Source organism: Lepidochelys kempii, chromosome 4 (assembly GCF_965140265.1).
Source record: "Lepidochelys kempii isolate rLepKem1 chromosome 4, rLepKem1.hap2, whole genome shotgun sequence".
NCBI lineage: Eukaryota > Metazoa > Chordata > Testudines > Cheloniidae > Lepidochelys > Lepidochelys kempii.
In genome coordinates this window covers 139,915,185-139,986,786 of record NC_133259.1, presented here as the reverse complement: position 1 = coordinate 139,986,786, position 71,602 = coordinate 139,915,185, and the positions used below count along the sequence as shown (strand labels likewise).

The 71,602-nt window shown below is 48.8% G+C and overlaps 1 protein-coding gene and 1 long non-coding RNA gene across 2 annotated transcripts; both read left to right on the top strand.

Moving 5' to 3' along the window:
• The first annotated feature begins 17,430 nt into the window (after nt 1-17,430).
• LOC140910055 (uncharacterized) lies at nt 17,431-53,689 on the top strand. The gene is made up of 3 exons (XR_012158409.1): nt 17,431-17,500; nt 47,662-47,818; nt 53,623-53,689. It is a non-coding gene; the product is annotated as an uncharacterized lncRNA (long non-coding RNA).
• A 2,347-nt stretch (nt 53,690-56,036) lies between these two features.
• On the top strand, nt 56,037-63,705 carry LOC140910054 (C-type lectin domain family 4 member F-like). The gene is made up of 4 exons (XM_073340164.1): nt 56,037-56,107; nt 58,189-58,340; nt 58,853-58,959; nt 62,890-63,705. Exons 1-4 carry the CDS (start codon nt 56,053-56,055, stop codon nt 63,041-63,043), a joined length of 468 nt encoding a protein of 155 aa, XP_073196265.1. The 5' UTR covers nt 56,037-56,052; the 3' UTR covers nt 63,044-63,705.
• The last annotated feature ends 7,897 nt before the right edge of the window (nt 63,706-71,602 follow it).

Sequence of the window (71,602 nt, the reverse complement as noted above, 5' to 3'; positions counted from 1 at the left end):
AGAATCACCTCTGTAAAATCAGGATGGTAAATACCTTACAGGGTAATCAGATTCAAAACAGAGAATCCCTCTAGGCAAAACCTTAAGTTACAAAAAGACACAAAAACAGGAATACACATTCCCTCCCGCACAGCTTATTTTACAAGCCATTAAACAAAAGAAAACCTAACGCATTTTCTAGCTGGATTTCTCACTAACTTTACAGGAGTTGTAAGGCTGCATTCCTGATCTGTTCCCGGCAAAGGCATCACACAGACAGACCAAACGCTTTGTTCCCCCTCACCCCTTCAGATTTGAAAGAATCTTGTCTCCTCATTGGCCATTTTGGGTCAGGTGCCAGTGGGGTTACCTTAGCTTCTTAACCCTTTACGGTGAAAGGATGTTGCCTTTGGCCAGGAGGGATTTTATAGCACTGTATACAGAAAGGTGGTTACCCTTCCCTTTAGATTTATGACACATCCAATGACACAAATGTCTGTGTCATACATGTGACGACATGACATCTTAGCCTCCCATTGCAGGGTGCCGGCCAGCCTCTCGGAGCTGAGCTGCCCTCCCTCAGACGTCCATAATGAAGTCCGAAGGTCAGTCACTCCTCCTCTCTTCTTCCTATGGTCTCTTGTGGCCCATTGCTGTCCTCCAGAGTGTGTGAGACCTCCTGATCACCGACAGCCATGCAGTGGGACATCTCCTCTGGGCAAAAGGCCTCTGAGCATCCCAGAATGTCCATGCAGGAGTGAGTCCATCCAGGTGGCTTTCCTGGGGTCTTTGAACACCAGGGCCCGAGGCTGAGTCAGATGGGCCTGGATTGGGTTGTAACAGCTCCACTTCTGCCACTGAGTATGACCATACTGAGCAAGAGCTTGGCCCAGGTGTCCCTGTGGGTATCAGGCTACATCTGGGCTACATGGCCATGGCTGGAAGGGATATACTCAAGATCCCATAAAACACTGCACTGAATATCAACGATACACCCTGCGTGTCACCTACATTTCTGTTCTTTAATCTCCCTTTTGCCACTTCTGCCTCTGAACATAGACCCTCAGACCTATTTATCACCACTTAACTACTTAGCACTAGCCAAATGCACCCCCCAATAGCTACAATTTATGAGCAGACTGTCTCGACTGAATGGCAGACAGTGTCATTCCCGACTTAGATCTGAATCAGGAATCGGCGCTATGTTAATGAGCATTAGGGAACAGTTAGTGCACACTAGCAGGATCTATGTGGGCCAGGCAGGGCACGACCCATTGGTGCGCTTTAGAAATCACACCCTGCTAGTGGGCATCACCGTGCTGTGTAGCCAAGCCCTGGACCTCTGTGAATAGTTGTTCTAATGACACATGGATTGTATGCTGCCCCCAGGTGGGTTTTGGATCTTGTTACCAGGCAATGCCTGCTTCCCTAAGCTGTGAACACAGGCCAGTGAAGTTGCTCCTGACAAAGCCCCGCTGGCCGGCTCTGTATCCCCATGGGCTGCGATTCATTATCAGCCGAGATTGAATTTCGTCTCCTGGCTCAGGCGCTACATTGGAAGCCAGATGATGTATTCACTGCAAACAGTCAATTCATTCCAAGGTGGTTCATGCAAACGAGTGCTCTCTGCATTGCATGAGGCTCCTCCAAAGGCAGGGCAGAGCAGGAGGCCGGGGATTGGCACGAGAGAGGAAATTAAAATCTGCTCTGGACGGGCCCCAGGGACCCGGCTGTCAGGGCGTCTCTCACTAGCAATATTGATGCAGCAATTCTGTTCAATTTGCACCGATCTCAGAGAGCTCAGCTGGCCCCGTTCCACGTTGCTGGGCCTGTCTAGGGGTGCTGTGTGTTTCACACCTCACCTGGGCCAGGGCTGGGGGAGCTGATCGGGGTGGATAACCTGTGGCACTGAGAGCTGGAGTGCAGCTCCCAGGGACTTCCCCTGAGCAGCACTGCAAATCCGTCCCCTTTTACTTGGGTTTAGGTGCTGAGCACTAGGGCCTTAACCCTTCCAGATCTCAGTTTCCCCAGGGGACGAGTTAGCTCGTTACAAAGCTGGGTAAGTATTTGAGGTCGGCAGGCATGGAGGGCTGTGCACTACTGCGGCCTGAATTCAGGCCTCAAGGTTTGAAAAGGTCACTGTATGTGACTTGCCAACGGTCACCCCGTGAGTCAGTGGCAGAGCTGGGAACCGACACCATCTGTCAAGTTAAGGTCCTTATCCATCAGCACAGGACCTGAACACCTCACCTTCCTCAGTATATTTCTCCTCACAATGCCCCTGTGCATCAGGGCAGAGCTATTAATACCATTGTACAGATGGGGAAACTGAGGCACGGAGAAATGGAGTGACTTGCCTGTGGTCACACAGAATGCTTACCGTTGAGCAGGAACTGAAGCTCCTTCCCCGCCAAGGACTTCTTTGTGGCGGGGACAGTTGGATGAATGCTCCCTGGAGTAACGAGAATATTACAAGCACTGGGAAAAGGAGCCAGCTGACTGGGTTGCCACTTCCCCTTCTGCCAGTCATTCCCAGCGCAGTCTGGCCCCCTTTCCCTGGGGCGGCCAGCTGACTGCAGCCCCACCCCCCAGGATCGAAGGACAGCCAGAGAAGACATCAAAGGAGATGCAATTAAAACTGCTAAAGCAGGCGGGGAATCAGATCAGAGAAGGTGGCGGCAGGAGCTGAACAGAGCCCGAACCCAGAACTCATAAAGGGACACAGTGAATTATGCAAAGAAATCTAAGGAAAGGAGAAGCCATTATATCTGCCCAGCTTGAGTCATTCAGACTAGACAAAGCGTGACTGTAGGGAACAGACCCACAAGGAACTGGAATAGACACAGCCTAAAGGCTCTTTTCATCTCGGACTGTGGGACGATAGAAGCAATATACTATCTCAATGCACATGACCGTGTCTCGATCTCCTCCGGTGGCGGGCTGCAGTGACCATAACAGCCTGCTACTTTACAACACCTACAGGCGTCTTCCCCCGCTTACGAGGGGCTGTGTGGCCCAGTGGTGAGCATGCTAAGCTAGGGCTCAGGAGAGCTGGGTCCTGGGCCCAGCACTGGCCCCACCCGGCTGGGTGACTGTGACAATACACCCCATATTCCTCATAGAGATTATTATAATAACAATCATAATATAGTGTATGCAGGAGAGATCCTATGAGATGTCACTGGAAAGGTTATGACTTACTGAATATGATTATCCTATTTGTATTCATGTATCATTTTTGTATCTGAAGTTAGGAATATTGACTATATCTGTATTATGAAAGTGTTTACACCTGGGGAAGGCCCACTAGGCAAAAGACTGTCAGTCTAGATGGCTAGCAGGGAAGGACCCATTCAGGTTAAAGGGCGATTTGGAGAAAACAATAGGCTTTAGAAGCAGCTAATCTACCACCAGGAAGCCTTCCCGAGGATGCTGTAAACAGCTTCTGACTCGTGGCTGCTATGACACTATCAGGTCACCTGGTGCTGGACTCCATCTTGGAATATCAGTGTTTTTCCACTGACGGGTCTGGGAACCAAGCTTTGAGACAAAGGATTCCCGCCATCCGCAAAAGCTATTTAAGGCACTGGAGTGACATCATCATGGTTCTTCACTGACTCCCCGCCCCAAAGAGACTCCTGGAAACACCTGAGGAACAAGGCCTGAACTGGAGGGAAGTGCTGGACCAGTCTAAAGGGATTTTTAGCCTATGAATCATAGAATCATAGAACTGGAAGGGACCTCGAGAGGTCATCTAGTCCAGTCGCCTGCAATCAAGGCAGGACTAAGTATTATCTAGACCGTCCCTGACAGGTGTTTGTCCAACCTGCTCTTAAAAATCCCCAATGGGGGAGATTCCACAACCTCCCTGGGCAATTTATTCCAGTGCTTCACCACCCTGACAGTTAGGAAGTTTTTCCTAACGTCCAACCTAAACCTCCCCTGCTGCAATTTAAGCCCATTGCTTCTTATCCTGTTCTCAGAGGTTAAGAAGAACAATTCTTCTCTCTCCTCCTTATAACTACCTTTTATGTACTTGAAAACTGTTCTCATGTCCCCTCTCAGTCTTCTCTTCTCCAGACTAAACAAACCCAATTTTTTCAATCTCCCCTCATAGGTCATGTTTTCTAGACCTTTAATCATTTTTGTTGCTCTTCTCTGAACTTTCTCCAGTTTCTCCACATCTTTCCTGAAATGTGGCAGCCAGAACTGGACACAATACTCCAGCTGAGGCTTAATCAGCGCAGAGTAGAGCAGAAGAATTACTTCTTGTTCTTGCTTACAACCCTCCTGCTAATACAGCCCAGAATGATGTTTGCTTTTTTTGGAACAGAGTTACCCTGTTGACTCATATTTAGCTTATGGTCCACTGTGACCCCCAGATCCTGTTCTGCAGTACCCCTTCCTAGCTCCACCTGGAGGTCAGTTGCAGTCCTGCAAGGTGCCAGGCTGCACTGCGGACCCTGGGGGGAGTCCAGTGCAGCCTATGCAGGGGTGGTGGTAGCCAAGGAGCAGAGGGCATGGCTAGGGTGATGCAGTGGGTGAGCATCACCCAGAGAAGCCTGAAAAAGGGAGCCCATTCCCCGAGGTAAAGGTGCTCAACCTGGGTGGATCCAGAAGTGGATGGGATCTTCTCCAGAGTCCAGGCGGGCTCAGGTCGAGCAGCCATCAGAGTAGCCAGAGTGCGGCGCTCCCTGCTCATGTTCCTTCTTTCCCAGACGTGCCTTTGACACCCCCATGCCATGGTCTAAAAGGGGCACAGGGTGGCACTATTCTGGCAGGTCCATGCTATCTGGGGACCCCTCTCCTACCTGTGCTATTCCTCAGGAGCCACCTCTACCCAGTCCATAGCCCATTCCTGGTGCCAGAGTGTCAGAAAGAGACCAAAGGGCGAGCCAAAATTAGGCTCTCTGTTAAGACAGGAAACAGCTGGGCCCAAGAAGCCCAGCTGTTGTCTGGCTGGTATTTGAGTGGCCAGCACATGCTTTGAAGTCAATGCAGAATATTGGTTAAGATCAATCCCAAGCCTCCACCTGTTCTCCTTTTGAGATCACCAGGGGAGGTGTTTGATTGGCCCAGCAGGGTGCGGGAGACAGAGCGGACTGCGAATATACTGAGAGCCCATTAGCAACTCTTAATGCATCCTGTACAGGAGCTGTTGAGAGAGGAAGGGAGGGGGAAGGCCCCATCTGCACTGGCAGGGCGAATACCGCATTCAGACTAAGGAACAGTTTGGCTCTGGCTGTGGCTAGACTGAGAGAGTCCTGGCCAGTTTGGACACCCATGATGACAGGTCTCAAAGTCTGGGGCAGGGAAGAGAACGCGGGGAAGAGAGGGAATGGAGCTGCTGTCTCCAAGGCAGACCCGAGCAGCCAAACAAATGCACCCATGTTTGCACTAGCATGTGCTTGGTGTTCATTTAACAATCCCAGCACAGGCCACTGTCAGGGAATGAACCTGGGATCTTCAAAGCACAGACTTCTACTGTGTAAAGCTAAAGGAGCAACTCCATTAGTGGATAGCACTAGTGGGATGTTATCCTGTATGCGGAACAGCCGCTAGAAGGAAACAAGACTCACACGTCACGCTCCCAGCCCTGTGCCTAGAAATGCGGCTGTTTAGATCTAGTTGAGAGAGATTCTGCACTGATATCAAAGCCACCAGATGACAGGACCCTGGACAAGTCTGAGACTCCTTGGGACTAAGGTAAAGGAAAGATTTTAAGCAAAAAAGGAGGCGTGGGAGTCTTTTCCCTCTCATACTTAACTGCACCTGGCCAGGAGCGAGCTCAGGTCTAGCCAAACAAAAAGGCACCAAGTTCACAAAGCCAGCAGACCTCAGTGCATAAAAGCAGCGCAAATGCTTCCCCCTCTCCTATCCATGCCCCAGACCAGGCTCCCAAGTCACCTCCTGCCACACAGGCATGGCCCTGCTCATTGCTCTGAAAGGATGGGATTTATGTGGCTCCAGAGATTATAAACTCGCAGGCTCCAGGGCTTGGGCCAACCTGTACCCACCAGAGGGTAGGAAGAAATGTTTCCTATGGATGGGTTATCCCATTGTTGCCCACCAGGGGATTTTTTGCACTTGCATCTGATGCTAGCCACTGCTGGAGTTGGGATACTGGGTTAGATGGACTTTGGGTCTGATCCATTCTGGCAATTCAGTTAGGACTTCTTGACAGTGAGGTCTGTAACATATGGATTGCCAGACTGGATCAGCCATGAGCCCATCTAGCTCAGTGGCCAGCACCAGATGTTGCAGAGAAAAGTGAAAGAACCCTGCAGTCGCAGATGTGAGGTAGTCCACCCCCATAAAAGTCTCTTCCCAATCTCTAATACTTAGAGATTGGCTTAAACCCTGAAGCAGGAGGTTTAATGTCCCTTCCAAACTTTCTGTTAGAGTTAACTGTGATCCAGAGTTAGCTATATAAATGTCAAACCCCTCTTTGAATCTCACTCCATTCTTGGCCTTACTGACATCAGGTGGCAGTGAGTCCCACAGATTAATAGTATATTGTTTGGGAAAAATAGTTCCCCACCTTTCAGTTTCATTGAACGTCCTCTTGTTCTTGTGTTATGAGCCAGGGAGGTTCAGACTGTAGAAGAGTCTCGCTGTTGAAGCAGCACAAGCCCCCTTCCTGGAGACATTTCACATGAGATTGGAGTAAAGCCCTAGGCACACCAGGAACCATACTGTGTTGTCCTGGAGGTATTGATGCTGTTGTCAGCCTTTCCTTCTCTGATTTCCAGGTTCCTTTGATAAAAGGTTAGAGCGCTCACAGGAGGAAGCAGGAGAAGAGCATGGAGCCATCACCATGGCATTGCTTGGCATCGTTTGACACTTGGCTGCGATGTCTGAATAAGCAGATGTCAAAACACACTAGCATGTATTCCCAGGTGTGATGTTGCTCTCTGTATGCTCTATAAAAATATGTTTATAAGTGTGAATATGATGTAACTGGAATATGCTTTATGCAAAAGGTCTCTTGTAGGGTACCATTACAAACCTTATGTTCTACTGAGTGTGTTCATACTATTTGTATGTATGGTTTCAGAGTAGCAACCGTGTTAGTCTGTATCCTCAAAAAGAACAGGAGGACTTGTAGCACCTTAGAGACTAACCAATTTATTTGAGCATGAGCTTTCGTGGGCTACGGCTCACTTCATCGGATGCATGTAGTGGAAAATACAGTAGGACAATTTTATATACACAGAGAACATGAAACAATGGGTGTTACCATGCACACTATAATGAGAGTGATCAGTTAAGGTGAGCTATTACCAGCAGGAGAGAAGAAAACAAAAAAAACCAAAAAACACCTTTTGTAGTCCATGGAAGTTTATGCTCAAATAAATTTGTTAGTCTCTAAGGTGCCACAAGTACTCCTGTTCTATTTGTATGTATGTATCATTCTTATATCTAAAGCTAGAAATATGAAGTATTACTCTGAACTCCTATTGTAATTATACAAAATGTGGGCCATTAATGTTGACTTGGAATCTTGATGGCTCCCATCAACTAGGACAATTGGTCGTGAATGGCTCTGTTTACTTGCAAAACGTCCGGGGTACATGCTGGCCAGTCTTGGAAGAATGGAGACTAGGGGTCTCACAGGACATTTGACCATGTCACATGATACTGGAATCCATCTTAAACCTGGTACTTTTCCATTTCGAAGGAGGTGTGGGAACCCAGAGAGAGACAAAAGATTCCCGTCTTGTGCCAAAGCTATAAAAGGGAATGGAACAGAACAAAGGGGGTCCCCAGTCATGAGAAAGGTCCTGCTTTTCACCTAAGATGCCTGCTGGAACTAACAAGGACTGTACCAGGGAAAAGGATTGGGCTCAGACTAGGAAGGAGTCCAGTCTGTGAACAAAGATTATTGGAACATCTCTGATGGTGAGATTTACTTGTACTCAGTTTCTTAGTGTATTAGGCTTAGACTTGCATGTTTTGTTTTATTTTGCTTGATAACCTACTTTGTTCTGTCTGTTATTACTTGAAACCTTCTTTTTATACTTAATAAAGTCACTTTTGTTTATTGATAAGCCCAGAGTAAGTGATTAATACCCGGGGGAGCAAACAGCTGTGCATATCGCTCTATCAATGTTATAGAGGGCGGACAATTTATGAGTTTACCCTGTATAAACTTTATACAGAGTAAAACAGATTTATTTGGGGTTTGGATCCCATTGCAAACTGGGTGTCTGGGCGCTGGAGATATGTGACCTGCTGAGCAGTTTATGGTTAAAGTCTGCAGCTTTGGGGGTGTGGACCAGAGCTGGGTCTGTGTTGTATCAGGCTAGCATGTCTGGATCAACAAAGCAGGGTTCTGGAGTCCCAAGCTGGCAGGGAAAATGGGCTCAGAGGCAAATTCAGCACATTAGGTGACAGTCCCAAGGGGGTCTCTGTGACCAAATCCATCACACCAGGAAACTGAGGGAATCAGTAAACTGGTGAAACATACCTTTTTGATGCAGCTTATTTGAAAGGGGAAAAAAAACGAGAGAGACACACAGAGAGAATTCACCCGTCATCTCCCCAGGAAACACACCTCAGAGTCAGAGAACATGGGAAGGTAGGACAGGAGCTGGCTGGAAAATGACAATTTGGTTTCATGAAAAACCTTGAGGTTTTGAAATTTTAGTTGCATTCTGATGTGGAACAAACTTTTGAAAATTGATAAGGGAAGCCAAGGAATACAAGGAGAAATCTACGGGCAGCAGAGTTCAGGAAGAGTTTAAAAGTATATTATGCATTACCATAAGAATGCAGAAAAGGCAGAAGCGTTCAATAAATATTTCTGTTCTGTATTTGGGGAAAAAGAGATGATGTCATCATATATATGACAACATTCTTTCCATCCCACTAGTATCTCAGGAGGACGTTAAACAGCAGCTACTAAAGTGAGACATTTCTTAAATCAGCAGCTCCAAATAACTTGCATTTGAAAGTTTTACCAGAGCTGTCTGAGGAGTTCACTGGACCATTAACATTGATTTTCAATGAGTCTTGGAACATTGTGGACATTTCAGGGGATTGAAAGAAAGCTAATGTCATGCCAATATTTTAAAAGGGTAAATGGGATGACCCAAGTAATTATAGGCCTGTCAGTCTGACATTTATCTTGTATAATGGAGAATCTGATAAGGACCTAAATTAATAAAGAATGAAAAGAGGGAAATATAAATTAAAGCCAATCAACATGGGTGTATGGAAAATAGATCCTGTCAAACTAACTTGATATCTTTTTGGATGCAATTATAAGTTTGGTTGATAAGGGTAATAGTGTCAATGTAATATATTTAGACTCTGTTAGGCATTTGACTTGTTACCACACAACATTTTGATTAAAAAACTAGAATGATATAAAATTAACATGGCCCACTTGAAATGCATTAAAGGTTAGCTAACTGACAGATCTCAAAATATAAATGGGGAATCATCCTTGGACTGGTGTGTGTGACACTTGGCACCCCATATTCATCATCGTGGTATGATGATGATACAAATGCACCAAGTAAGGGGTCAGTGATTTGCTGAATATGATTATCCTATTTGTATGCATGTATCATTTTTGTGTCTGGAGTTAAGAATATTGGCTGTGCGTCTGTATTTCAAATGTGATTGTCCTGGGTAACACCCACAACCAGCCTTTCAGGTACAACAATGAAGAAGCTAGACAGTGCTAATGGCCCATCAGTGAAAATAGGCCATGGAAAAGGCTTGTCCTCACCTGGGGACGCTTCAGTCAGCCTATGGATAATGGCTTCTCTGACTCATCGGGACATGCAAGGGCTTGTGACTAGACCACATGACGCTGAACTCCATTTTGGTACTTGTATTTTTCCACAAACTGGGCTGGGAAAAATTGGCTTGGTTGGAACAAGGGGGTTCCCGCCATATGGAAGAAACTATAAACGGGGGAAGTGACATCACCAAGGGATCCCCATAACTCAACATCTGGAAATACCTCTGGAACAACAAAGACTGAACGGGGGGAAGTGCTGGAAGAAGGAAGCCTGCCTGTGTATGGAAGCTTGGTGGATTGTTTATACTATTTAACAGAGTGAGACATTGATTCAAATCCTATCTTGTGTATTAGACTTAGATTACAATTTTGTTTATTTCTTAGGTAACCATAGCTGATCTGTTTGCTATCACTTATAATCACTTAAAATCTATCTTTCTGTAGGTAATAACTTTTTTTTTTTAACTTAAAACAGTGTGGTTTGAGTGAAGTGTTTGGGGAAACATCTCAGCTCAGTTAACAAAGGCTTTGCACATATTCCTCTCCACATCACGCAGGGGGTGGGGGATGGAGTGGGTAATTTTAATAAATTCATACTGGTCCGGTTTTGACCAGGGAAGGACTGTACAGCTCTGAGGGTCTAGGCTGGGGAGTTGGGAGTATTTTGGCTAGAGCCTCTGTATTGTTGGTTTATACAGGGGCTGGCAGAGCATTCATGAACACAGCTGGGTGTGGTCCCTGCCTGTGGATGTTTGTGTGAGGGCAAGCTTGGAGGCCTTCGCAGCTTGTCACAATGTCACAGTGTGAGAGGGAACCCAGATTAGTAAAACAGAAGGCTCAACTGTACCCCAGTTCCAGGTTTAACCCTGGGGAGACCTGTCACAGTGCATTTCTGGTTGGGTCCTGCAGGGATTAGTTCTTGGCCCTATGCTATTTAACATTTTTATCAATGACCTGGAGGAAAATCTAAAATCATCACAGATACAGTTTGCAGATGACCCAAAAATTGTGAGAGTGGTTAATAATGAAGAGGACAGGTCACTGACACAGAGTGATCTGGATCGCTTGGTAAACTGAGAGCAAGCAAACAATAGGAGTTTGAATACGGCTAAACGCAAATGAATCCACCTAGGAAGAAAGAATGCAGGCTATAATTACAGGGTGGGGGAATTCTACCCTGGGAAGCAGGGACCCTGAAAAGGATTTGGAGGTCATGGTGGATAATCAACGGAACGTAAGTTCAAAGTGTGATGCTGTGGCCAATAGAGCTAATGGGATCCTGGGCTGTATAAACTGGGGAACCTCAGGTACGAGTGCGACAGATTGACAATACCCTGTAATATCCCCAACACACCTATGGAAATAAGTTAAACTTTACCGAACAAGCTAGACCTTATTGAATGAGGGTTAATGCCTTTGGGGGACATTGCACTAAAAATGCAGTTGTGTCTGGGTTGTTACAGCATTGTATGCACCGTCTCCTGGCAGGGAGTGGAGATGCTAATGAATTTCCTGTTACCTTTGAAGTCGCCTTTCTGGGACATACCCGTATACTAGTTCAGACTGGATTCTCCAGGGATCAACAGACAAAGAAAAGACTTTTGGGTAACAAAAGGGTGAGTTTAAGCTGGCTGAATGCCTTCTTCCTGGTCCAGCAAACTGCCCTATATTATCCCTTGCTGCTTTTCCCCAGAGCCTCCCCTACCTTTCTCGCTCCTCACCAAGCTCTGGGTTTGCCAGCCCAAACTCCCTCCTCCAGGGGGGTAACCATCGTCCACCCTCTATAGCCTCAAACACAGCTCCCTTCACCAGGAGTGACTGCAGCCTGCTTCCCTGAAGCTCCCTTCTGCTCTCAGCTCCCTGGCTTTATAGAAGCCCCTTGTGTTCCTGCACAGGTGAGCTTCTCCTAATTAGAGCTTTCCTCTCAGCCTTCAGCGTAATAGCTTAATTGGTCCATCTGGCCTCCATGAACCCCTTCTGGGCGAGTGTGGGGTGGACACCCCATCCCAGGGCCCCAGTCCTTAGAGGAGGATTGGAAGGACTTGGCCTACTGAGGCCTCATCAGACTGTGTGCTGAAGCTGTGATGAACTTGTAACCACAAAGCCACCCCTGGGGTGGGGGGGTGCCTGTTAAGTTCATTAGCACGTATGCAAGTTATTTAATTGTTTTTAATATGCTTTCCCTGTAGTGCTTTTTAATGTAAGACTAAAGTTGGCTTGCTTAGAAAGAGCTGGGTGGTAACTTATACCGGCAGCAGTCCCTCTGTGATCAGTCTCTGACTAGAAAGCAAGCAGGCCTGTTTAGACAGACTGTCCTTGCTGGGAAACACACAAAGAAGGCAGCCTTGGATTACCCATCAGAAGAGAGAGAAACGCAGGTCTCCACCCAGAAAGGCAACAGCTGGGGACCTGGAAGCCAAGAGCTGGGCTGTTTGCCTGTGGCTGAACAGAAATCTTCCCCGCTGTTAGCCATTCGGTGTGGGGAGGGGTGAAGCCATCATCCCAGAGAATTGGGGGAGTGTGTGTGGGGGGGTTAGTTGGGCTTCTGCTGCACATGAACCCCGGAAACCGCAGCCCCTCCTTCTAAATTGCCAACCCATTGTTAATGGCCAACCCAACGGTTACTTCGTATGGGAAATGAGGGCGCTGCTGTTTGAAACCATTCCCACATGTTGTGAAGGTTAAAGAAGCCAAAAGACTGTGGCTTACTATGGCTGCCTGCAAGCCGAATTCTGCTGCCCAGCCCTGCGTGAGTGATCTCTTATGCCAAACCGGCATACCCTCAATAAGAGGCAAAATAAGAATCATAGAATCATAGAATCATAGAATATCAGGGTTGGAAGGGACCCCAGAAGGTCATCTAGTCCAACCCCCTGCTCAAAGCAGGACCAATTCCCAGTTAAATCATCCCAGCCAGGGCTTTGTCAAGCCTGACCTTAAAAACCTCTAAGGAAGGAGATTCTACCACCTCCCTAGGTAACGCATTCCAGTGTTTCACCACCCTCTTAGTGAAAAAGTTTTTCCTAATATCCAATCTAAACCTCCCCCACTGCAACTTGAGACCATTACTCCTCGTTCTGTCATCTGCTACCATTGAGAACAGTTTAGAGCCATCCTCTTTGGAACCTCCTTTCAGGTAGTTGAAAGCAGCTATCAGATCCCCCCTCATTCTTCTCTTCTGCAGGCTAAACAATCCCAGCTCCCTCAGCCTCTCCTCATAACTCATGTGTTCCAGTCCCCTAATCATTTTTGTTGCTCTTCGCTGGACTCTCTCCAATTTATCCACAACTTTGTAATGAAAGCACATGTGCTATGGAATGTTAACAGCAAGGTTTACCATGAAAGAGTCTACCCTGTCCTATAAAATGTGTCTTTTTAACTACCACTCTCCCTTTTTTTCCCCTCCACCAGCTGGATATGTTTCTCCTTCCCAGAGGCTAGCGAAGATTAGAAGGTGAAAAAAATGCACTTGTGATGAAATGTTCTCTGACCTCATGCTGTCCTCCCACACTGACAGAGCACAGCAAAATACGTGAAGGCAGACATGTCAGAGTGCAATATGACCGTGAGGAGAGGTGGCGGGCTGAAGATGGTAGGTGGCATCAGCTTGCTGAAAGAAGGCAGGAGTCAGTGCTCAGGCTGCTGGAGGATCAAACTCATATGCTCCAGCGTATGGTTGAGCTGCAGGAAAGGCAGCAGGAGCACAGACCACTGCTACAGACCCTGTGTAACCAACCGCCCTCCTCCCCAAGTTCCATAGCCTCCTCACCCAGACGCCCAAGAATGTGGTGGGGGGGCCTCCGGCCACCCAGCCACTCCACCCCAGAGGATTGCCCAAGCAACAGAAGGCTGGCATTCAATAAGTTTTAAAGTGCTGTGTGACCTTGTCCTTCCCTCCTCCACCACCCCTCCCAATGCTTCCCTCCTCCACCACCCCTCCCGGGCTACCTTGGCAGTTATCCCCCTATTTGTGTGATGAATAAATAAAGAATGCATGAATGTGAAGCAACAATGACTTTATTGCCCCTGCAAGTGGTGATCAAGGGGGGGAGGGGAGGATGCTTAGCTTACAGGAAAGTAGAGTGAAACCAGGAGGGGGCGGGGGGTTTCCATCAGGGAGAAACAAACAGAACTTTCACACTGTAGCCTGGCCATTCCTGAAACTGGTTTTCAAAGCTTCTCTGATGGCACCGCGCCCTCCTGTACTCTTCTAACTGCCCTGGTGTCTGGCTGTGAGTAATCAGCGGCCCGGCAATTTGCCTCAATCTTCCACCCTGCCATAAATGTCTCCCCCTTACTCTCACAGAGATTGTGGAGCACACAGCAAGCAGTAATAACAATGGGAATGGGTTTCGCTGAGGTCTAACTGAGTCAGTAAACTGCGCCAGCGCGCTTTTAAACTCCCAAATGCACACTCTACCACCATTCTGCACTTGCTCAGCCTATAGCTGAACAGCTCCTGACTACTGTCCAGGATGCCTGTGTATGGCTTCATGAGCCATGGTATGAAGGGGTAGGCTGGGTCCCCAAGGATAACTATAGGCATTTCAACATCCCCAATGGTTATTTTCTGGTCTGGAAAGTAAGTCCCTTGCTGCAGCTGTTGAAACAGACCAGAGTTCCTGAAGATGCGAGTGTCATGAACCTTTCCCGGCTATCCCACGTTGATGTTGGTGAAACATCCCTTGTGATCCACCAGAGCTTGCAGCACTATTGAAAAGTACCCCTTGCGGTTTATGTACTCACCAGCTTGGTGCTCCAGTGCCAAGATAGGGATATGGGTTCCATCTATCACCCCACCACAGTTAGGGAATCCCACTGCAGCAAAGCCATCCACTATGACCTGCACATTTCCCAGAGTCACTACCCTTGATAGCAGCAGCTCAGTGATTGCGTTGGCTACTTGCATCACAGCAGCCCCCACAGTAGATTTGCCCACTCCAAATTGATTCCCGACTGACTAGTAGCTGTCTGGCATTGCAAGCTTCCACAGGGCTATCGCCACTCGCTTCTCAACTGTGAGGGCTGCTCTCATCTTGGTATTCTTGCTCCTCAGGACAGGGGAAAGCAAGTCACAAAGTTCCATGAAATTGCCCTTACGCATGTGAAAGTTTTGCAGCCACTGGGAATCGTCCCAGACCTGCAACACTATGCGGTCCCACCAGTCTGTGCTTGTTTCCCAAGCACAGAATCGGCGTTCCACGCCATGAACCTGCCCAATTGACACCATGATGTGCACATTGCAGCGGCCCGTACTTTGTGAGACGTCTATGTCCATGTCCTCATCACTCCTGTCACCGCGCTGCAGTCGCCTCCTCCTCACCTGGTTTCGCTTTTCGTGCAGGTTATGGTTCTGCATATCCTGCCGGATAACGCGTGCGGTGTTTATAGTGCTCATAATTGCCGCGGTGATCTGAGCTCCATCTTCCCAGTGCTATGGCATCTGCACTGCAAAAAGGCGCAAAACGATTGTCTGCCATTGCTCTGATGGAGGGAGAGGTGACTGACAACATGGCTTACAGGGAATTAAAATCAACAAAGGGGGTGGCTTTGCATCAAGGAGAAACAGAATGGCCCCCTCAAGGATAGAACTCAAAACCCTGGGTTTAGCAGGCCATTGATTTCACAGAGGGAGGGAGGAGAAAATGAATACAAAATAAATCTGGTCTATTTCTTGTTTTCATCCACTTCATCTGTCTTTATACATCTTGCTGGCAGCAGATGGTGCAGTACGACTGCTGGCCATCGTCGTCTCCTGGCTGCTCATTAGAAGACGGTGCAGTAGGACTGCTGGCAGGACTGAATCGCCATGAGATGAAACTTAAAAGGGAAATGACCTGGCTGAGTCACTCCCATGTTTGCTCAGGCGCCCTTGACCGACCTCACCAAGGTTGGCTAAAAGAGCACCCTGGAGTACGTTGATGATGGCTGCCTGTCATGCTGCACTGTCTGCTGCCACAAGGCAATGAGCTGCTGCTGTGTAGCAATGCAGTACCGTGTCTGCCAGCACCCAGGAGACATAGGGTGACAGTGAGCTGAGCGGGCTCCATGCTTGCCGTGGTATGGCGTCTGCACGGGTAACCCAGGAAAAAAGGCGCAAAACGATTGTCTGACGTTGCTTTCAAGGAGAGAGGGAGGGCAGGGGGGGCCTGACAACATGTACCCAGAACCACCCGCGACAATGTTTTTGCCCCATCAGGCATTGGGATTTCTACCCAGAATGCAAATGGGCTGTGGAGAAAGTCCAGAGAAGAGCAACAAAAATGATTAAAGGTCTAGAAAACATGACCTACAAGGGAAGATTGAAAAAACTGGGTTTGTTTAGTCTGGAGAAGAGAAGACTCAGAGGGAACACGATAACAGTTTTCAAGTACCTAAAAGGCTGTTACAAGGAGGAGGGAGAAAAATTGCTCTTCTTAACGTCTGAGGACAGGATAAGAAGCAATGGGCTTGAATTGCAGCCAGGGCGGTTTAGGTTGGACATTAGGAAAAGCTTCCTAACTGTCAGGGTGGTGAAGCACTGGGTTAAATTGCGCAGGGAGGTTGTGGAATCTCCCTCATTGGGGATGTTTAAGAGCAGGTCAGACACACACCTGTCAGGGATGGTCTAGAAGATAATACTTAGTCCTGCCTTGATTGCAGGCGACTGGACTAGATGACCTCTAGAGTCCAGTTCTATGATTCTATGAAAGTTTCTATAACACAGGCCAGAGAAACACTCCGTGCCTCAGCTACCCACTGCCAAACAAAGGTAATAATGCTTCCTTGTCTGCCAGGCCCCTCTAGACTGGTGCAGGGATCAGCTCTCCCTCTGTGCCTGCCCAGCACCCAGCACTGGGGGCCCGGATCTCAGCTCTTGCGATTACTGTCCAATCCTGGCTTGGCACAATGATCATTCAGCCGATACAGATGCAAGTGAGACACACAGCGTAAAAGCAGGATGCCCCGGCTGCTTGCCATGCTCTCCAGAGAGAACTTCCACTGTTCTGAGCTCTCCGGGGAAGTGGACAAGTGCAGCTGAGATGAATCCCTCAGAGCTGGAACGTTATCTACTGTGACAGGAAATGTACATAGGTCCCCAGAGGCATCCCTGCTAGGGGTCAAAGGAGTGGGACTCTCATGAGAACAGCGGGAAGAGGAGTGGTTAGAGATGCCCTGTGTTTGGTTGGGGCTTTGGGAGGAGAGGGGGTGTTTACCAGCAGTGAGGTACGCCCTGTATTTTTAGATATACCCCTAGGACCTGTTCTTTGATGGGTACCGAGCACCCCTGGACTTCCGTTGGATTTGCCCTACAATTCTGGAAGCCAGAACATCACAAACTAGGGTGACCATATTGCTCTATGCTGAATACGGGACATCTGGTAAAATTACTCGTATTCAAGCGAGTTCAACGGCAATCAGTCAGAACTATGCAGTACAAACGTTCAAGTTAACATCAAATTAACTCAGCCCTGGTTAAAAAGAAATCCTGCGTATGTAACCCATGTGCCTAATAGGGAGATATCTCTTTAAGAGACCCATTGCGGGGTGGTGGGAGTGAGTTGTGCCTGGGTCATTGTTGCTAGACAGATTAAGCAATCCACATCCAGAAGCTTTTGGAATTGGGGGTGTTAGTTTTGGGTCTGCTCCAATAGAGTCCCTGTGGCTGGGGTCAGATTCCAGGAGGGCGAGCAGACAGGGCAGCTGCTTTGCAGGGGACCATGTGCCCTGGGTGAGCTGGGGCAGGAAGCAGGCTGGTGTCCTGAACTCTGAAGCATTTTGCAGCAGGTTAGTGATATTATATACCCTCTAACAGGGAAGCCTGGGCAATGCTAATTATAGCATGGGAAATTGGGAGGGGAAAATAACTTCTATTTTAATTGTATGTTTGAATGTGGTTTTGATTTTAGCCAAACTGTTCTAGTTACATTGTCTGAACTAGCCTGAGCCACCAGCTGTTCTTTAACTGTAGTAATGGGGAAAGAGTCATTTCTAGTTTGCTATTCTCAGGTTTGTATTTTCTTGTAACAGGGGTTTCTTGAAATCTGTACACGTAACTGGGTGGTTGGTTAATCAGTTCGCTTACTGGCTAGGTGACTGGGAACTTTCAGTTTCCTCTCCCTGTGTTTCTGTGGGGACTGAACTGTTCAGGTTTTAATTTGTTTTCTTTATTTTTGTTTATGTATAACTGTGAAGATAATGTCTGTGGATTATAAAATAGCCATGTTACGTTGTTAAAATTCTTTGTTTCTTTATCATAAGATGTTATGAAGTTATTTAATTAAATTAATTTCTTTCGTTCTTTTTGGGGAATGTGGGGATTGACCTGTGCTGAAAATCCTTAGAGCTTGAACTCTGGTCTCCAGCTACTTTCTATAGGAGCTGGGTTGTTTTTTACGGCATCGGAGATGGAAAATGAAGTGAACTCTAGCCCACCCAAAGGTTACAAATTGATGCCCGAACAGACAGGGACTTGAGGATTGCTCAGAGCTCACCTCTGAATTCTTTTGAGGAATATTGCAGCAGTTAGTTATAAAAGAATCTGGTGTTATTGAATATTATTGAATTTGTGCACTGTGTTAATATTATTAAGATCATGGAAACTTGCACACAGTTAGGGTTAGATCCCTATGGGACCATTTTGGTCAGTGATGTGTCCCCTGTTGATAGTACAGCAGAAATTAAGAGGGCTGTTAGAATCTTTGGTCATGTGACTAATATGAGGCGGGTGAAGGGAGAACAAAAACATGATTCTCTGTGAATTTGAAGGAATCAGGGATATTCTGTGCATTCTGACAGAGGGTTCAAGACTGAGACACAGGCTGTGGTTACACCCATCAGTGACAGACAGACTAGGTGGTTAACAGATGCTACACCAATTATAGACCGAGGTCCAGTAGAAGCCTTTACTCCTGCTGTGCGTCTCCCTCCTGACATGCAACATCTTTTGTTAGAGAGAGTGCTGAAATCTGCCAATGAAATTGTGACTGATGTGAAATTTAAATTGAAATGTTTTTTGGGTCATTCACCCAGACCCAATGGAGAAGTAGATTATCCTGCTTGGCGAGCACAAGCCAAAAAGATGATGGAAGACAGTAAGATTTCTGACAAAGTCAAAAGAAAGAAGATGATCGAAAGTTTATTACCCCCAGCATTGAAGGTGGCCTTAGGAGCTGGTAGCAAGGCATCTGCTGTAGAATGCTTTGATATTTTAGAGAAGGCATATGGCTTAAGGCTCAATTTTCTGAGACCCACCAACACACTAGAGAACCACCTTCTGTGTAGCTGACTACACTACACACATTAGCCCAAGAAATTTTGGAGGCTGGTGGGGTAAAAGATACTGAATTGGACTCTTGTATACAAGATCAATTTTTCCGTGGTTGTTGGCATGAATCCTTATTAAATACACTCTTATTAAAAGGGATTAATTGTAGTGGTAGAAAAAAGAGCATCTCTTACACCACACTCCTTTTTGAGGTGAGATCCATTGAAAGGGAGCACTCTGATAAACAGAAGAGAAAACTTCAACAAGAACTAGAAGAAAAAGGAAGGCCATTGAGCAGGAGTAGTTTGCAGTTGATAAAGGCATATGAAAATCCTCCCATGAAGAAGTCACTGCACTAGACTGGAAGGAGAAATATCTGCAGGGTGAGCAGCAGTTGCTAGGACTGCAGTTGACCCAGCCAAGTTCTGAAACGTCCATTTCAGACACACAATTTACTCCTCAAAGACCCAAAGAATTTAATAAACAAGCAATACCAAGATTTAACAAAAGAAATACTTTATGTTTTAAATGTGGGCAAATAGGACATTTTCAGAATGAATGTCAGAATTCTCCTAACCCCAATGTAATACATGAGCAGCTGACTGGTACACATTCAAATCAGAGCAAGTTTGAGCCAGGAAGAAAAGAAACTAACAACTCTCAGAGCAAGGCTGCTAGTCAATGGGTTCAGGAGACAGATGTTACCCAAATGGGTGTCAGTGAGGCCATCCAGCAGTTAGTGGGACCTGCTTGTCATGGCTATGTATACCTAGGTGGAGTAAGGAGTACCTGCCTAACAGATACTGGTTCTCAAGTTATTTGCATATGTGAAACGGTCTATAATGAGCATTTATCTTATCGAAAGTTACAGTCAATTGGCAGTATACTTCAGATAGAAGGGGCAGGAGGGCAAATGGTTCCATACCTGGGATATATAACCTTGAAGATACGATTCCCAAAGTTTGTGTCTGGGACTAACAAACAACATGGGGTACCAGTCTGCGTTTGTCCAGACTAACGTGTGAATCAACAAGTGTCAACGCTCATAGGCACCAATGGTCTGAATTCGTAAGTGGGATTTCATTACCAAATGAGTGGGCTGAAACTTATAATCAATTTTTACTCAGTCAGAGGTTACAGCAAGAAGCTGACGGTGGGCTAGCGGTTCTTCCTCAATTTGTTAAAATCACTGGCTCCAGTGTGAGAATAGGAGTACATGTCAAAACCTTAACAAGGAAGGATGTCATATTGAAACCTCACTGACATTGGGAAGGGGCAAGCAGTTGAGTGGATAAAACCAGTGCCAACCCAGGTTTCAGCAGCTGCGACTGAAGAGAGAGATGGTGTCATACTGCCACTCAGCTCTGAAGGATCAGCTCTCAGTGCTGCTGAGAAGAAAAGGATTGCTGAGACTTAAGGAAGGAAGCTTATAAGGCTTTTGCTGTTCATGATCTAGACTTTGGAAGAGTTTCAGGAGTGACACATCACATTGAATTCACAAATAATCTCCTTTTAAAGAACTAGAAGGGTTTCACCCTCAGATTTTGAAGATCAACGTCAGCATCTATGTGAGTTGGTGGCCCTTGGAGTGATTCAGGAAACATGTAACCCATATGCATCACCTGTGGTGTTGGTGTGTAAGAAGACTGGAGCTCTTAGGACGGTGGTGGATTATAGAAAACTGAACAGCATAACCAGAAAGGTTGCCTATCCATTACCCAGGACAGAAGAAACCTTTGCCTTATTGGCAGGACCTAAATCGTTTTCTATATTGGATCTAAAGAGTGGATACTATCAAGCTCCAGTAGAGCCGACTGACTGTCTGAAGACAGCCTTCACTACACCGTTTGGTAATTGGCAATTCAAAATGATGCCTCAAGGTCTGACTAATGCTCCAGCTACTTTCCAACGAATGATGGAACGTGTTATGTCTGGTATGAATCTCACAGAAGTTGTAGCATTCTTGGATGACTTAATCATATTTTCAACCACGTTGGAAGAACATGAGGAATGTCTCCTACAAGTTTTGAGAAGACTTCAGGAATATGGTTTAAAACTTGCACCATCAAAGTGTAAATTATTTCAAACTTCAGTGAAATATCTCAGTCATATCATTTCTCAAGATGGGATCTGTCCAGATAAAGAGAAAACTGATGCTATCATCACTTGGCCAGTTCCAACTACTCTCAGAGAACTTCGTAAATTCTTAGGATTTGCTGGTTATTACCGACGATTTGTAGCAAGGTATTCTATTATTGCAAAACCTTTGAATTCTCTTCTTGCTGGTGGCCCTAAAGGAAGTAGATGGAATAGAAAACAGCCACTTGAGAGTAGATTGGATGCAGCTTGCCAAGAGGCCTTTGAAACCTTGAAACAAAAGCTGACTACTGTACTCCTCCTTGGGTTTGCTAATTGGAGGCTACCATATATTCTGCATACTGATGCCAGTACTACTGGGTTAGGTGCAGCTTTGTATCAAATACAGGACTAATGGGAAGCCACGAGTTATCGCTGATGCCAGAAGAGGATTGAACAATAGTGAACGCAATTATCCAGTTCACAAGTTAGAATTTCTAGCCTTGAAGTGGGCGTTTTGTGATAAGTTCCATGGTTTCCTGTATGGAGCCCAATTTAAAGTAATGACTGATAACGACCCTCTTACTTACATCCTGAAGACTGCAAAGTTGGATGCGGCTGGCCATAGATGGGTGGCAGCCCCGTAGGGTGACCCGAGGTCCTGATTTTATAGGGACAGTCCTGATATTTGAGGCTTTTTCTTATATAGGTGCCTATTACCACCCCCCCCATACACACACACACACACTGTTCCGATTTTTCATACTTGCTATCTGGGCACCCTACAGCCTTGTCACTATATAACTTTGATATCATTTATAAATCTGAAATGCCAGTCTTGATGCCGATGCTCTTTCTCGGTGACCGCATGGTATTCCAGGGATAGCTGTTTGCTTTTCTGACTGCCGCTGCACACTGCATGGACGTCTTCAGAGAACTCTCCACCATGACTCCAAGATCTTTCTCCTGATTTGTTGTAGCTAAATTAGCCCCCATCATATTGTATGTATAGTTGGGGTTATTTTTTCCAATGTGCATTACTTTACATTTATCCACATGCAATTTCATTTGCCATGTTGTTGCCCAATCACTTAGTTTTGTGAGATCTTTTTGAAGTTCTTCACAGTCTGCTTTGGTCTTAACTATCTTGAGCAGTTTAGTATCATCTGCAAACTTTGCCACCTCACTGTTTACCCCTTTCTCCAGATCATTTGTGAATAAGTTGAATAGGATTGGCCCTAGGACTGACCCTTGGGGAACACCCCTCTCCATTCTGCAAATTTACCATTTATTCCTACCCTTTGTTCCCTGTCTTTTAACCAGTTCTCAAACCATGAAAGGATCTTCCCTTTTTTCCCATGACAACTTAATTTACATAAGAGCCTTTGGTGAGGGACCTTGTCAAAGGCTTTCTGGAAATCTAAAGACACTACATCCCTGGGATCCCCCTTGTCCACATGTTTGTTGACCCCCTCAAAGAAGTCGAATAGATCAGTAAGACATGATCTCACTTTACAGAAACCATGTTGACTTTTGAGCGGAACATAAATTGTTGTGCTAGGCCAACGGGGACTGCAGGAAGCGTCATGGGCTGAAGGATGTGCTGGCCACCACTTCTCACAGCCTCCACTGGCTTAGAGCGGTGAACCGTGGCCAGTGAGAGCTGTGACCGGCCGAACCTGCAGATGCGGCAGGTAAACAAACCAGCCCGGCCTGCCACGGGGCTTACCCTGGCGGGCCGTGTACCAAAGGTTGCTGATCCCTGATATAGCCTGTGTGATTCACTTCCTAGAGGCAGGTTATAGACCAAAGCTGGAGGAGGAAAAGAAGGAGAAATATGAGACTCGGTTATATTTATGGGAGTGGTCCAAACTTTTCATTTCAAATGGGGCTTGTACCGGAAAGCACAACGGCAATGAGAGAATAATCCCTATACACATCGGGATAGAGCACTAGAAGGCATCCATGATGAAATGGGTCATCTTGGGACTGAGAGAACTTTGGAATTAGCTAGAGACCGATTTTATTGGCCTAGAATGACCAAAGCAGTAGAAATAAAATGCCAAGACTGTGAGCGCTGTATTAGAAGAAAAGCTAGAGTGGAAAAAGCTGCCAATCTTATGAACATTAAATTATATGCTCCTCTGGAACTGGTTTGCATAGACTTTTTAACCTTAGAGCCAGATGCTTCCGGCACTAAGAATATTTTTGTGGTGACTGATCATTTCACTAAATACGCTCAGGCTTATCCAACGAAGGATTAGATGGCCAGAACGTGTGCTCTGGGAGAATTTTATCACGGGAGAGGTGACACACACATATTCCCGTACACCTCTCTCACACGACCCTCACTGCCCGGCGCTCTCCACCCTCCATGCCTGGCTGGGCCCCTGGGACAGACCCACCTCTCCTGGTACCTGCTGCCACATCTTCCCGAGGCAACACATGGCGGGGGACACGCAGGGTCACATGTCCCCCCTCCCCAGATTTCTGCCAGGGTTCACACCAGAATGGGTCCAGCAGCAGCTATTCTGCACTGTGTGGGAGGGAAGGGGCAGGAGCTGCTTTCAGCTGCAGGGGAGGTGGGGGGAAAGGGATGACCTGGCCTGTGTCTTTGCAGAGCTCGTGGCACCTTAGAGACTAACCAATTTATTTGAGCATAAGCTTTTGTGAGCTACAGCTCACTTCATCGATGAAGTGATCTGTAGCTCACGAAAGCTTATGCTCAAATAAATTGGTTAGTCTCTAAGGTGCCACAAGTACTCCTTTTCTTTTTGCGAATACAGACTAACATGGCTGTTACTCTGAAACTTTGCAGAGCTCATCTCTTCCCCCGCCCACCCCCTGGGGCTGGAAGCAGCTTGTCCCTTCCTGCCCGCACAGTGCCGAAAGGCAGCTAACACCTCCAGGCTGCTGCTGGCCACCGACAGAACCCACCTGCCTCCTGTCCCCCGGCTACAGCACGGGCAGGAAGGGGTTGGGCCCCAAGGATGCATTGTGCACCATGGTCCAGGGAACCTGACTGCAGGGGCTTCAGCGAACCCGGCCAGAGTGGTGGCTCAGCAGGGGATGGAGCAGCCCCGCACTGGTTGGTGGGGAGGTGAAGAGGGTGCTAAGCCCCTGCCCGGGGGGCTGCTGTGGAGTCTGCAGGGTTGGGGCACAAGCAGGCTAGAAATCCTCCCCTCCCCCGCCACTCCAGAGCTTAGCTGAGGGGCCGAGAGGCTTCCCCGGGCCAGCGCTGGGTGGGGATTCGGCACAGGGAGGGCTCGGCTCCTCCTGGCCAGCGTCCCGGGCCGGAGGGTCTTGGGCTTTCCCGGGGCACCCGCCCAGCCAGAGGCGGTGGGGGAAGGACGGAGCCTGCCAGCCAGGCTGTTGGTGAGCTGGGCGCGCCGGCCAGGGGCTGGCTCTCTGCACACTAAACGGGGGGATACGGAGCAGCAGCGGGGCTGGGGAGGGGGCGAAGGGCAAAGCAGGGAGAGGACAGCCAGAGGGGGAGCACGTAAAGGGCTGAAGGGTGGCAGCAGAGGTGACAAGTAACCGGCCGGCACCTCCCTGCACTCACCATACACCGCAGCACGCAGCCAGTGCCGGTCGGAAATGAGACTGAGAGCCATCACACAGCGGGGGCTGCGCTGATGGACCGGCAGGGAGAGCGCCCGGCCCTGCACACTGCAGCTTTGCCCTGCCACCAGCCTGGCACGCCACCCCCATTGTTGGCCACTGGACCCCACCACTCACCACTGGTAGGCAGGCAGCTGGCGAGCAGGGATCCGGCCAGTAGCAGGACCTGCCAGTACTGATGTGGGGGAGACAGAAAATATGGGACAATTTGCCCATTTTTAAGAAAAAGTCGGGACACCTGCATGGGAGCCTAATTGCGGGACTGTCCCTTTGAAAACAGGACGTCTGGTCACCTTGTCACAAGCCAAGGGCCGGGAGCTGGGAACTGCTGATTTTTAATCCTGCCTCTGTATGCCTGGGGCCAGTCGGTTCACTCACCAGGGAACTATTCCTGTGTTTAAAGTTATGCACATGCGTAAGGGCTTGGGGCCTCAGCGTGCTTCCTGCTCCCACAGAAGTTAATGAGAGTTTTGTCCCGGACTCCAACGGCTGCAGGAACAGGCTTTTAAAAAGGGCCGCATCAGCTGCAAAAGCGCAATTATCTGTGAGCACTGTGAGCTGCCAATTTCTCTACAAACTACAACCCATAAATCACAGAGGCCGGGGCTCCCACAGAAAGGGAATTGCAATCAGCTGGCCGGGCTGTGTCTCAGGCTGAACCTTGATGTGTCTTAGACTGTATCTCTGAAGCGCGTCCTGACCGTGCAGTGCATTCTGCCAAGTAGTAGCTGGTTCTCGCAAGGTTTCATTGCATTTCTACCAGCCACTCAGTCCAGAGGCCATCATCTGAGAACTGCACCCCAGGGGAACACTCACCATCAGACACAACTCCTCAAGCCAGGACGGTGCAATCGGCCAGCCAGTCTGACCTACCACTGACAGTAGAAGTGTGGCTGAATCTCATGAGCCATGACAGAGCTGGTTACATTTTTAACAAAGACTGGCTTAGTAGATTAACACTCAGTTTGGTTCCAAGTGGCTCATGGGGAGCTGTTGTTAGTCATTTTGGACAGCTGCTGGGCATCCATGAAAATGTTCACAGATCCCCAAAGTCTCCTGGATTTTATCAAGGCTGAAATTCCATTCGGCAAGTCAAGGGGCCAGGGAGGAGAAATGACACCATGTGACTCAAGTGACCAATCATGCCCCACAGATCGTTGGGCGCTGAACCAAACAGGTCATGAAGGATGCAGTGGATGAAATCTGTTTGTGTAAATAATTCAGTGAATCTTCACCTCTAGATTCATAGAAATCGGGGTCCATTTGCTGCCCAGAAAAGAGAGAACTCAGTGGTGAATATTCCTAATGAGTCATTCAGCCAGCGCTAATCAATAGCATCAAATGCCACCTGGAAAAACCATACACTTAGCAGCAAAGCAATATGAAACTTCTGTGCTGAGCCCTGAATCCAAGATGAAATTCACCAGATCTCAGGTTCCATTAGAAACTCAGGGGGAACCGGGCTAGGACTGAAACAAACCCTGCCATGATTAAAGGAGGAGCTGATCCAGGTGGAAACCATGGTGGGATTCTGTGCCTTTGCTTGATTTTGGCCCCAAACCAGGTGAAATGGGGTGGTTTTAGCCATCTGGCTGCAAGATTTTCAGTTCACTCAAAACAAAACAAAATGGGGGTTAGATCCCATATGAGATGAAACCAGAATAGGCTCATGCAGCTCTGCCTTTATGTGAGGTTGTCAAAGCACTTTGAAGATATAAATGATTTAATCCTGCAGGGGAGTAGGGAAGTTTCACGAGCCCCATTTTACATATGAAGGACACTGGGGCACAGAGAATTCAAGGCCAATATTTTCAAAAGCATCTGTCTGGGGTGCTCTGCACCCTGCAGCTCCCATTGCACCCCGAGTGAGTGAACACTAGGTAATCTAAGCCTAAGTGATGTTACAAAAGGAGCTGGAAAGAGAACCCAGGAGCTCTGGCTGCCCAGGTCTGTGTGATCTAACCATTAGACTGATTGCCTTCCTTTCAGAAATCCACAGGAACTAGGGGAGGGAAGGGAACCTGAAATTGCTGTGGCCAATCAATAATGCTGTACTTGTGCATGTCCAGTTTCTCTGCTGCCATATGATGGATTTTAAAAGCAGACTGAAATGTGGATTTAAACCATGAGGAAGGTAAAGGGCAGCTGATTGATTATTCAGTCTTTTCAAGAACCTTTGACAGAAAAACACAAATGAGAAGCTGGCTGAAAATGAGATGCCAGCAGCTGCCAAGGTCTGGCTCTTCCATAATGGAATGATTAAAACATGCCGGAGCGATTCCAGAGACGGAGTCACAATGCAACCTATCCAGGAGGATTATCACAGCAAGCGCTGGTTAGCATCCCTCTACCTGCCAAGCAGGGACTGGATTGCAGCCCCAAACCCTGAGGCAATTTCAAAATATCTGATTGTGGCACGAAATAATGTGCATGCAGGACCAAAATATGGCTCGCCTGATGTGGGAGGGAGACTGTGAAGGAAGCCATTTCGGCTCCCCGTGCACCTGTTTTTGATATGTGTGCATGTAACTACCTGGTGCGGGCGTAGGACACATCCCCACTCCCCTCCCCCACCTCATCCACAGAGGATATGGGCAGGGTAGTCAATAGGCGGACTGTGAGCCAAATCGGGACCACCAGATGTTTTTGAACCTCAAAATCTTTTTATTTACTCATTATTATTGTTATTATTTTAAAAATAATTTTCTCTGGAGTCTGGACCATGACTATACCATGAGCAAGAAATTTGGACCTTGACAAAAAAATTGACTGTCCCTGGGATATGGGTCTGTTACAGCTCTCAGCTTGAGAGCCTGGCTGGTTACCACAAACTTCAGCCATTCATGATCTCAACCGTGGAGGTCCCTGGGTCGATCTCTGTGGTTGGCCGGGATGGGAACTGTCATAGGTGGGCATCTGGGTTTCACAAAGGTGCTGAGCACCTGTAGCCCCCATGGAATGCAGCTGGGACTGTGAGTGCTCAGCCCCACTGTGAGTCGGGGATTAACCCTGGGCTGGAAGTCTCTCAAAGAGCATTAAATGCCTTTATTAGGGAAAAGTCAGTGGGAAGTGGCAGCTCTGACATCCTGTTCCATTTATTCCTGAGTCTATTCCTGCCCTGTCCAAGGGCTGTGGAAGGGAACCAAGGGGTCCGGACTGAGTGGGGTTCTTGGGTGGAGTTTGGGGACAGTTTAGCAAACAGGGTGCCCCCACCACACTGGTCAGTGTACTGCAAGGGTCATAGAACATAAGAACGGCCAGACTGGGTCAGAGCAAAGGTCCATCTAGCCCAGTGTCCTGTCTTCCGACAGTGGCCGATGCCTGATACCCCAGAGGGAATGAACAGAACAGGTGATCATCAAGCGATCCATCCCCTGTCACCCATTCCCAGCTTCTGGCAAACAGAGGCTAGGGACACCATCCCTGCCCATCCTGACTAATAGCCATTGATGGACCTCTCCTCCATGAATCTATCTAGCTCCCTTTTGAATCCCGTTATAGTCTTGGCCTTCACAACATCCTCTGGCAAGGAGTTCCACAGGTTGACTGTGCATTGTGTGAAAAAATACTTCCTTTTGTTTGTTTTAAACCTGCTGCCTAGTTCTTGTGTTATGAGAAGGAGTAAATAACACTTCCTTATTTATTTTCTCCACACCAGTCATGATTTTATAGACTTCAGTCATCTGCCCCCTTAGTCGTCTCTTTTCCAAGCTGAGAAGTCCCAGTCTTATTAATCCTCTGGCAAAGAGTTCCACAGGTTGACTGTCGATCGGGTCATGCTGGGTAAGACGGACTTGTCTTAGACAGACAGGAAAGAGGTAAGAAGAATAATGCAAGGGTGGAAACAAGCACTGGGGAGAAGGCAGCAGGAACGGTAGGGTTCTCATCTCAGGAACGAGCTAGTTCAGAACAGAGCCATGGAAACGGAGCTGGTGGGGGTGGGGGGAGACCTGTGGAGCTGCCTGGGGGCTGCTTGCCCGCCCCCCCCCCCCGCCCAGGGCAGGTGGAGGATCCCTGCCGCAGTTTCTCGCAGCTCCCCGCCTGGCTCTTACCGTCAGAGCCCAGCGCGGATATAAAATTTGTGTCCGCATCTGCGTTGCTATTGGCAGAAATGGTCCACAGCTATAAAGCGGAGACCCGCGGATTTGCAGGGCTCTACCCACGCACCCACTTGCACCAGGGTCGTACACACTAGGGCTGGTTTTGCTCAGCTGAAGTCAATGGGCTGCACCGACTTACCCCCGCTGAGGATCTGGCCCGCTTTATCACCAAACTGGCCGAATACACCCACCTCCCCCTGCCGCTCCCAGGTGAGATTCTATCTGCCTCTGTCCTCGGCCGTAGAGCCCGGCCGCGGGACAGGGGAGTGGGATTGCGGGGTGGGGAGTGGGATTAAAAAAAGAGCTGCAAACAACACGAACGGCCCAGCCAGCCACCGCCGCCCTCTGGCTGCCCAGCTCTGAAGGCCGCGCAGCCGGGCAGGGGTGCGGGTGGCGAGGGAGACTCTCGCGGCCTGTGCCTGGGGATGGCGAGGGGTAGGGGCTCCCCGTCCCCTCGGCACGGCGATGCGGGGGCTCTCCGGCCATTTGCATGGAGGGTTAGAGGTTTCTAATCCCTTTGTGTGGGGAAGGGGAGAGGCAGGGGCTGCGCCTCCCCTTGTCGCAGTGCGTGAGGATGCCGATCTCTCTGCATGGGTGAGTTGGGAGGGTCGGGGGGGGTCCCCATGCCATTGCACGGGGTGCAGGGAGTGGGTGGGTGCCGGTGGGGAGACATCTGCTGACTGCAGCACATCCAGCCGTTGCTGGGACAATTTTAGAGGGTCTGGGATTCCACAGGTCCCACAGGACCTGCTGGCATAATAGCAGGAGTGGGATAAAAAATCAAGAAACGGTGCGGGAGCAGGTGGGATTGGGAGTGGGTATTGTGGGGCGGGGCGGGAGCGGGCTCTGCTCTGCAGCCTCAATGCCGCCCTCCACCATGGCTCAGGTGACACACCTGCAGCCTCCGTAAGGGCTCCATTGGCTCTCAGAGACAGAATGCAGCTCTTTCCTGTCCTCAGAGGGTACGTAATGCTCGGGACCGGCCAGAGAGCAGGCGGGGGACTGCCTGGCTGCACAAGCAGCTCTGATGTTATTAAGCTTGTCCATAAAATGATGACAAATAAAAATGGCAACCAGTACGGCAGGACCTCCGAGATAACCATGGATCGGTCTGGGTTAAGAAGTCCATCCAGAGCATTACATAGAGTTGCAGACAGGGCCATCCTTCGGGTTTATGGAGCCCTGCGCAGTATTATCAAACTGGTGCCCCTGTGCCTGACAGCAGCCCGGCTCGCGGCCTGGGGGGAGGACGAGGCAGCAAGGGGTACCGAGCCTCAGACCGGCGCACAGTCTCAGTTCCCCGCAGAGACCCCCGTACCCTCTCCCTCACGCAGAGCGCACGGTGCTGGAGCATTCGGCTCTGTGAATACAGCCCCTGCTTAAGGAGGCTGCAGCGTGCACTGGGTGTGCGGGAGCCGACCCGCTCTTACCTGCTGTCCCGGGCACTGGGTGAAGCTGCAGGCTGGGGACGCCCGGTCCCCAGCCCTTCTCTTCTGCCTGTGGCCCCGCCCATATTCCACCCCGCTCTGCCCCAGGCCCCGCCCCCACTCTGCCCAGGCCCCGCCCTCTCCCCACTGTCTCCCTCCTCTCTTCCCTCCCCCTCCCTGCTCACCCCCTTCCAGGCAAATCCCTGAACCCAAATGAAGCAAAGGACATTAGAAAGAAATTGCAGGAGAGTGTTTTTTTCAAAAGACAATGGAGCATGTTTTCCATGGCACGCCGGAAGGTGAAGACTGGACACACAGAAGGTACCTAATTAAAAGCACAAAATTTAGGAATAAAAAATGTCGGTCACCGGTATTTTGATATACCCTGAAATTTGTTAGATTTGCAAAAACTCCGTGGTAAGGGCGAGTCAGCTGCCCTGCTGAATCCAACATGAAATGTCATGGGATACACGAGGCACATCTTCTCTGTTTTACGTTTTCTTAATTAGTATTTTTAAGCTGATTTTCTATTTTAAATGTACTCTTAAGCCTTCAGAAAGGAATCATTCCAGATGACTACATATCTAACTCACTGAAACAAAGACATTATTTAAAATGAATCAGTCACAGAGGTTTAGTGTGTTCATAACAATGTTCCCTGCTTTTTGAAAAAGGGAACACTCATTTGCTTTGTGTGATCTCCATAACAAGAGACATGTTTATGAAATTTCACCAACTTTGAATTTCCCCACTATATTTTCCACTGAATGCATCCAATGAAGTGAGCTGTAGCTCACGAAAGCTCATGCTCAAAGAAATTGGTTAGTCTCTAAGGTGCCACAAGTCCTCCTTTTCTTTTTGCGAACACAGACTAACACGGCTGCTCCTCTGAAACCTTTAAAAATATGTTTCCAAAGATTTTAGGCATAACAAAGGATTTTATATCTTGCTAATTACTGATTTTGCTGGAGGGTTCTCTTAAAACTAGTTCATCAAATAGTCAGAAGTAAAGAAAGGGAAAGTCGTTTGTCCAGCTATCTGGCAGGAAACGGGTGTTGTCCCTTTAAGGGCTGTCTTCAAGAGCGGGGTGAAGGGAGAAAGGGATGGACAGAAAGGACAGGAAGACTTTGGAAGCAAGTTTTTTGTACTATCGTAATTCAAATGAAAATGTGTATTTTAGATGGGGGTGGTCTTTTGAAGGATTTATTTCCAAAACTCTATGTCCAAGCACCACAGTAACGCACAACCGCTTTTGTCAGTACGTTCAGAAACTGACCGTCTATACCTGGGGGTTGGCAAATGCCTGTTAAGTGGCTTCATTACCAGTGAATGGCTCTTTACCAGTGTCAGTGTTGTGCTAATAGGGCTGGCAGGCTGGAGGCTTTTTCACTTGTAAGTTACTAGATCCCCTCCGGAGGAAGACTCGCCAGGCTGCACCAGCCAGCTGTGATGGGAGCCTGCAGGAAGGGTCAGAAGAGGGATAGGAAGAAGGGGAGAGGGTGGACATGAAGACCCAGGGGTGCCCCAAATTTTTTGGTGCCCTACGCAGCCCGGTATGCTGCGTACGCCTAAGCACGGCCCTGGTCACAGAGCAATTCTTGCTGGTGGAAATAATATGAGAGAAACAAACTGCCTTTGCGCGAGCAAGAGACCCACAATCTATATTCTTAACAGGCCGTATTCTTAGCACTCCGATGAAGTGAGCTGTAGCTCACGAAAGCTTATGCTCTAATAAATTGGTTAGTCTCTAAGGTGCCACAAGTCCTCCTGTTCTTTTTGCGGATACAGACTAACACGGCTGCTCCTCTGAAACCAACCATTACTAATTGTGTGAATTGATATTTGAGCTTCCCTAGCACCTTTCATCAGAGGGTCTCAAAGCTCAGCTCCTCTGCTGACGAGTGCTGTAGAAAAACCAGACAGGAGGGTGTGCACGGCAAGGGATGCGACAGGTTCGCCGGCTGTGCAGCATGCAATTCAGTAGAGGTTCTATATAAATAAGCAGGTGTAGAGCCAAATATAACAATTTTACCCTTTAATAATAACGGTAACAACTGTATCTGCCTCCTGCCCCCTTCTGGGATTTAATTCTCAGGTAGGACTCTCATCGGGGCATGATCAAAGTGGAGAAATAGCCCCTTTATGCCTACAGACTGGCAGTGATAATGGCTTTATTTATAGTGGCTAATTAGTTTCTGGGATATGCCAGCCGTTCGCACTCCGCTAATGATGATTTTGTCTGGATGTCGGTGGGTTGGGGAGGGCTCTTGTGTTGATCATGCAGCTAATGGCATGCAAACGCTCCTCGGGCCGAGCTCAGCGAGGGTGGCAGAGGACACTGCCCTGTTAGGACAGAATAGGGGTGTCGGGCAGGGCCTGGCACCAATGGAAGTGGCTGGACCCAGTTCAGATCTTCAGTTACACAAATGCAAATCCAGGGCTACCAATGGAGGTACACTGGCCTGGTACAGATCAGACACGCTGCTGCAAATCTGGAGCCGCTCCACTGATTTCAGTGACTGGGATGTAGCCGGGTGTCTCTGAGAGCCAAACCTGACCCTTCATGTCCATTTTGCAGAGCAGATCTATCTGGGTTCAGCTCCCTGGGCAGATCTCTGTTCTCCATTGCCCATGCTGCGAGTTACTCTTCTGCCACGTGTTATTAAAGTGTGTTTACCTGCTCCACCAGCCTTGAACGGGATTTTCCTTGAGCAGTTGGGCAAGCAGTTTACATATGGCTGAGGGCCTAGCGTCACCTAGTGGTCTGCTGTGCTATTCCATACTGCTGTATCTGCTGCCTCGTTCCCTGCTCAGTGGAAAGCAGAAGAATAATAATACCCGGCTCTCCTATAGCGCTTTTCCTAAGCAGATCTCAAAGCACTTCATAAAAGAGGTCAGTACCATCACCCCCATTTGGGGAAAATGAGGCACACAGCAGGACAGTGACTTGCCCAAGGTTACCCAGCAAGTCAGTGGCAGAGCTGGGAACAGAAGGTGACTTGACTTTCATGAAGCCTTTAGGAGGTGTTATATATATATATGAATGATGGGAATTTTTGCAACATATTCCCTCTTAACCATGGATTTCCATGGGAAATTTAACTTGTGTTTGTAGCTACCTGGAAGCCTGGGCTAGTCAAACACTCACGATTCTTGTCTGGACGTCAAGAACCCGACTGCTGGAACAAGCAGGGGAATCAAATAAAAAGGACATGCAGCAGCCCCACCCACAGGGGTGATCAAAGCCGAATGCAGCTCCAGGCGCAGAGATTCTGTGCTGCGATCTAAATCTGAGACCAGGCCCTAGGCTGAACTCAGCATTCAGTTCTGACTCTAGCCCCAAACCTTCTCCGCCATCGGTGGGTTTTAATGTAGTCCCAGCCCATCCTTATCGCTATGTCCACCAGGCACCGGGGCAGCCCTCTCATCAGTGTGTCAGTTGAGTTCCCTGCGTGTGATGGAGCTAGCATGCTAAAAATAGACAGGGAGGCTCAGCAGTACAAGGAGCAGGATGGGCTAGCGGCCTCAAATCCCGCCCGGGACCCTAGGTACATACTCAGGACAGCGAGCCGTTCCTCTTGTTCACGGGTCGCCCTGGTGTTTTTCGCGCTGTAGCCGAATCAGACCTAGTGCGGGTACGTCCCCTTGAGCTGGAACGCACAGCTCCAGCTCCATTGCAGCCGCACCCTACGTGACTTAGGGGCCCAATGAATTTGACTCTCTAGGTCTTTCCCACAGCAAATCAGCATCATCACCTCTGACCTTTCCAGATGGAGCCTTAGCCAGCTTCTGCTCATCCGAGCTCCGATCGCAGCCGGGTTCTGGAAGCCAAAGCCACCCTCCCACTTGGGTCTGGTCAACAGGAGAAGCGCATACGGAGAAGCGCCAGAGACTGCTGGCAATGAAGCGGGGTTGAGCCGGGACGGTGTCCCTGTGGGAGGCGTCCAGGGACCCTGTGGTGCAGCTCGGAGTGGTGGGGGTTGCTGAGTCAGATTGTGACATTCCCTTCTGAGAGTTGGGATGGACTCAGCGACCCACCGAGGTGCTATGGAGCACTTAGAGGCATGGGCGGCTGGTATCATAGGCCAGGGGAGGCTAAGCCTCCCCTAACCCAGGCCATGCTCATGCCCACGCTCGGCCCCGAAGCCCTGCTCTCATTTCCCTGAAGGTGGTGGGGGTCAGCTCCAGCTGGTGGCCTGGAGCTTGGGGCTTGGTCCGGCTGGAGGCCTGGGGGGTGGGCTGGCAGCCAGGGACCGGGATGGCAAGGGGCAGCTCGGGCTGGCTGGTAGCCCATGTGTCGGGCCAGGGTTTGAGCCAGCCATCAGCCCGGGACAGCTCAGGCCGGCCCGGAGGTTGGGGTGGTCGGCGCAGCGGTGGTGGGGCCGGCCAGCAGCCTGGGGTTTGGGGTGTCTGGGGCGGGCAGGCTGGGCTCCTTCAGCCGCCGGGGGAGGTGGGGAGGAGCTTGGGGCTCCGGAGGGCAAGGAGGGACGGGGTCTTGGGTGGAAGGGATGGGGCCATTGGGCTAGCCTCCCCGATGGGGTGGTTCATGCACCAGCCATGCTTGGAGGTGTCATTTTGTCATTTGAGGTCCCTGCCTGTCATGCTAAGCAATACTGTTGCATTGTTCTCTTGCACCCCCATCTGTCTGTACCCGTCTGTTGTCTCTTGCCTTACACTGAGAGTGTAAGCCTCTTGGGACGGGGACCATCCTCTTGTCCTGTGTTTGTACAGCCCCTTGCACAGTGAGGTCCTGCTCCATGACTAGGGCTCCAAGGCTTTACAGAAATACAAATAATAATAAAGCATGCAGGATGCTTTTCACAGGAGAAGAGGCCTCTGGTTTAGTAGCCTGCCCTACAGCCTGTCTTACATTCTCTCCTGCCCGCTGCCCCAGTTTCAATGGAATATGACATTCTTCACTTCCTGTCCTAAACTGGTGTGCAGTGCTGCATTGTGCACTGCTAAGCAACTGCATGCTGCACCCCAGACGTAGCTGCATTTCTCTGGCAGGCGAAGTGAGAACCTCATCCACAGCAATGTGCTGACTGGCTTTCTCCTCTGACCCGGTGCGGCTGGAAGCCGCCTGAGAGAAATGAGTCACCGGATCCGGAGCACGGAGGTCCGAGTGCCCTGCTCCCATTGTGTCCGAGGGACAAGCACAGAACAGTGCCCTGCAGTGACGTTTCCTAGCACCACCCATACCTCTTCATTCGTTCTTGGCTACAGGGCCACAGTCCCCACTGCCTTAGATGTACTATGGCTTCACGTCACTGATCTCAGGGCAAGGCCACCAGCAGAGCGGTCCCATTACTTTCCTGTCGCAGCCCCTCGCCACCTCGTTAGCCTCCCGCACCCCGGTACAGCGGGAGTGCTACCACCCCCATTGCACAGATTGGGACTGAGGCACCTCACAAGGGCCACATTTTTAACCATATCTGGGTGCCTGCAGATGCATTTTGGCCCCTGGTCGGGTCGGGCTTTTCGAAGTGCCCGAGTCCCACTGATTTCAGTGCCAGCAAGGCGCTTTGGAAAATCCCCTAGCTTTGGATTTTTGGGAGCCTAGTTACCTTTACAAATCTGGCTCTAGGTGACTTAGTTGGCTACGTACCATTTTCAAAAGTGATTTAGGCATCTCAGAGGCTAAGTCTCATTGGAAGCCAGTAGAGCTTGGAGCCTAAGTCACTTTTGAAACTGAGGCATAGCAAGTCCCTTAGGCCTTGGACCATGGAACGGAGCAACAGCTCCATCCCTGTAAAAATCTGGGCCTAGATGACGTGCTCAGTGTCCCAAATGACAGCTGCAGAAGTGTAGGGAGTTGAACCTGGGTCACCTCCTAAACTGTGGCCCCCACCCCCCAGGCCATCATTCTGCTTTCGCATACCCCCCTGACAATCCCTCCCGAAGCTGCTACACAGCACACAATGCAGCGCTAGAAGGTAAATAACCAGCTGATATTCAACACCCCACCCATCACTTCCCCTTCGCAACCTCAGCTTCCTCCCTTCCACCGCCCACACAACTCAACTTCCTCCTGAGTGCCTGCAGGGCACCCGGGATGCCAGCCGCAGCCAGTGCCCAAACCCGCAGATTTCAAGCCTGTATCATTTGTACAGACAAATTCATGCCAAACACTGTTTAAGAACATAAGAACGGCCAGATTGGGTCAGACCAAGGGTCCATCTAGCCCAGTGTCCTGTCTGCCGACTGTGGCCAATGCCGGGCGCCCCGGAGGGAATGAACAGAACAGGGAATCACCAAGTGATCCATCCCCTGTCGCCCATTCCCAGCTTCTGGCAGACAGAGGTTAGAGACACCATCCCTGCCCAGCCTGGCTAGTAGCCATTTGTTTCCCTTTCCAGGGATGCTGTAACATTCTGACAACCTGGGCCTTCACTCACCCCTCTCCTCGTCCCTTCCAGGGCCTCTTGCTGTTAAAAAAGGGCTAGGGCAAGGCGGGGAAAATGGAGTCACAAGTGATCGGAGACTGGCAGCTTGTGGCTCCGCTATACAAGGAACTGCCTCCTGTTGTACTGGAACAAGGAAGTAGCTGGGGGATGTGAGCAGTTCCGCTGGGTTTTCTTGGAAATTGGTTCTGAGGAATCAGAGGCATTCCTCAGTACGTGTTTACTATAGATGTTCAAAAGAGGACTATGTCTGATGTGTTATATGAGAGAGAGGGAGGGGGGAGAGAGGGTGTTGGGGGTGTGGAGTGTGCAGTTCAGCGTTGCTGGGGACTGGAGTTGTTTAGCTAGAAGGAAACCCCAAAAGTGAGCCACCTTCTCATCCCAGAGCATCTTTGCAGCCCCGGGGAGCAGTACAGCATTGCCCTTCCTTCCTGTCCATGGCTTGTTCCTCAGGACTCATCGACTCTAAGGCCAGAAGGGACCATCACAATCATCTAGTCTGACCTCCGGCACAGTGGAGGCCACAGAACTTCACCCACCCCCTCCTGTAATAGATCCAGAACTTCTGGCTGACTCACTGAAGACCTCAAATCATGATTTAAAGACTTCAAGTTACAGAGAATCCGTCAGCCTGGTCACGACCCTGCAACCGTGTCCTGCCATCTCGAGGGTAGTCAGCCTCTAGTCATAGAATCATAGAATATCAGGGTTGGAAGGGACCTCAGGAGGTCATCTCGTCCAACCCCCTGCTCAAAGTAGGACCAACCCCAACTAAATCATCCCAGCCAGGGCTTTGTCAAGCCTGACCTCAAAAACTTCTAAAGAAGGAGATTCCACCACCTCCCTAGGTAACCCATTCCAGTGCTTCACCACCCTTCTAGTGAAAAAGTTTTTCCTAATATCCAACCTAAACCTCCCCCACGGCAACTTGAGACCATTACTCCTCATTCTGTCATCTGCTACCACTGAGAACAGTCTAGATCCATCCTCTTTGGAACCCCCTTTCAGGGAGTTGAAAGCAGATATCAAATCCCCCCTCGTTCTTCTCTTCCACAGACTAAACAATCCCAGTTCCCTTAGCCTCTCCTCATAAGTCATGTGTTCCAGTCCCCTAATCATTTTTGTTGCCCTCTGCTGGACGTTTTCCAATTTTTCCACATCCTTCTTGTCGTGTGGGGCCCAAAACTGGACACAGTACTCCAGATGAGGCCTCACCAATGTCGAATAGAGGGGAACGATCATGTCCCTCGATCTGCTGACAATGCCCCTACTTATACATCCCAAAATGCCATTGGCCTTCTTGGCAACAAGGGCACACTGCTGACTCATATCCAGCTTCTCGTCCACTGTCATCCCTAGGTCCTTTTCTGCAGAACTGCTGCCTAGCCATTCGGTCCCAAATCTGTGGCGGTGCATTGGATTCTTCCGTCCTAAGTGCAGGACTCTGCACTTGTCCTTGTTGAACCTCCTCAGATTTCTTTTGGCCGAATGCTCTAATTTGTCTAGGGCCCTCTGTATCTTATCCCTGCCCTCCAGCGTATCTACCACTCCTCCCAGTTTAGTGTCATCTGCAAACTTCCTGAGGGTGCAATCCACTCCGTCCTCCAGATCATTAATGAAGATATTGAGCAAAACCGGCCCGAGGACCGACCCTTGGGGCACTCCACTTGATACCGGCTGCCAACTAGACATGGAGCCATTGATCACTACCCATTGAGCCCGAGAATCTAGCCAACTTTCTATCTACCTTATAGTCCATTCATCCAGCCCATACTTCTTTAATTTGCTGGCAAGAATACTGTGGGAGACCTTGTCAAAAGCTTTGCTAAAGTCAAGGAACAACACATCCACTGCTTTCCCCTCATTCACAGAGCCAGTTATCTCATCATAGAAGGCAATTAGATTAGTCAGGCATGACTTGCCCTTGGTGAATCCATGCTGACTGTTCCTGATCACTTTCCTCTCCTCTAAGTGCTTCAGAATTGATTCCTTGAGGACCTGCTCCATGATTTTTCCAGGGACTGAGGTGAGGCTGACTGGCCTGTAGTTCCCAGGATCCTCCTTCTTCCCTTTTTTAAAGATGGGCACTACATTAGCCTTTTTCCAGTCATCTGGGACCTCCCCCGATCGCCATGAGTTTTCAAAGATAATGGCCAATGGCTCTGCAATCACATCCGCCAACTCCTTTAGCACTCTCGGATGCAGCGCATCCGGCCCAATGGACTTGTGCTCATCCAGCTTTTCTAAATAGTCCCGAACCACCTCTTTCTCCACAGAGGGCTGGTCACCTCCTCCCCATGCTATGCTGCCCAGTGCAGCAGTCTGGGAGCTGACCTTGTTCGTGAAGACAGAGCCAAAAAAAGCATTGAGTACATTAGCTTTTTCCACATCCTCTGTCACTAGGTTGCCTCCCTCATTCAGTAAGGGGCCCACACTTTCCTTGACTTTCTTCTTCTTGCTAACATACCTGACGAAACCCTTCTTGTTACTCTTAACATCTCTTGCTAGCTGCAGTTCCAGGTGTGATTTGGCCTTCCTGATTTCACTCCTGCATGCCCGAACAATATTTTTATACTCTTCCCTGGTCATTTGTCCAATCTTCCACTTCTTGTAAGCTTCTTTTTTGTGTTTAAGATCAGCAAGGATTTCACTGTTAAGCCAAGCTGGTCGCCTGCCATATTTACTATTCTTTCTACACATCGGGATGGTTTGTCCCTGTAACCTCAATAAGGATTCTTTAAAATACAGCCAGCTCTCCTGGACTCCTTTCCCCTTCATGTTATTCTCCCAGGGGATCCTGCCCATCAGTTCCCTGAGGGAGTCAAAGTCTGCTTTTCTGAAGTCCAGGGTCCGTATTCTGCTGCTTTCCTTTCTTCCTTGTGTTAGGATCCTGAACTCGACCATCTCATGGTCACTGCCCCCCAGGTTCCCATCCACTTTAGCTTCCCCTACTAATTCTTCCCGGTTTGTGAGCGGCAAGTCCGGAAGAGCTCTGCCCCAGTTGGTTCCTCCAGCATTTGCACCAGGAAATTGTCCCCTACACTTTCCAAAAACTTCCTGGATTGTCTGTGCACCGCTGTATTGTTCTCCCAGCAGATATCAGGGTGATTGAAGTCTCCCATGAGAAACAGGGCCTGAGATCTAGTAACTTCCATGAGTTGCCAGAAGAAAGCCTCGTCCACCTGATCCCCCTGGTCTGGTGGTCTATAGCAGACTCCCACCACAACATCACCCTTGTTTCTCACGCTTCTAAACTTAATCCAGAAACTCTCAGGTTTTTTTGCAGTTTCATACTTGAGCTCTGAGCAGTCATACTGCCCCCTTACATACAGTGCAACTCCCCGACCTGTTGTGCCCTGCCTGTCCTTCCTGAACAGTTTATATCCATCCATGACCGTACTCCAGTCATGTGAGTTATCCCACCAAGTCTCTGTTATTCCAATCACATCAAAATTCCTTGACTGTGCCAGGACTGCCAGTTCTCCCTGCTTGTTTCCCAGGCTTTGTGCATTTGTGTATAGGCACTTGAGATAACTCGCTGATCGTCCCTCTTTCTCAGTATGAGGCAGGAGCCCTCCCCTCTCGCACGCTCCTGCTCGTGCTTCCTCCCAGTATCCCACTTCCCCACTTACCTCAGGGCTTTGGTCTCCTTCCCCCGGTGAACCGAGTTTAAAGCCCTCCTCGCTAGGTTCGCCAGCCTGCTTGCGAAGATGCTCTTCCCTCTCTTCGTAAGGTGGAGCCCGTCTCTGCCCAGCACTCCTCCCTCTTGGAACACCATCCCATGGTCAGAGAATCCAAAGCCTTCTCTCCGACACCACCTGCGTAGCCATTCGTTGACTTCCACGATTCGACGGTCCCTACCCAGGCCTTTTCCTTCCACGGGGAGGATGGACGAGAAGACTACTTGCGCCTCAAACTCCTTTATCCTTCTTCCCAGAGCCACGTAGTCCGCAGTGATCCGCTCAAGGTCATTCTTGGCAGTATCATTGGTGCCTACGTGGAGAAGCAGGAAGGGGTAGTGATCCGAGGGCTTGATGAGTATCTCGGCAGTCTCTCCATCACATCGTGAATCCTAGCTCCTGGCAAGCAGCAGACTTCTCGGTTTTCCCAGTCAGGGCGGCAGATAGATGACTCAGTCCCCCTGAGGAGAGAGTCCCCAACCACCACCACCCGCCTCCTTCTCTTGGGAGTGGTGGTCGTGGAAGCCCCATCCCTAGGACAGTGCATCTCATGCCTTCCAGTCGGCGGAGTCTCCTTCAGGTCCCTTCCCTCAGATGTATCATCTAGTCCACTCTCCGCAATGGTACCTGTGGAGAGAACATGAAAACGGTTCCTCACCTGTATCTGCGTTGCTGGTACATGGACGCTCCCCTTTCTTCTTCTGGAGGTCACATGCTGCCAAATTTCTTCACCGTCCTCCGGTTCCCCGCAGTGCAGCCTGCTCTGAATCTTCAGAACGCTGTGCCCGTAGAAGCATATCCTGATGTCTGTCCAGGAAATCTTCAGTTTCTCTTATGCAACGGAGGGTCGATACCTGTTGCTCCAGACCTTGAACCTTCTCTTCCAATATGGAGACCAGCTTGCACTTTGTACAGACAAAGTTGCTTCTCTCCTGAGGAAGAAAGACAAACATGGCACATCCAGTGCAGGTCACAACATCTGAACGCTCCCCATCCGTATTACCTTCCTTCTACGAGCTTCCTCAGGAGTTGTAGTAACTACTCAGAGAAGCCGGCAAGATGTAAGCCTCAGTGGGCTCTCCCCAGGTGAACTCCCTTTGTTAGCCTCTCTGCTGTTCGCCGCTCAGCTGGTTCGCAGCTGACTGGCTTTTTATAACAGTCAGGCCCACTCATGGCTCACCTGGAACAAAGCACTCCCTATTCACACTTTTCAAACAACCAGTCAAGCACACGGTCAAACTGTCCCCCCGTCAGACCCACCTGGTTGTGTTTGTATTATTTTCTTTTGTATCCTCTCACCTGCTTGTCTTCTGCAGTATCCCCACCCACACTGGGATACAGCGGTGCAGAGACACATCCCTGTGGCGGTGGAGGGAGGTCACCTGTCTTCAGGAAACCCAAAAGGGGTTGCACCAATATTACAAATCAGGTGCTGTAAACCAACTGTATTCAGGAGAAGGGAAACTGATTTCAAATTAGGGCAGTCAGCGCTCACTTTGCCTCTTCAGGCAAGTCTGTCCAGGAGAAGGAAACCTCTGATTTCAAATCTGAGCAATCCAAGCTCATTCGCCTTGGAAGACGAGCGGACTGATACCTGTTCCTAGCAGGGCAGCAGGCTATGGCACAACATGGAGAGGCTGGATTGGCCTACCAAGCCTTTGCATCCAAAACTCCTGGTTCCAAAAAAGGTACAGCAAAAAGTGAGGCTATCAGGATGAATTTCAAAACAGAGCATTTCAAAATGGTTCCTCTGCAAAATTACTCTGTTATTTCCAAGAAAAGTTCAGCTGTCTCAGGAAGAGAGATTGAGTCAAATCTGGAGACTAAATTCAGTAATTGAATTGAGAAACACATGGACTTTCATCCTTCTATGAAGTGCAAATCTCAGGGCAGACAGAACTCTGCGCTCGCTTCCAATGCCTCAGAGACTCACTTCGTTCCATTAGCAGGAGAGAGATTTACTTTCTACTTAATACTCCTCAACTATACTATACCAAAAGCGTTGCATTTGGTCTTTTATCTACAGCAGCACACTGCAATCTCATGTTTATCCAGTTATCCACCATGACCTCAAGGTATTTTTCAGTGTCACTGAAATCCGGGATACTGTCTCCCACGCTATAAGTGTAACCTGTATTCTTGGTTCCTAGATGTCAGACCTTGCATTTATCTGTATTGACACATGTCGTTCAAATGAACCCAGTCTACCAAGCAACCCAGATTGTGCTGTCAAACCATCACCATGTTCTGTTATTTACAACTCCACCTATCTGTCATATGCAAACTTTAGCAGCACAGATTTCATGTTTTCTTCCAGGTCACTGTTAGAAATAGTACTGGGGCAAGAACAGAAGACTTTGGTATCTCACCTCTCTGGGTGTTGATTTACATTTACAATTAACATTTACACTTACTTCTTGAGATCTAGCAGTTAGCCCGTCTTTAAACCCTTCAATATGTGCCGCATTGGCCTGGGATAGTGCTAATTTTTAAAAACCAGAACGTCACACAGGACGCCGGGAATTGCCTTACAGAAGTCTAGGTACATTATAGCAGCAGTTTTCTTTGTCAACCAAATTTATAATCTCCTAAAAAAACAATATCAGGTTTGTTTGACAGGACCCATTCTCCATAAAACCAGGTTGACTGGCATTAATTAGGAAACCGTCCTTTAATTTTTCATTGATTGAATCCAATATCAGCTTTTCCATGATTTTGCCCTGGATCGATGCCTGGCTAACTGGCCTATAGTTACTCAGATCATCCCATTTACCCTGGTTACGTGTTGGTACAACATCAGCTTTATTCAGCTCCTCTAGAATTTTCCCAGTGTTCCGAGTTGTGTTAAATATCAGCATCAGTGGCTCAAGCTCCTCAGCCAGCTCTTTAAAGACATGCAGGTGCACACCCCTCCCGACAAAATAATTAAAACCAAAACCAAAACCATGCAGTCCTAGCGTGTTTGAAACTCATCCCGCAGTTTGTATGTTGCATTCCTTTCCCTCCCAGATTCTTTGTCTGTCTTAACTCTTTAGAAGGCAAGCTCTCCAGGGAAGGCACTGACTCTGCACATGTATCTGTTTAGCACCGGGTGTCAAGCTGCCTTCAGTGCCTCAAGAGAACGGGTACCAATCTCAGGGCAGGCTGTTAGGAAGCAGGGCACAAACCCAAAATGGATTGTGAGTTCTATACTTAGGTTTCACCAACCAATTATCAAGTGTAAGCTCCTTAGGCACCATAACGGCCTAAACATGGAGTCACAGACAGTTCCCTTGGGTGCTCCAATCTGTCTTGCCACTCAGAGGAGCCTACCTTTGTGACAGATGGTCATTTACACCAAGAATCACAGCAATATTCAAGTTTCTCCCATTCTCAAAGGACCAGTCACTTACCCCAGGTCAGTTGCACCTCAGATCTCACACCAAAGACAATGCTTGTAGCCAATCCTACAATAAACTATCTAAAGATTTATTAAATCGGAAGAGGAGACAAGAGAGTTATTTACAAGGTTAAAGCAGGTAAACATACACACACACATGAATTGCAATCTTCAGTTTCAAAAAGTAAGAGAAGCTTCTATAATAAGCAAGGCTCTATATGTCCCTTAGGGCTAACTCAGGCTGAGCAGCTGGGGGTCTCTTGCTTATGCCTCGAAAACCTTCCACCACCCCAATTCCAAGCAGTGTAGAGATCCAGTTCCTTCTTGTTAGGGTTTTTATCCCCCTCTTCCCATGTGCTCTGAGCTGCAAACTCAGCTGACTGGAGGAATCCACTTGCATGACTCGTCTTCACGGAGAGGGGATGGGGATAGCAGAGCAACTAAGTCCTTTGTGCTCTTTAAAATCCCACTATTGTCTGTCTGGTGTCAATGGACCTTCCCTGTTGGCCAGGACATAACACCTTCTGCTGGAGACCAGCCTTTCATACTAAGTAATGTCGCTTTCCTGTCTGGTGATTTACATAGTCACAGGGGCTCACAATACAACCACTCAAATATTACATAAGAATATAAGAATGGCCATACTGGGTCAAATCAAAGGTCCATCTACAGTATCCTGTCTTCGGGCAGTGGCCAATGCCAGGTGCTCCAGAGGGAATGAACAGAACAGGTGATCATCAAGCAATCCATCCCCTGTCGCCCATTCCCAGCTTCTGGCAAACAGAGGCTAGGGACACCAACCCTGCCCATCCTGGCTAATCGCCATTGATGGACCTATCCTCCATGAATTTATCTAGTTCTTTTTTGAACTCTGTTATAGTTTTGGCCTTGACAACATCCTCTGGCAAAGAGTTCCACAGGTTGACTGTGTTGTGGTAAGAAATCCTTCTTTTTGTGTGTTTTAAACCTGCTGCCTATTAATTTCACTTGATGATTCCTAGTTCTTGTGTTATGGGAAGGAGTCAATGACACTTCCCTATTCACTTTCTCCATCCCAGTCATGATTTTATAGACCTCAATCATATCCCCCCTTAGTCGTCTCTTTTCCAAGCTGAGAAGTCCCAGTTTATTAATCTATCCTCAAATGGAAGCTGTTCCTTACCCCAATCATTTCTGTTGCCCTTTTCTGTACTTTACAATGTGGGATACAGATACTATAAGAGAGATGAATTCCGGCAGCAACTCAAGTATTCAATAAAATCTAAACACCAAACACATTCTTATAATTCTAACACCTATTTTAAAAACACTGACACACAGGTGAGCCAGACTTATTCCAACCAGGAATTTGTCAGTGTTTCATTGAGGCATGGGGACCTTCGCATGAGCTGGCACCTGGTCTGCGAGCATCACACCTGGCACAGTGGGTCCCCAATTCTGCTTGGGGCCCTCTGGAATAGGTAACTGAGTGCCTTGAAAGCCGATGGTGCAAGCACCAACCAGTTGATTCACTGTGACTCGTGCTGCAGCATCATGAGTCTAGGAAATCCAGTTCTCGAGCGACCATCTTTGCCACAAATAGTGCAGGTATACGGCACACGACCAGAGGAGGAAGTGGGTGCTTTACTAGCTCTTGAGCCCTTTCCTCTTCTCTCTCTTTGCTTCCCCCTCTCTCTTAACCACCTCTCGCCAGCCTCTTTGATTCCATAGTGCAGTGCAGCCCTCCAGCACGGCCTTTTGCTAACCCTCGCTTCCTAGCTTACCAGGTCAGTGTTGAAAGTTTTCAGGTCCTTGGGACATTCACAAGTTTTCCATACTGGAGACCCTTTGGAGAGTGTCCATCGTTCATCCAGAGCAGTAATTAAGACAACAATGAAGAAATCTGTGTTTAGTGATGAAATTTGGGGGTTTTGCTTTCTCAAGTTCTTTGTTGCCAGGAAGTTTGGTTTCCAACTTGATATTTAGAAGATGGTGACGACAGCAGGTGTGGATGGAGTTTAGCTTTCTGTTGTGCCTCCTATAGGTGGTCCATCTCTCACCACCATATAGCAGCATGCTCAGAACACTCATCTGGTAGACCCACATTTTGGTGTTCAGAGTTAGTTTCCTGTTATCACACACACACTTGGCCAGTTGGCCGAATGTGCTAGCTGCCTTTCCAATGCAAGAATTAAGCTCATCAGTGATCGAGACAAGTTATTTGATACAATTGATCCTAGGAAGAAGAACTTGTGTCCAACTTCTAATGTGGCGTTACCCATTGAAGCATCTGGTGCAGTCAACACACCTTGTGCCAAAATCATTTTCTTCTTTAGATTAACGGTTAGTCCAAAGTCACCGCAAGCTAGCACAAACCTATCGCAAAGTTGCTGGAGCACCTCTTCACTGTGTGCAACAAATGGCCTCTGGACTACCAATTAATTAATTAATAATAATAACAATAACAACAATCATAATAATTTATTAATTAATAGTTTCCCCTGCTGTTCTATTACCTCATAAAGATGATGAATTTGGGGAGATGGACTGCATGTGAGGAAGACAAGCAGGGTTTAGTCCAGAGGTGGGCAAACTACAGCCCCGGGGCTGCATCCGGCCCTTCAGACCTTTTAATCCAGCTCTCGAGCTCCCGCTGGGGAGCAGGGTCCAGGGCTTGCCCCACTCCAGTGCTCCAACCAGGGAGTGCGGTCGGGGGCTTGCCCCACTCCACACATGCTGTGGCTCCGCGTGGCTCCTGGAAGCAGTGGCATGTCCCCCCTCCGGCTCCTACATGTAGGGGCAGCCATGGGGCCCCAACTCCACCTCTGCAGCTCCCATTGGCCGGGAACTGCAGCCAATGGGAACTGCAGGGGCGGCGCCTGCAGACAAGGCGCAGAACTGCCTGGCCGTGCCTCCACATAGGAGCCGGAGCGGGGACATGCCGCTGCTTCTGGGAGCTGCTTGAGGTAAGCGCCACCGGGAGCCTGCACCCCTGACCCCCTCCCGTGTCCCAACCCTCTGCCCCAGTCCTGATCCCCCTCCCACCCTCCAAACCCCTTGGTCCCAGCCCGGAGCACCCCCAACCCCACCCCACCCCAGAGCCCGCACCCTCAGATGGAGCCACACCCCAACCCCCACCCAAGTCTGAGCCCCCTCCTACACCCTGAAAGCCTCCTTTCTGGCTCCACCCCAGAGCCCACACCCCCCAACTGGAGCCCTCACCCCCTCCCACATCCCAACCCCCAATTTTGTGAGCAGTCATGGCCCGCCACACAATTTCCATTCCCAGATGCAGCCCTGGGGCCAAAAAGTTTGCCCACCCCTGGCTTAGTCCCTGGTGCTGCAATTATAGAGGTTTCCTCTAGTTTTCTGCGAGTAGCCCAAAGCAAGTGGGGATCAGAAGGTTGTCTGAGCTGCCTGTTGACTCTTCGTGTTGGTGAAAGCAGCTGGGGGGAAGAGGGATAGCTCAGTGGTTTGAGCATTGGCCTGCTAAACCCAGGGTTGTGAGTTCAATCCTTGAGGGGGCCATTTAGGGATCGGGGGCAAAAATTGGGGATTGGTCCTGCTTTGAGCAGGGGGTTGGACTAGATGATCTCCTGAGGTCCCTTCCAACCCTGATATTCTATGATTCTATGATTGGCATCCCTTGCAAGTAAAGTCCACTTTAGCCACAGACCAGATATAGCACAGTGCTAGCTTCCCCCACACCAATCCAGCTCCCTTTGAGCGTTCTTCGCCTCCTAGCTCTTGTCCTTTCTGCACAGTCCATCGCGAGTCTCCTGAACAATTGTGGCAGGTTTTGTGATCTGGACACTTGCCTGTGGAATGGTCTGTGTCAGTTCATGCCATAGTTTGTGGCTAACTTGCAGCCTGGCTGATCCCCCTTATCTCTCCCTACACCTGCAGTCGCTCAAAGATCACAGCGGTGTCTGACTTGGCAATCTGTGGTCTGAGCCGTTTTGGTTTTGTTGTCCTTGAGACTTTGTAGATCTCATTTCCCATTTTTATTTCTCAGTCACACATTTGGGTGAGAGAGACATTCACAAACCAGTCAGGAAGACCACCTGACATGGACCAGCTGCGAAGTTTTCCACTCACAAAGTGGGCAGGAAAAGAGGAAAATACCTATCAGAATGTGACCAGAGTAATTCCGAGTCGGCAACTTGGGGAAGGTAAGAAGCATTCGGTCTTTTATTTCATCTTTCCTGGGCTTCCTTTTCTCTGCAGTTCAGCTTTGCTGAGTGGCAGTCACTGGTGGGTATAGAATCATGGAATATCAGGGTTGGAAGAGACCTCAGGAGGTCGTCCAGTCCAACCCCTGCTCAAAGCAGGGTATGGGACGCACAGCCTGCTCTGACAGCTTGAGCTGCACAAGTGGTGCTCAATCTGTTTCTGAATTTTTCCTCCACCTCAGAGGGGCCAAAGAAAACAACCCTGGCTTGTGTTATGCAGGAGGTCAGCAGGATGGTCCTGATGCCTCTTTCTGGCCCTATGAATCTGTCTGTACAGAAAGACAGCTTGACCAGTTTTTTAAAAGAAAATGATCAGATCTGAGGAGAAGATTCTTATTTTATCTGAATTGGTTCAGCCACTTCCTGCCAGAACTAATTTTTGGAATTTCCAAAATTTCTAGATATTCCCCTTCTCCTGGGGTCTAGTTTGTGTAGTTCATACAGCTTCCCCAAAAGACATCAGACTCTCCTAAAACCTTAAAGGGGCATGCCATGCAATCAGGGTAGGCTAAGCACTAGCCACCACTACCGTTAAAGGGACAGACTCCCCCCCTCCCCCACAGCCATATAATTATAGGCCTGCCTGCCTGATGTTGATCCAAAGCAAAATAAAGGGGTGGTTGATATGGGACTCAAATAATAAAGAATTAAAGGAGGTTTATACAATTAATGCCAATCAACATGTGTTTATGTAAAATAGATCTTGTCAAACTAACTTGCTATCTTTCTTGGATGAGATTACAAGTTTGGTTGATCATGGTAATAGTGTTGATGTAATATAATTGCAATCTGTAAGGCATTTGACCTGGTACCGCCAGGGCCAGATTAATCATTTGTGGGCCCCAGCGCCAGGACCGTAGCCCCGCCTCCCACTTCTCCTGCGCTCTGCCCCAGGCCCCACCCGCACTTGGCCTCTTCCCCCCGAGGCCCTGCGCCCGCTTGGCCTCTTCCCCACAAGAGCCTGCCCCCAATCAGCTTTTCCCCCCTAGGCCCTAGGGGGAGGGGTGGAGAGGAGCAAACGGTGGGTGGTGCCTCAGGGGGAAGAGGCCGAGCAGGGGCGGGGCCTCAGGGCAGAGCAGGGGGTGGGGACACAGTCTAGGTGCCCGGGCTCCTTCTGAGTGTGGGCCCGGTGCCATGGCATCATTGGCGCCATTGCAAACCAGGCACTGGTTAAGAAACTAGAATCATTCAACATCAACATGGCCCACATTAAATGGATTTAAAACTGGCTAACTAATTGTAACTGTGAATGGGGAATCTCAGAGAACAGGTGTGTTTTTAGTAGTATCCTGCAGGGATCAGTTCTTGTTTTCCTGGAAGAAAACATAAAATCATCACTGACACAATTTGCAGGTGACACAAAGATGGGGGAGTGGCAAATAGTGAAGAGGATGGGTCAGTGAACGAGCTAGACCACTTGGTGAGCTGGGCACAAGCAAACAATTTGCATTTCAATACAGCCAAATGTACAGCCATACATCTAGGAACAAAGAATGGAGCCACACTTACAGGATGGGGGACTCTGTCCTGGGTAGCAGGGACTCTGAAAAAGACATGGGACTCACAGTGGGTAATAAACTGAATATGAGCTCCCAGGGAGATGCTGAGGCCACATGGGCTAATGTGATCCTGGGAGGCATAACCAGGTTTTCTTGAGTAGGAGTGAAGAGGGTGTATTACTTTTATGTTGGTCACTGGTGCTACTGCTGCTGGATACTGTGTCCAGCTCCTGCGTCTGCACTTCAAGAAGGATGTTGATAAATTTCAGAGGGTTCAGGAAAGTGCCACCAGAATTATTAAAGTATTAGAAAACCTGTCTTACTGAATCACAGAAATGTAGGGCTTGAAGGGACCTCGAGTGGCCATCTAGTCCAGCCCCCTGTGCTGAGGCAGGACCACGTAAACCTAGACCAGCTCTGACAGATGTTTGTCCAACCTGTTCTTAAAAACCTCCAATGACAGTGTGACGGGTTCTCTGGGGTGCAACCTGGAACTGGAATACCGCTGAGCCCTCTGACATACCAATCTGGGCTCCCTCTCACACTGTGATGCTGTGATAAGCTGCAAACCTCTCCAGGTTCTGCACTTACACAGCCATCCACAGGCAGGGACACACGCAGCTGAGTTACATGAATGTTTTCACCAGCCACTCACGAACTAACAATAGAGAGGCTCCAGACTAGGACCCCAAGGCTGTACCCTCCTGCCCTGTTCAGAAGCCTGACCAGTGTAAATTTATTACGCAGTCTGCCCCTCCCTCAACGTGGAGAGGGCATGCACCACCTTTTGTACAGTGAGCAGATTTCCCAAGCATTTCAACCAAACCACACTGTTTAAGGTAAAATATAAAACAGATTTATTAACTACAGAAAGATAGATTTTAAGGGATTATAAGTAGTAAGAGTACAGCTCAAAGTTGGTTACCTAAGAAATAAAAGTAAAATCACAATCTGAGTTCTATTAACTAGACAGGATTTGAATCAAGCAGTGTCTCATCCTGATGATATAGTTCCTTACTAAACAAGCTGGAATTCTCCTTTCCAGGCTGGGACCACCTTCCCCTTGTCAGTCTTTGTTCTCCTTATGTGCTTCCAGGTGTTGCCTTGTGGGGGGAAAGTGAGGCCAAGTAATGATGTCACTTCCCCTCTTTTATGGTTTCTTCCAGCCTGCTGGAAACATCTATGCTTGTGACATGGGTCAAGCAATCTCCATTGCCTGTGTTCTCTCTGGGAAGTCTCCATTGTACAGATTCCTGGAACAGTCCTTGTGAGTGTGGATTCCCTTTAATGGGCCATCAGCATGTCTGGCTCCTCCATTGTTGCACCTGATAGGCTGGTTGTGGGTGTTTCCAACCTCACAACATATTTCAGTAATGCGCACACACACACACACAGCAAAACTTCATAACTCCACATACAATAACAGCACATACAATCCAACAGGATATCAATGTTCAACAGATCAAGCCTTTTAAAATGATACTTCTCAAGACATACTTTGTACAAAACATATCATAAATATATCACCATGGTAGATGTGGGGGTGCCAGGGTACTGCTTTGGAGCACTGAGTGCCACATACGGGAACTCCGCAACCTCCGTTGGACACCTATTCCGGAGCTTAAATACCCTTAGAGTTAGAAAGTTTTTCTCAATATCTAACCTACATCTCCCTTGCTGCAAACTAAGCTGATCACTTCTTGTTCTATCTTCAGTGGATATGGAGAACTTATCACCATCCTCTTTATAACAGCCTTTAACATATTTGAAGACTGTTATCAGCTCCCCCTTCAGCCTTCTCTTCTCTAGATTAAAAAAGCCCAATTCTTTCAACCTTTCATCAGTCAGTATAGCAGGATGACCATGTATATAGTGACCCCTCCTGGCCAGGGATGTCTCTGCAGGCGCCTCACCACTGAGTTTTTTTCTTATAAGGGCCCTTTAAGAATTTACAGGGGCTTTCTCTGATTAATAACGCTCTTACATGGGGCTAGTTTAGTACAGAACCAGTTTACAACAACCCAGAGTCCCAAATGAAAGCCAGTTCCAACCACACAAAGTCCTTGTGTTTTCTCTTGCCCCCAGGGCTCTTCTTCAGGCCCAGTCTGATCTCCCAGGCAGCTCGCCCAGCACTCCCTTGCTGGGACTCTGACATTCAGTCTCAAACACAGTCAGGGTTTCCTGCACCCCAACTGCCTCCCACTCACTGAGCTATACCCTCCATGCTCTGTGGTGCCGTGGTCCTGCAGCACCCCTTTTTCTCCCTGCAGTATCCTTCAGCATAGCTGCAGCTCCTTGTGCTTCCCTCTTTTCCTGCTCTTTGTAGAGAACTGCCTTATCCCCCTCAGGTGGGGCTCATTCCGTATTCGGGTTGGCTTAGCCCCAGGCTCTCCAGCTGGCAGGGCAAGGCACCCTGTTACAGTCAGGTTTTCTCTTATCATTTTTGTTTTCCTCTGGACTCTCTCCAATTTGTCCACATCTTTCTTAAAGTGCGGTGCCCAGAATTGGACACAAGCCTCCGGAGGAGGCCTCACCAGTGCTGAGCAGAGTGGGACAATTACCTCCTGTGTCTTACATATGACATTCCTGTTAATACAACTCAGAATGACATTTGTCTTTTTCGCAACTGCATCATGTTCTTGACTCATATTCAATTTGTGATCCTCTATAAGTCCCAGATCCTTGTCAGCTGTACGGCTGCCTAACCACTCCCCCCCCCATTTTGTGTTTGTCACATTTTTCCTTTCTAAGTGTAGTACTCCACACTTATCTTTATTGAATTTCATCTTATTGATTTCAGACCAATTCTCCAATTTGTCAAGATCATTTTGAACTCTAATCCTGTCCTCCAAAGTTCTTGCAACCCCTCCCACTTTGGCGTCATCTGCAAATTTTATAAGCATGCTCTCCACTACACCATCCAAGTCGTTAATGAAAATATTGAATAGTACCAAACTCAGAACAGACCCTTGTGGGACCCTACTGGATACATCCTCCTGGTTTGACAGTGAACCATTGATAACTATTCTTTGAGAATGGTCTTTTAACCAATTGGGCACGCACCTTATAGTAATTTCATCTACACCACATTTCCCTAGTTTGCTTAGGTTGGATATTAGGAAAAACTTTTTCACTAGGAGGGTGGTGAAACACTGGAATGTGTTATCTAGGGAGGTGGTGGAATTTCCTTCCTTAGATATTTTTAAAGTAAGGCTTGACAGAGCCCTGGCTGGGATGATTTAGTTGGGGATTGGTCCGGCTTTGAGCAGGGGGTTGGACTAGATGACCTCCTGAGGTCCCTTCCAACCCTGATATTCTATGATTCTATGATTCTATGAATATCATGTTGGACTGTGTCAAAAGCCTCAATAAAGTCCAGATATATCACATCTACTTCTTCCCTGCTATCCACTAGTAAGAAACTCAAGGAGCTAGTCTATTTAGCTTATGAAAGAGCGGTTAAAGGATGGCTTGATCACAGTTTATAAGTACCTTCTTGGGGAACCCAAATTTAATAATACAGGGTTCTTCAGTTTAGCAGACAAAGGCATAACAGTGGTTATGTCTTTGTCAACCTTTTTTCAGTTGTGGACTCCTAAAAATATTGAATGAAGGTGCAAATCCCTTTGGAAATCTTAGATATAGTCTGTGGACCCCCAGGAATGTGTGGACCACAGGTTGAAAACCACTGTTCTGTGGTAACAACAACCTTTCATCGATGTCTTAGACATAGTCTGCAGAGCCCCAGGGATCCACAGACCATAGGTTGAAAACCACTAGTATAACACAATCCCGTGGCTGCAAGTTGAAGCTAGACAAATTCAGACTAGAAATGAGGCACAAATTTTTAGCAGTGAGGGTACTTAATCATTGGAACAACTTATCAAAGGCTGTGGTGGATTCCCCATCACTGGAAATTTAAAAATCAAGACTGGATGTTTTTCCGAAAGGTACACTCTACATCAACCACAGCTATTGAACTTGAAGTAGGAATTATCTCAGGGCAGTCCTTTGTCCTGTGTTATGCAGGACATCAGACTAGATGATCACAGTGGTACCTCTGGACTAGAAATCTATGAATCTATGAATTTCTAATTTACACAACCACTTAATAAATTTAAATATTTATAAGACTCTGTGTGTGTGTATTCTTTTAATGTATTAGTATATGATTTTATCTTTATTATAATTAATAGCATTTCAGCCCTTGCAATGCAGCTGTAACATTTCCTCTTCTCCTTCAAGGAAGACTACCTGAGACATCTCAGAAGAGAGAGGTCATCCTGCGTGCTGTACTTATGCTGCTGAGTCTTTCCCTCAGTGCTTCTTTTGTTACTATGACCATTATGTGTAAGTTCAACTATAGCTATAAACTCAACATTTATGTGAGTTTTGGGGGGTGGAGGTGGGAGGAGGGTAGCAAAAAGCTGTTAAGTGTTGAAGGCTGGAATGCCATTGCCTCGGTAATACTGTTCAGGCTGCTTGAGCCATTCCAGCTGCTCAGTTCTTCTGTTCTTGGAGCTCCAGTGTTATCAGCACTAGCAGAGAGTGCAGCCTGCTAATTCAACAGACCTTGATGTTACTCATAAAGAAAGACCACTGGCACAGTTCGCTGACAAAGGCACTCGGCCAGGTTTATTGCCCTCAAGGCACAGTCCTAGTGTCCCCAAGGAGCTACAGATAGACTAACGCATGAGTCCCCCATTGCAAGGAATGGCTCAGTCAGCAGTGGGAATTTCTGCTGTCTCCTCGGCCACACACAGGACTAAGGCGAGGTCCCCTGACATTTATAGTCTGAGACAAACAATTTATCTACCCACCTTATGTGTCCCGTGACATCTGCTGGTTACCTTGCTCCAGATGTCATGGGCAAAACATCCCTCTTCCTCATTTCTGTCAAACCCTCTTATCTTGTGCTAGGTCAGGATGTATCTGGGCTGATCTTTTGGAATGTGTTCACATACACACCCAGTATCTGTTGCTTCTTAGGAGTGCCTGTGTTTTAGCAAGGCAGTGCCCTTGCCAAGTTCATATATCGGACAGTGAACGTGTAAGCATCTGCTTTCATACATGGCTTGACTTTGCTGACTATGGTTCAGACCTTAGCTCTTACACCAGGCCCAGTGCTCCAGGCTCGCTCACTCTCTGACAAAAAACATCCATTTAATGATAGGGTTTTTTAATATTTAACTATGTTACAAAAAGAACTTGAAGGTTGCAAGTAGGACCATTCAAAAGTCAGAAAATTCCAAAATTGAATTAGTCCCAAAAACTCTTAAGTCTTCCCCCACACTTTGACATTGGTTACAAATAGTTTATAAGTACAGGATCACATTCTCTTTGTTCTGCTGGCTCCTTGTCTCATCCAGTGTGAAGGCTGGACAGTGTGCAGGAAATGAGGAATTTGTTCAATATGTATTTTTGTCCTCTCTCGCCTTTGAGGGGATGCCTGCCTAATTTATTACACATCCCTCACTCATTCAGTGACAGCAGTGTCCATTCAGATATATACCATGGTAATTGCCAATAGAATTTGACCAAAAATAAGGCATAGATCCATAAATTTCAGCCCAAAACATGAAAGCTAACAAACGCCTAATCAACTGAAAAGATCCTTTAGAATGGAAATATTGAGGAATTGTAATTATGCCACATGCCCTATGTCACTCTGTATTCAAACTACAATATATGGAAGGAAGATTTAGGAAAATACCACAGCGTGATCCAGGCTTCCTGCAGCATCAGCATAGACATTCTCTGGCGTGTTCTATGCAGGAGGGCAGACTAGCTGATCTTATGATCTCTTCTGGCTTTAAAATCTATTAATCTAAGCTTGCGGCGTCTCCTTCAGATGATTTAGTTAAACAGGTGTAATGTCTGTGTGTGAACACTCTTATTTCAGTATGAGTGTGTTACACTGAAATTGACTTTAAGTGAATCAGTCTGAGGCATTCAGAAACTAAACTATGAGGCTCCCCACAAGGAAGTTGCACCCGTTTAACCAAATCAGTTTATAAACCAATTTAATTTTCTCATGTAGACAAACCCTTAGCACCCACCGGCGTGGGGGAGGGCATTGCAATCCAATTTCTTCTTTCTCCTCTGAAGACAGGGGGCAAAGTGTCGACTCTCCAGTTATTTCTCCCTCCTGTCATCTCTTGTAGATCACCAGGAGCTCAGGAAGAAACACCAAGTTGCAGAAGCGATTCAGAGAATCAAAGACTTTTTGAAGCTTGGCAATGCATCTTATTCACCAGCCCTGGAACAAAATGGCAAGTATTATTATTATATTAGAAAGTATTAGAATCTTGTCTGCTGGCTTTTCCTACTGATCCCCTTACTCACACTGAGCAGTGCCTTACTCCATGTGTTGTCCCATTCGTTCCAGCGGGGCGTGAAGATGGCACCCCATGCATAGGTGGGTATTTTACTGCATTTATCTACACTTTGTGTCACTTCAGGGTATTTGCTGGACTGTGAGTCAGGCCCGGGTCCGTTCAGACCTAGTATGCCTGGAGCTTACAACTATGGACACAAGACATCCTAAACCCTCAGAATATCATCTGAGATCCTGGGGTGGGCAATTGCTAACGCTTGGACCTACACCGCATGGCAGTGCCCCTTTAACTATTTTAATGGGTTTTAGGCCCATTACTGGACACGCTGCAGCTGTTAATGGGCCCTTTGGAGGAAGTCGGTACCTCCCGTGCCACGATGCGGAAGCAGTACAGTAAGTAACGGGAGCAAATGCTGCAGGGAATCTAACTACCAGTGGGACAGGCATTAAAGTAAGGGGGTGGGGGAGGGTGAAAGAGGGCAGCCAACCCATCTCTTCCTCTCCTGGGCTCGTGGGGAGCTCAGTCTGAACCACTGGTCAGTGTTTGTTACGTGCCCCTGCTCCGTGCCCGATCCACGGAGGGTGTGAGCCTGTCTCAGTTCCAGCTACGGGGTCTGGCTCTCCAGCTCAAGCTGTAGTGACTCGTGCTTCCCGCCCTGGAGGCTCCTGGCTCATTCCCCTACGGCGGTCGTCACATCGGCTTTGCAGAAACTATAATGCAGCTTGAACGTGGGTTACCTTCCCCAGGTGATTTCCACAAGGCTGGAGGCGGGAGGAAGACATGGCACCCCACAGTTCAGCCTGGCTATACCCCCTTCTCCTACACAGCCCCTGGACTGTGGAGAGAGAGTGCCCCAGGTCTGGGGTGGGGAGGGGGAACGGTGCCATGGAGTTCGTGATTCTACCTGCAAAGGGGGAGATCTGTACTTGGAGGGCCCTTCCACATGCAGGCTGGAGAGGGGTACAATTAGGATTGCCAGGTGTCCAGTTTTCGACTGGAACTCCAGGTCGAAAAGAGACCCCAGCGGCTCCGACGACCAGGTGTTAAAAGTCCAGCCGGCGGCACAGCAGGGCTAAGGCAGGTTCCCTGCCTGCTGTGGCTCTGTGTGGCTCCTGGAATCAGGGGCATGTCCCCCCTCTGGGTCCTGTGTGTAGGAGCAGCCAGGGGGCTCTGCACGCTACCCCTACCCCAAGCGTCAGCTCTGCAGTTCCCATTGGCCAGCAGCCACGGCCAATGGGAGCTGCGGGGGTGGTGCCTGCGGATGGAGCAGTGCGCAGAGCTGCCTGGCTGCGCCTCCGCATAGGAGCCAGAGTGGGGACATGCCACTGCTTCCAGGAGCTGCTTGAGGTATGCGCCGTCTGAAGCCTGGACCCCTGACCCCTCCTGCACCCTGGACCCCTCATTTCTGGCCCAACCCCAGAATCTGCAGCCCCCAGCCCAGAGCCCGTACCTCCTCCCATACCCCAACCCCCTGCCTCAGACCGGAGCCCCCTCTCTTACTCTGAACCCCTCAGCTCCACCTCCCAGCCGGGAGCCCGCTCCTACACCCCAAACTCCTCATCCCTGGCCCCCCTCCAGAGCTCTCACCCCCATCCAGAACCCTCACCGCCTCTCACATCCCAACCCACTGCCTCAGCCCGGAGCCCCCTCCCATACCCTGAACTCCTAATTTCAGGTCCTACCCTGGAGCCCTCACCCCTCCCGCACCCCAACCCCCTGAACCAGCCTGGTGAAAATGAGAGAATCAGAGAGGGTGGGGAGAGCAAATGACATAGGGAGGAGGGATGGAGTGAGTAGGGGAGACCTCACAGAAGAGGCGGAGCATGGGCGGGGCCTCGGAGGAGGGGCAGGGTAGGGGACAGGGCAAGGGTCTTTGGTTTTGTTTGAGTAGAAAGTTGGAAACTTTAGGCACCATCTGTCCCATAAAAAGACACTCATGGTGTGTATTCTTCTGGTAAAAGAACAAGTGGGACCTGTGCTACGGGGCTAAAATTAGCAATGTAGATGTTTGGGGTCGGGCTGGAGCCTGGCCTCTGAAACCCAGTGAGCAGAGAAGGTCTTGAAGCCCAGGCTCCAGCCAAGCCCCAAATGTCTACACTGCTACTTTTAGCCCCGCAGCACAAGCCCCAGGACCCCAAGACTGTTAACCCAGGGTCTGATGCTCGCTGCGGCATGGTTTGGGGTTTTTCTGCTGTATAGACGTCCCCTTAGAGACACTCCACACCATGGAACCATTGGTGCAATCAATGGGGGCCTTCAGGTGAAGAGATCTTTGCAGTAAACGGGAAGGAGCTGCTGTCAGGGCTTGCTCTGTGCTGAAAGAATCATGGCTTAGAAGTTCCCTGAATCTGTAGCTGTCGAGAGGCAGAGGGTTGGGGGAAAAGCAGCTCCAGAAATCCTGACCTCTCTGTGTATTTCCCAGGAGAGTGTAGCACCTTTGTACTGCACTTCTGACCTCAGTCTCTGCTCCTAGGTGACGTGCTGACAAAGCTCTCCAGCGGCTGGAGATTTAACGGTGGGAACCTCTATTACTTCTCACGAGAGACAAAGTCCTGGGAGGAGGCCGAGCAGTTCTGTGTGTCTCAGGACTCGCACCTGAGCTCCATTGTCACGGAGGCAGAGCAGGTGAGAGCAGTAACTTCACAGCGGCCTGAAGGATGATTGAATCACCTTCCAATCACCTGTGATATCTCCGCCCCATGCCACAAGCCATCGGGGGTGGAGCCAGAGTCCACCACTTCCCAGGCTTTCCAGTCCCCTCCCCAAAGGAGACTCAGAGGGAAGCTGGTTCCCACTTTGTTGTGCTTCTGTAGCACCTTTCTGTGCCACAAATGGAGACTCTGCCCTGTACTTCTCTCCTCCAGCCCAGCCCCTTCTTCACAGAGAGCTCCAGGGAGCTCCTAGAGCCAGGACTTGAACTGGGAGCATAAGCCCCTGTCCGGCATGCGGACATCAGTGGAGTTACTCCTGATTTACACCAGTGTCAGATGGGAACTGGGCCCTTCACTTACCAATCAAATACAGCAGAAGACTTTCCATGTAACACCTATTAACCCCCGGCAGCCGTGGCTGGATTACTATCATATTGCTCAGGGTCCTGTGGGTGAAATGCAAGCAATATAAGTTGTATTTTGCAGAAATATCTTGTCAATGCAACCTGGGGAACACATCGCTGGATTGGACTCACTGACAAAGGGACAGAAGGCAACTGGCGCTGGCTGGATGGTGCCAAATACACAGGAGGGTAAAGTTTGAAATGAATCATTATGCTGCTGCCACGTATTAATTATCTAGGAAACGGCTACGGATGCTCCTGCCTATAGGGGATCAGTGTCAATGCTCAGGCCTGTGCTCAGCAGAGCCAGCTGAAGAAAGAAAAGGGAAGATTTCACGAACATTTTCAAAAGAAATGACTTACCCATTCTTTAATGAAAGCTTTGTTCTTTCTCCAAAGAGAAATAGTTTGTTTTGGGTGGGTTGGTTTTCATTGAATCATAGAATCATAGAATCATAGAATATCAGGGTTGGAAGGGACCTCAGGAGGTCATCTAGTCCAACCCCCTGCTCAAAAGCAGGACCCATACCCAATTAAATCATCCCAGCCAGGGCTTTGTCAAGCCTGACCTTAAAAACTTCTAAGGAAGGAGATTCCACCACCTCCCTAGGTAACGCATTCCAGTGTTTCACCACCCTCTTAGTGAAAAAGTTTTTCCTAATATCCAACCTAAACCTCCCCCACTGCAACTTGAGACCATTACTCCTTGTCCTGTCCTCTTCCACCACTGAGAATAGTCTAGAACCGTCCTCTCTGGAACTACCTCTCAGGTAGTTGAAAGCAGCTATCAAATCCCCCCTCATTCTTCTCTTCTGAAGACTAAACAATCCAAGCTCCCTCAGCCTCTCCTCATAAGTCATGTGTTCTAGGCCCCTAATCATTTTTGTTGCCCTTCGCTGGACTCTCTCCAATTTATCCACATCCTTCTTGTAGTGTGGGGCCCAAAACTGGACACAGTACTCCAAAATAGGCCTCACCAATGTCGAATAGAGGGGAACGATCATGTCCCTCGATCTGCTCGCTATGCCCCTACTTATACATCCCAAAATGCCATTGGCCTTCTTGGCAACAAGGGCACACTGCTGACTCATATCCAGCTTCTCGTCCACTGTCACCCCTAGGTCCTTTTCCGCAGAACTGCTGCCTAGCCATTCAGTCCCTAGTCTGTAGCTGTGCATTGGGTTCTTCCGTCCTAAGTGCAGGACCCTGCACTTATCCTTATTGAACCTCATCAGATTTCTTTTGGCCCAATCCTCCAATTTGTCTAGGTCCCTCTGTATCCTATCCCTGCCCTCCAGTGTATCTACCACTCCTCCCAGTTTGGTATCATCCGCAAATTTGCTGAGAGTGCAATCCACACCATCCTCCAGATCATTTATGAAGATATTGAACAAAACCGGCCCCAGGACCGACCCCTGGGGCACTCCACTTGACACCGGCTGCCAACTAGACATGGAGCCATTGATCACTATCCGTTGAGCCTGACAATCTAGCCAGCTTTCTACCCACCTTATAGTGCATTCATCCAGCCCATACTTCCTTAACTTGCTGACAAGAATACTGTGGGAGACCGTGTCAAAAGCTTTGCTAAAGTCAAGATACAATACATCCACTGCTTTCCCTTCATCCACAGAACCAGTAATCTCATCATAGAAGGCGATTAGATTAGTCAGGCATGACCTTCCCTTGGTGAATCCATGCTGACTGTTCCTGATCACTTTCCTCTCATGTAAGTGCTTCAGGATTGATTCTTTGAGGACCTGCTCCATGATTTTTCCAGGGACTGAGGTGAGGCTGACTGGCCTGTAGTTCCCAGGATCCTCCTTCTTCCCTTTTTTAAAGATTGGCACTACATTAGCCTTTTTCCAGTCATCCGGGACTTCCCCCGTTCGCCACGAGTTTTCAAAGATAATGGCCAATGGCTCTGCAATCACAGCCGCCAGTTCCTTTAGCACTCTCGGATGCAACTCATCCGGCCCCATGGACTTGTGCACGTCCCGTTTTTGTAAATAGTCCCTAACCACCTCTTTCTCCACAGAGGGCTGGCCATCTCTTCCGCATTTTGTGATGCCCAGCACAGCAGTCTGGGAGCTGACCTTGTTCGTGAAGACAGAGGCAAAAAAAGCATTGAGTACATTAGCTTTTTCCACATCCTCTGTCACTAGGTTGCCTCCCTCATTCAGTAAGGGGCCCACACTTTCCTTGGCTTTCTTCTTGTTGCCAACATACCTGAAGAAACCCTTCTTGTTACTCTTAACATCTCTCGCTAGCTGCAGCTCCAGGTGCGATTTGGCCCTCCTAATTTCATTCCTACATGCCCGAGCAATATTTTTATACTCTTCCCTGGTCATATGTCCAACCTTCCACTTCTTGTAAGCTTCTTTTTTATGCTTAAGATCTGCTAGGATTTCACCGTTAAGCCAAGCTGGTCGTCTGCCATACCTACTATTCTTTCGACACATCGCGATGGTTTGTCCCTGTAACCTCAACAGGGATTCCTTGAAATACAGCCAGCTCTCCTGGACTCCTTTCCCCTTCATGTTAGTCTCCAGGGGATCCTGGCCATCCGTTCCCTGAGGGAGTCAAAGTCTGCTTTCCTGAAGTCCAGGGTCCGTATCCTGCTGCTTTCCAAATGATTTGTAGATATTGTTCCTTAGGAGAAGGTGCATTTTAACCCAGTTCAGGTACTTCTATGGCCCCCCTTTACCATGCCTCACAACCTTTAATTGGCCAAGCTTGTAAAGGCCATATACTCAAGGGGGGCCAGGTCTATGCTACAGACCAAGTGTGAAAAATCCACACCCCTGAGTGACAGAGTTATACCAGCTTCACCCCCCCCCCGTGTACACAGCGCGATCGTAACGCCGATAGAACCCAGTTGTCAGCAGCCAGGATCAAACCTGGGACCTCTGCAGCTTAGTGCAGGAGCCTCTATTGCATGAGCTAAAAGACACCTCTCTCTTAGCCAAGGCTGTAGCAGCCTCATTGAGCTCTAGCTGGTCTAGCTGCCACTACAGGGGGACAGAGCACCAGCCCAAGCAGGCTTGGGTTACACTGTCGACGGGAGAGCTTCTCCCAACGACGTAGCTGCCGCCTCTCCGGCAGGTGGATTAACTCCGCCGGTGGGAGATGCTCTCCTGCCCGCGTAGGCAGCATCTTCCCGAGAACGCTGCAGCTTCGCTGTGATAGTGCGGCACGTGAAGACGAGTCCTAGATGTCGTTACTGCGTTTGCCTGGAGTGCACTAACTATTGAACACGAGCCATCAATTCCAGCATTAATGGCCAGAATCCTGTTGATTTGTGGGGAATCAGCACTCCACAGAGGGAAAGGGGGGCACCTGGAGCCCCTGCCATCTGTTTAGCATACAGCCCCAGCTTCCATTCATTGATCAAACAGTTGATTGATGGTGCATTAGTGCCTTCCAGCATAGCAGTAACCCTACTCAGCCTCCCAGTCGAACTGGATGTGTTGACACCCTGAGTGACCTATCGCCCAGGCAGATAATACTGGTGGTGGGACTGGGAGGAGGCGGATAAGGACGGGAAATGGTCACTTGCACACAGCCGCTGGCATGGGCAGGAATGGGGAAACCCTAGTATGGGAGCAAGGGGAAATGGGGGCACACAGACCCCCCGGTTGGGGGAGATTGTGGGACCTTTCTAGGGGGGAAGGGGAGCATGAGGGGAAAGAGAGGACTGGGGGTGCACCTCGAGCCTCTGCCATGGTGGAGAGAATGGGGGACCTGCTATGTGCGGAAAGAGGAAAGGGAGTGTACAGCGCCTCTGCATGGGTGTGAGAATAGGGGACCCTGCTATGGAGGAAGGGGGCCCACACACAGCCCTGGTAGGAGGGGAGAGCATATGGGGACCCTGGGGAATGGGGCCCCAGAGAGACCCTGGCATGTGGGGGACATGAATCCCTGAAGTAGAGGGCGATGAGATGGTGGCAGACAAGGAGCTGGGGGGGCGGGGGGAATGGAGCTGCCAAAGGAGCCCTGGGGTGGGCAATGAGCTCTTCCTGCAGAAGCTCTGAAATGTGCAACCCCCCAAGTAAAAAAAAATCTTTGTAAATGAAGTCCAGTCCATTCAATCAACAGGAAATTTCATTTTATTTCTAGGTTCTGGGCTACAGGTCAGCCAGACAACTGGAATCAGAGCATAGACAGGACAGAGGACTGTGTGTTCCTAGACTCATTCCAAAGCGGTTTTTGGAACAATGTCAGCTGCACTTTCCTGGAAAGGTGGATTTGTAAGAAGGTCGCTGCGCTGTGACATGGCAGGTCTGAACACAGTGGAGCATACTGTCCCCGCCCTGGCTAGAAGAGCAGACAGGAAACAGCATGTCCTATTGCAACACAGTGGCAAAAAGAAAACTAGGCTGAGATAGATGCAGTGCTGCCAGCTCCCACAATTTCTTCACAAACCCTGTAATATTTTTGGGAGGTGCAGGAGGAGAGGCTGACCCAGAAGTTTTGAAGACTTGCGGGTGGCAGCACCGTAGTGATCCCTGCGGGGTCAGGTCTACGTAGGTCGGCCATTCAAACGTTCCCAGAATACCGGACGTTCCGATACTTCCAGGAATGGCGTGGGCCGGCCCCCGCTGGTGTGACCTCACATACACGGTGCATGTGAGGTCACACCACAAAGGGAGCACCATTTTGCAGAGCACACCCTCCTTTCCCGCCCATGCCAGCACAATCTTGCACGCACGGTGTTCAGAATGGCATCCCCCATCTAATACAGGACAAAACCACGCCCAGTTTTGTCTCAGTACCGGATGGGGGACAAACCATCCAAAAAGATGACTGTCCGGTTCAAAATGGACAAGTGGCCTCCCAAAGTCCAAGGAGGGGTTTCATCCCTCTCTTGGTCCAAAGCTGGAAAAAAATAGATTCAACTGGTTTGTGTGACAGCAACAGCCAAGCCACCGTAACATCCTGGCCTCTTAATGCTAATAAATATCAAAGCTGCAAAGAGTCCTGTGGCACCTTGTAGACTAACAGACGTACTGGAGCATGAGCTTTGGTGGGTGAATCCCCACTTCGTCGGATGCATGTGTTTGTTTAGTCTGGGAATATTTTTGCGTGCATCCGACGACGTGGGTGTTCACCCACCAAAGCTCATGCTCCAATACGGCTGTTAGTCGAGAAGGTGCCACAGGACTCTTTGCCACTTTTACCGATCCAGACTAACACGGCGACCCCTCTGATACTAAATATCAAAACATCCCTAGATAATAGAATAAAAATATTCTACTCTGTTGTGTTTTCCTTTCTTATCATAATGAGTTTTGTCTTCCTTTTTCTCCCCATTCTCTAACTATTTCAAGTTATTTTTTTCTCTAAAATGTCCTCTCCTAATTCAAGATTTTTTCCTGGTTTCTTCTTTTTCCCTTATCCATCTTCGGTTTCTTAACAATAAGTGCTGCAGCAGGCAGGCAGAGTTGTAGGGGACAGGTCTATAATCATTATGCTAAGATGCCAGCATTACATACTGAGGCTCTAAGGATTGTGCGCTAGCTCGCCACCCCTTCCCCCAAGACCCCCCCTCCCACCCTGTCTCTTCCCCCGCCCCCCCTGTCCCGTTCTGTACCCCGAGCCTCTTCCTGTCCAGTTCTGCCCCCTCCCCTGATTGCACCCCTTTCTTGCTCCTCCCCTGCCCGTGTATTCTGCATGCTGTTAGAGGGCTTATTCCTTCACCCACTTACTTCCCTGGTCCTTCTCGCATGAACAGAGAGCAACAATACTCGAAGTCCAAAGGTGCAAACAATTCGATGTTTATTGGGGTGAACTTCCAGCAAGCATGATTCCAGTTTCCTTCCCTTAGTGTCCCCCTTCCCAGCTCTGACACCACAGAGCCTTACACCTGTGTCCCTGTTCCCATTCCTGCCCTTAGCCAAACATGATTCCAATTTCCCCACCCCATTCCCTGTTCCCATTTCCCTCTTTAGCAAAACATGATTCCAATTTCCCCACCCCATTCCCTGTTCCCATTTCCCTCTTTAGCAAAACATGATTCCAATTTCCCCACCCCCATTCCCTGTACCCATTACCCCCCACTTCCTGATTGACTGCAGACTATGTAGTAAAACTTGAGTTCTGCTTAACCTTAACCAATCATTTTCCTGAAATTTAACTAACCAATCCTAACATATTGTAACATGATTATGTAACCAATTATATCCCACCACCTTAATTAGTTTACACCCAGCAAAATTAATTATACAGCAGACAGGAACAATCACAGAACCAGAGATGATACAGACAAACAACAGCAAAGTGGGAACTATAATGACAAAACAATACAGAAGTGAGGATTTCACATCCCAGCTATTGATAAGTGAGTTCTTGCCAGACAGGATGCTATCAAACTAAGTTTCCTTTTACATCTTCTAGGCACTTTCCTTTCTCTGGAGGCGATAGGCATTATCAGGACAGGGTTGTATCCTAGCAGCCCAATAGCACCTTCTTTCAATGTGACTAGTTTGGAATGTGAGGAGGTGACCGGTCGCTTCCCAGCTTATGGCTGCCTCTGTTGCTTAGCCAAAGGCCTTAGCCTAAGCACAGGGCCTCAGGCTGCCACAGTAAGAGAAGGCCCTTACACCAGCAGACAGTGATTTTGATTCTTTCTTTTATACCTCTAGACCTAGCCAAGTGATAAGAATACACCTAAATTCTTAGAGTATAGGCCTTTACAGACAGGCCTGAATATCTATATCCTAACACTCACCATGGAACAGCTGATCATGGCAGGTGGGAGGTGCTGGGAGGGAGGGAAAGAGGGAGAGGGAGCTAGCTGCTGGTGGGTGCTAAGCACCCACTAATTTACTTCTGTGGGTGCTCCAGCCCTGGAGCACCCACAGAGTCGGCACCTATGCTAAGCACTGTGATGGAATGTGCCCCTATGTCCACACCCTACACACTATTGTAATAATCTTTGTACAAAGTATGCCTTGTGAGGTATCATTTGAAAGCTCATAATTTGCTGGACATTATTGTCCTGATAAAATGCGTGTGGCAATGTTGTATGTCAAGTTATAGGATCCCACTGTAATGTTATTAACACATGTTCCAAACCACAGCCAAAGTTGGCAAACAGGTCTGTCTCTAACAAAGGAATGTGTGCTCTGTTTAATTTGCATTTAAGCAGTAAACAGAGTCATGAAGCAGGAAGGGTAGACAAAGAAATCTCAAACAGATGAGGAAAAGCAGCAAGAAACACCCTCTCCTATAGATTCTTTGTCTCCTGAATTTCAGCTGGAAATGTTTTCCATGGGGGGACTGACAGTATAAAAAGGAGAGACAAACAAACCAAGGCACCTCTCCTCTCTCTCTCTCCCTCTCTCTCTGCGCTTATCTACATTATGCTAATAACAATCATTTTAAAACCCAGAACCAGTTGCAAACAAGCGGTGCAAAAGGTGTATTTTCTTGGTAAAAGAATGGGCTTCCACCTTCCCCCAGACCTCCCACGTCAGCACCCACAATTCAGCAACCCCCATTGCAGTAACCGATCAGTGACATCCAGGAATGCCTGTGCTACCAGCTGCAGCTCTCCATTCTTACATAAATGTACCCCGGACTCAGGTTACAGTCTCTCTTTGTGGTCTCTCGTTGTAACTTCGTCAAATGAGAACATTTATTTCCACCCCACGTCTCAATTAAAACAAAGCAAAACAATTTAGCCTGTGGTCAGCTGGCTGGTTTAGCGACTTGGTAAAGGGTTACAGATCGGCTTCGCCTCCCAACTCTTCTCCGGCACAAAATAGTTGCAAGTCTTGTTCAGTGTGGAAGAACGTAACAGACGATACTGGGTCTTGCGGTCACCAGTGTGGTCTTTAGCGCCTGGACCATTGGACCACGGTTACTGTCAGGGAGCATTTGAGGATACCATGGTACCTGGCCAGCCACAAATGATCATTTACAAACTCTCACAAGAGCTTCCCCACCAAAGTTATCCACAGAGGGAGGCGTGACGGTTTCTGAGCACGCTCTCCCGAGCACACAGGAACAACTGTCTGGGTTTTGAAAAATGTTTGGCTTATGGCCCCCTACTCGGATTTTTTTTAGCACCATCCACCTTTTACAATTAACAGCACTCTCCAGCACACCAGGCAGCGGGGGGGAGGGGAGGGGGCTCCTTCACCAGTCTCTGACACCACCGGTTGTTGTAGCCATGTTGGTCTCTCTGCCCGGAAGCAGGGGGATAAAGGGTGAAAGGGGTCTGAGGGCAGAATCCCCATCCTGTCTCCCCCAGCCCTTCAGTTGTGTCTGCCCCAGCTCCTGGAAGTCTGGTGTATTCAGCTCTCAGCTCTCTGAATCCCGCTTTTTCCTTCCTTGGAACAATGTCCTGATGCGGCTAGGAAATAGAGGGACGAGCCAGCCCAAGCTCTGTGCTGGTTTCCAGGGCCTGAAGCATGTTGAAGAGCTGCCCACTGTCCAGGAAGGAATTTCTGGGTAGCCTCCCTTAGGTGGGCTTTTCTCCCCAGAGGGGGAATGGTCCTTCCTCTCAGCCTGCCAACTCCCTCTGCCCCCAGGGATTTGATGCTGGCTGACCAGTCCCCTCCAGCAGGGTGGTTAATTCTGCTGCTGTTTTGGGGGTCCAATGGAGGTTTTGCTTTATCTATCCCTCAGTGACGGCTAGATCCCTGGCCTCATCTTGCTGCTCCTGCATCTTCCTGTGTCCCCCACCTCCAGCCCTTCCAGTGGTGTCTTTTCCCCTCCCCCAGCCTCCAGCCTTGGTAGCAGAGTGTTCTCCCCACCTGCTCTGCTCCGCGGAGGTGGATTAAGATTTACTGGGGCACTGGGCACAAAGAACATTGCGCCCTCAGGGTGTGGGGAGCCCAGGCGGGCCAGAATCAGGGAAGGCATGGGGCCATGCCCCCCCCACACTTTTAAAAGTGGGAGAGCCATGCCCACTCACTTCTTAACATGGGCGTAGTAGCCTCAGGCAGGTGTGGAGAGGCAGTGGCATGAATCATAGAATCATAGAATATCAGGGTTGGAAGGGACCCCTGAAGGTCATCTAGTCCAACCCCCTGCTCGAAGCAGGACCAATTCCCAGTTAAATCATCCCAGCCAGGGCTTTGTCAAGCCTGACCTTAAAAACCTCTAACGAAGGAGATTCTACCACCTCCCTAGGTAACGCATTCCAGTGCTTCACCACCCTCTTAGTGAAAAAGTTTTTCCTAATATCCAATCTAAACCTCCCCCACTGCAACTTGAGACCATTACTCCTCGTTCTGTCATCTGCTACCACTGAGAACAGTCTAGAGCCATCCTCTTTGGAACCCCCTTTCAGGTAGTTGAAAGCAGCTATCAAATCCCCCCTCATTCTTCTCATGAGCTTAGTTTGGGGGCTGCCAAAATCTTAACAACGGGTTCCCTCCTCACCCCACGAGGGGGTCGTTGCCCACCCCGCCCCGGTGGGACTCCTGCCCCATCCAACCCTCTGCGTTCCTTGACGCCCCCCCACAGGACCCCTGCTCCATTCACCGCCCTCCCCTGTCCCCTGACTGCCTCCAGAACCGGGCAGGAGGGTCTCAAGGGCCACCGTAGTGGGTGCCCACCTAAGAGCCAGAGGGACCTGCCTGGGGGCGAGGTGGGGAGTCCCGGCAATGCTTACCTAGGGCAGCTCCCAGGAAGCATCCGGCAGGTCCCTCTGGCTCCTAGGGGCAGGGGAGCGTAGCTGTGGGGGAGCAGGGGAGCAGCTGCTCACCCACAGATCACATCAAAAATGGCTCCTTAGGCTCCGACTCCCTGGGTGCTCTGGGGCTGGAGCACCCACGGGGAAAATTTGATGGGTGCAGAGCCCCCACCGGCAGCTCCCCGCCCCGCGCCCGGCCCCAGCTCACCTCCGTCCCTGAGCGCGCTGCCCCGTGCCCCCCCCCCCCCCCGTGCCCCCTTCTCCGTGCCCCTCTGGCTTCCCACGAATCAGCTGTTCGTGCAGGAAGCCTGGGAGGGCTGAGAAGCAGGCAGCGGCTTCACACTCAGGCTGAGGGTGGCGAGGGGAGGGGAGGTGGGGCAGGGAGCGGTTCCCCTGTGCCCCCCTTACCTTCTGTGGCACGGGCGGCCCTCCTCACGCCCCTCCGCCCAGTATTTCCTGTGCATTATCACGATCACAGTCTTCTTTAGCCGGAAACATTTAATGGCATTACATACTTGGATCCCAGTGGCCCTCACTGTGGCATTTCCAACTTGAAAATGATTCCAGAGCATCATGGCCGCTCTTTCCTCCGCTGTCCATGCTGCTCTCACTTCGGTGTCCTTGCACTGGAGGGCAGGGGCAGAGCCCTGGGAAATTGGCCTTTTGCAGCCAGGAGTTCGGCAACCACTGCTCATCGTCCCAAACGTGTATTATGACAGGTTTCAGAGTAACAGCCGTGTCAGTCTGTATTCGCAAAAAGAACAGGAGGACTTGTGGCACCTTAGAGACTAACCCATTTATTTGAGCATGAGCTTTCGTGAGCTACAGCTCACTTCATCCGATGAAGTACTCCTTTTCTTTTTGTGTATTATGATGTGATCCCACCAGTCAGTGCCCATTTCTCAAGCCCAGAAAAAACAAATTGGTAAAGAAATGATTTCTACTGCTTATGAAAGTCACATAGTAACTACCATAACCAACTCGTTAGAGAACATTTAAAAGAGAGAGAGAAAATTGCCTGACCTAATTACTACGAAACAGGTAACTGGGATTGCCCTCAGTGTGTAACAAAAGCAGTGTGAGCTGGAAATGCGTCAGATTGTAGAGAAAAATTCCCTGTTAGCACCAGTCATGATTTGGGGTCAGTGACAGCAAGTCATAACTGAGTCACACGTTATTCAAAACAGTGTCTGGTTACCAATCTTGAATCCTGACACAACAATATTTAATAAATTGGTAACTGTCTATTCAGCAGGTTATCTGGAAGACAGCATCTATAAGAAACACCTGGATCTATGTCAGCTAGTGATGTATCACAGAGCAACGCAAACCTAAAGAGCATCGCATCATGGCTTGTATGCCAGACATGTTGTTGACTCCGCAACGCTAGTGGGTGGCCAAAATAATTGAGGGTGATCCAAAGGAACAGAGAAGCGAGTCGCTCCTGTCTCCTGCCCAGCTGAGCTTCCCAGATGGTGACAACCAGCAGTAAGGGTTGTGGAACACACTGTAATAATGCCTCTTCCAGTATTTCAGAAAAACTCTTCAGACTGCACCTCTCAACTAAAGTCCTAACATTCCCAGGACCATTGGATGGGACTAAGAGCAATCAGAAAAAGGAAACTGTCCCCAGGTCGTACGAGGGAATGTGCAGACCGTTAGATACTTGGTGCATAAATGTACGGATAGATAAAACAAAATGGCCAAGAAACATTATTTAGCTCACTGAGTCATTTTCATTTCATACATTATGCTTTTCCAGGATGATGGAAAAACATCCTAACCATAAAAAGACAAAAAGCAGGGAATCATGAGCTAGGACTGCTCCTGGCTTAGATAAAAGCGGTGTATTCTTCTTAAGTGTGGTGCTCATTCCAGGGGCTAACTCTCACCCCCTGACACACCCCAGGGAAGGAAGGTTAGTGTTTGTGTCGAGGCATGTGGCTGGGACCCGGGACTTGAGACCCCTTCCCCACCTCTGGGTATCCCTCCCATCTGACACTCTGTTCTATTACTTACACAATTTAGGGCTCCCGCCCCCTAGGCCTGGGGTGCAATGTCCCCCTAAACTCTCAAGGGTACTCAGGGCATAAAGGACCCATCTCTATGGGTCTGCAGGATTTTTTCCCAGTGAAAGAGCCTTGCACAGTAATATCCTTAACCTATATTTATTAACAATTAATACACAATACAATTAAGAATACACTTGCTAAGCATACAATGCTCACCACGCCCAATAAGGCAGACGAGCTTCTCCCAATGGCCAATCAGAATCACATCTTCTGGGGGCTCTGGTTTCAGCTTCTGCATAGAATGGTTATGCAGATTATCGAGTTCTGGCAGCTTTGATTTTGGACTGTGTCCTGGAGTTAGGTTCCAAAGAACTTCCTTTTAAACCCCAGATTATATCGCTAAACTTAGGACCTGTTTATCTGTACTTTAACCAACCATTTTTACTAAAGTATTACAGAACAATTCTTTAACCAATCCTAGCACATTACCTTCTACATACAAGAGTCAATTCAGATGCTGTGAAGCCAGTTACTCAAGAGACAGAAATAATGAAAGACCAGACAGAAACAAATGAAGGTAAAATGAGAAGTATATATATTTATATATATTCCTCACCTGAAATTGCTCATAAGGGGTTTTTCCAGAGAGAATGTTATCTTGCAAAGTTTTCCTTTAAACATCTTAATGTCTGTCTGTTGATCTGATCACTGTTGGTGTTACACTTCCTTAGGGCTGGAATGCTTTCTTAACAACCTCATATTCTACTCTTTTGTACAATTTAGGTGTGACGTGACTCCCCACTTTTAGGTAATGGCTGCTGCTGCTACTTTTTACTGCAAAAAGTCCTCAGTCCACAATTCCCCTCCTTAATCATGGAGCAGGTCCTCAAGGAATCAATTCTGAAGCACTTAGAGGAGAGGAACGTGATCAGAAACAGTCAGCCTGGATTCACCAAGGGCAAGTCATGCCTGACTAATCTAATTGCCTTCTATGATGAGATAACTGGCTCTGTGGATGAGGGGAAAGCAGTGGACATGTTGTTCCTTGACTTTAGCAAAGCTTTTGACACGATCTCCCACAGTATTCTTGCCAGCAAGTTAAAGAAGTATGGGCTGGATGAAAGGATGATAAGTTGGCTAGATCGTTGGGCTCCGTGGGTAGTGATCAATGGCT

Excerpts from the sequence above, each read along its gene's own strand:
- LOC140910054 (XM_073340164.1), top strand. The coding sequence starts at position 56,053 with ATGGGCCCTTTGGAGGAAGTCGGTACCTCCCGTGCCACGATGCGGAAG. Across the intron at positions 56,108-58,188 it reads CACGATGCGGAAGCAGTACA|GTGACGTGCTGACAAAGCTC; the intron begins GTAAGTAACGGG and ends CTCTGCTCCTAG. Across the intron at positions 58,341-58,852 it reads TTGTCACGGAGGCAGAGCAG|AAATATCTTGTCAATGCAAC; the intron begins GTGAGAGCAGTA and ends TGTATTTTGCAG.